Source organism: Cibotium barometz, chromosome 17, assembly GCF_041138505.1.
Source record: "Cibotium barometz isolate CiBa-2024 chromosome 17, ASM4113850v1, whole genome shotgun sequence".
Taxonomy (NCBI): Eukaryota; Viridiplantae; Streptophyta; class Polypodiopsida; order Cyatheales; family Cibotiaceae; genus Cibotium; species Cibotium barometz.
This window is the reverse complement of record NC_141062.1, coordinates 6520779-6592867: the sequence shown is the minus strand read 5'-3', so window position 1 is coordinate 6592867 and position 72089 is coordinate 6520779. Positions and strand designations below refer to the sequence as shown.

At 43.7% G+C, this 72089-nt stretch overlaps 1 protein-coding gene across 1 annotated transcript; it reads right to left on the bottom strand.

Annotated features, from left to right (window-relative positions):
* Nucleotides 1–12465: 12465 nt before the first annotated feature.
* Nucleotides 12466–45782, bottom strand: LOC147629620 (DHBP synthase RibB-like alpha/beta domain-containing protein). The gene is made up of 5 exons (XM_086811116.1): nt 45400–45782; nt 35611–35786; nt 13173–13464; nt 12906–12972; nt 12466–12773 (listed from the first exon to the last, which is right to left on the bottom strand). Exons 1-4 carry the CDS (start codon nt 45702–45704, stop codon nt 12909–12911), a joined length of 837 nt encoding a protein of 278 aa, XP_086667242.1. The 5' UTR covers nt 45705–45782; the 3' UTR covers nt 12466–12773; nt 12906–12908.
* Between the last annotated feature and the right edge of the window lie 26307 nt (nt 45783–72089).

The window sequence follows — 72089 nt, the reverse complement described above, 5'->3', positions numbered from 1 at the left end:
AAGGTAATCTTATGGGTAGAGTTCTCTTTATGATACCTCCTTCGAATGGCATCCCATAATTCTTCTCTGCTCTCATCATCATTATCATCAAATTGACAAGTAAATTGATGTGAGCAACAAATGGTTTAATGTCGAAGATAATGAACACATGTGCCCGAGCATCCTTATCAACAAGTAGAGCATTAATCTCAGCGTGAGAAGAAGTCGCAATTGGCTAGATGTCGGCCTTGGTATCAATACAATACCCCATAGCCAATGATACTTGAGAAGACATTACAGTTGGCTCGGCATCAACCTTGGTAACAATACCTCATAGCTGATGATACCGGAGCAAATTCTTTATCTGCAAAGACCAATCAAGGTAGTTGGTCCCATCTAGGATGGATTCCTTGAGAATTGGGGAATAGATGAAGAGATGATAGTCGGTATAGAAGCCATGGAATCCTCCTCTTGAATCCACAATAGAAAGGCTACAAGTAGGTGCCTGGGGGCTGCCCACTTCTTCCCTAGATGCGAGGTGAGGTGAAGGAAAGATGTAGAACTATACTCCTTCTGAAAATCAATACACATAGGTGAAGATGAAAGCCGACCGATGCGTGATGAAGTAAGGGAGGGAGAGGCTAATGGAGCAAGTGCACAGTGCTACCACTAGTCTCCAGGGTAGCGGCAAACTACAAAACTAGGGAAACCAAAAAAAAAAAACATTTTGCCTCCTCTATAGGGAGGGAGGGCTAGAAAAAAAAATGCTAGCTGATAGTCTTCTTGTAGAGTGCAGAAGCAAGGGCCTAAGATTCGAGACTTTGAGCAAACAACAATGATCCAACACTTGAGCAAAAATGATGAATAAATTAAATGGCAAAAGGCTTGTTCTTATATACAGCACGTCACCCAATAGAAGAAACCCACGACTGGTGAGGAATACCTATGACTGGGGAAAAGTGCCTAAAAATGTGGAAAAAATTTACCCACGATTGAGTTAAAAGCATCACATAAATATGTTGCATAAATGGTGCATTAAATGGGATAAATGTTGGAGATAAACACAAGCCAACAAGCCTTTCTTGTTTTACAGTAACTTTTCTTTTGGAGAGTTAGAATTCTTACCTTTCTTCTTTTTGTTAGTGGAGAAAGCCTATTTGCCACCATTACGACTCTGTATCTGCATCTCGTCATTCAAAAGTAATGAGTTGAACTCCTAAAATATGAGAGAAGTTGGCTCGACACCAATATTCAAAGACGTAACAAAAGTATCATATTTAAGTGGAACTACCCTTAGACACAACACGAGTGAGATTTGGGGAGATCACACTCATGTTGATTGCAGTCATATGGTCATGGAGAACTTTGATTATGGTGAGAATGACCTCTATCATTTCACCTTCATTCAAGTTCTATTATTGAAGTTGATTTTCAAGATTCTAAATGCTTGAGGGATTCGTGGTCTCATACTAACTCTAAAACAAAGTCTATGCTTCTTTAGCAAGTGACCCATGGTCAGCACACTATCTTCCATGCTAGTGCCATTGATGGCATAGAGAGCACATGTATCCCTTCGTCTCAAAGCTTGGACAAGGTCAACATATAGGGTTTCCATCTGCATGCCTTAGCCCTCATTGGTGAGAGGGGTGAATATCAACATCAATGATGATGTCCCAAAGTTCATAGGAGGATAGGATAGCCTAGAGCTTAAACTGAGAGGATAATTTGTGCCCTTAAGCTTTTTATCAATAGCAAAATGGTAGTGGAAAAAAGATGCTATTTCTCCTAAACTACATCAACTAACCAAGAAGATTTGTATTGAGCCAAAGATTTGATACCATGTAAGAGGATACAATAAGTGGTGTACAAGATGTAGTATACAACGTGCATTATCATGCAGCTTTGTATAATATTATGTGATATACAAGAGAACTCTCACAAGAAGTAGAGAATAAAAATTTAAAACTCAAATTTCACAATAAAAACAGACAGAGAAGAATACTTAAGTGATACAATAGATGGCAAAGTTTTACACCTGTGTGCTCTTGTGTGATGAAGGGAGCTTCGATGTGGCTGATCCAAAGTTGTTTAAGACACAGAGGTTATATTCTAGTGGGTGTATGTAGGATAAGGTGGTACACTTTTTGATGTGGCTGATCCAAATTTGATAAGAAAGAGGTTATATTCTAGTGGGTGTATGTAAGAAAAGGTGGTACACTTTTTGGCCTAGTTAGTGGTCTCTTAATAGAGTTATATTAGGAGGCCACTAACTAGCGGGCTACTAACAAATGAGCAGGGTAAACCAAATAGTGACCTGGGTGCACTAGGGATCACAACTAGTGACTGGGGGTCATTACTAGTGACCTGGGTTCACCCTAGTCACTAATAAACTAGTAACTTGGGTGCACCTCAGTTCCCTAACTAGTGGCTAGGGGTCACTAACTAGTGACTTGGGTACCTTAGTCATGAACTAGTGACTTGGGTGCACTAACTAGTGATTAGGGGTCACTAACTAGTGATTGGGGTACACCCAAGACACTGCACTAACTAGTGATTAGGGGTCACTAACTAGTGATTGGGGTACACCCAAGACACTAAGTAGTGATTGGGGTCACTAACTAGTGACTAGGGTGCACCTAAGATACTAACTGGTGAGGGACTAGGGTGCACCCAAGATATTAACTGGTGATTGGGGATCACTAACTAGTGACTTGGGTGCACTCCAGTCACTAACTAGTTGTCTTGGGTACACCCCAGTACATAACCATTGACCTGGGTGCACTAACTAGTGACTTTTGGGCGGGTCACTATAAATGGTGACCTGGTGCACCCAATCACTAGTGACTGGGGGTCACTACCTAGTGATTGGGGGTCACTAACTAGTGACTTGGGTGCACTCCAGTCACTAACTAGTTGTCTTGGGTACACCCCAGTACATAACCATTGACCTGGGTGCACTAACTAGTGACTTTTGGGCGGGTCACTATAAATGGTGACCTGGTGCACCCAATCACTAGTGACTGGGGGTCACTACCTAGTGATTGGGGGTCACTAACTAGTGACTTGGGTGCACTCCAATCACTAACTAGTGTCTTGGGTACACCCCAATACATAACCACTAACCTGGGTGCATTAACTAGTGACTTTGTGCAACCAATCACTAACTAGTAAAATGGGTGCACTTACTAGCTAGGGGTCACTAACTAATAGCCTAAATGCACCAACTAGTGACCTAGGCATATTAACTAGTGGTTGGGGCTCACTAACTAATAACTCGAGTGCACCAACTAGTGACTTGGGTGCACTAACTAGTGACTGGGGGTCGCTTACTAGTGATTGGGGGTCACTAATAAGTGACATATGTGCACTTACTAATTCTAATTAGTGACCTAGGTGGACTACCTAGGGAGTCAATGCACTACTTATTATTAGCGGACTTACCTACACACTGTCTTGCACACATTTCCACTAGATAGTGACTAGTGACAGAGGTGCACTTTCTACTACTAATTAGTGACCAAACCGCAATAGCTAGTGAGCTTCCACATTAACTAGTGACCTAGCTACACTAACTAGTGCACATTTCCACTAGGTGGTGACTTGGGAGCACTAACTAGTGCATATTTTGACTAGGTAGTGACTTGGGACCAGTAACCAGTGAACCTATGCATTATCTGTTGATCTAGGTGCACTAACTATTACACAGATCACTAGTTTGTGGCCCAGTAACTAGGGACCCTAGTCACTAAGTGTTGACCTTGTGCATTAACTAGTAACATTGGCCACTAACTAGTAAAGTGCCACAAGTGAACTAGTGCACTGACTAGTGAGCTGTATATATAGTGAATGTGCACTAATTAGTGCACTTAACGCTAATGACTACATGTTTTTAAGTAACAAAATTATTAAATTTTTAACCAACTTTTTGTGCAAGAGGGAGTCAAAGTGCAAGAATGTCGAATCCATTACATGTTAAGTTGGACTTCCCCATGTCAACTACATTTGAAGGTAACTCAGTAGATACACACCTTTTTTATGCGATCTTGAATTTTTGAATACAAGTTCAGTTTCTTTTGTACTTCTTGTAGATAGTCAATTCTCCTAGGCAAGTTCCTCACAGAAGGAGAATATGGTACAGTTGAGGATGATGAACTTGTGCTACCAAAGGATAACTCTAACAAAGGTATGCACCAATCATAATCTTGGAATTTGTGAAAGCAACCACTATGGAATGCACTAATGAGATTGTAAATTGTGGTGACTAGAGGGGACATGAAAGCCATTGTAAATTGTGGTGACTAGAGGGGACATGAAAGCCATTGAGACATTGCAAGAGGATGTGGCTTTTGAGAAAGAGCCCACCAATGTGGGTGAAGATGTTGTTGTAGACTCTACAGAGCTAGCAGAAGAAGGAAGAGTGGGACATGACATTGGGAAGTCTTTTTGTGAAGAAGGGCCGAAAGAGAAGGCATGGCATATCTCCTGACCAACTCGAGAGTAAGTAGTTTTACTATTATGTATTTTTGTTGTTCTCCTTCCTTGAAAGATTCCTTACTAAAATCATATGTATGCATGACCTGCAGAAGAGCTGAAGATGATGGGTAAGGGTCCTCAAAAACGGTAGAAAAACCTCTACAAGTGAAGCAACTCTAGAAAGGAATCAAAAACCAACCGGACAACTCCCACAATGGTTCTCACTATAAGCCTAGGGCTTGTAAAAAGTTAGAATTTCCCCCTAAATTATGTTAGTGCGCTTGTATCCTATGGTGACTATGCAAGAACTTTTATGCTTCCAAACTTGCCATTGTATGGTTACATTCACTCAAATGTAATGGAATCTTGAGAAAATTATTATCTCTATGTGGCCCATTTTTGCAGTTGTTTACTTACAATGGGAAAATGTCAATTAATTTCACCAGTGGTTGATGTAATGGTGTCTTTAATGGAATCATAGTTGTGCCGCTTGTAATTCCATATCTTTGTTGCGCATGTTATGTAGGTTGTAAAAATAGGAAGCATGGTATCCCTCCCTTACCACCAAAAAGGAAATCTGCTTGTCTTCATCATACATGTGCTGGGGTGGGAAAGCACATATAAAATGTTAAAGAGGAGGAGATTACTACATGTGCTGATCTTCCTAGTGCACCTGATGGGTTGGGAAAGCATGTAGAACATGCTGAAGAGGATGAGTGCAAGTGATGGGGTGGGAAAGCACATAGAACATGTTTAAGAGGAGGAGATTACTATTAAAGAGAAGGACATTTCTTCATATGGGAGATTGTATGATGGAGTTGTTGATGACATGCATGTGAGTGAAGCATTGGAGGATGATGCTATGGGACCTAGCCCTACAGATGTTGGTGCTTTTGTTTACCTTGAACATGAAGTTGTATAGGATGAGCAAAAAGAGGATGATGTACTAATCAAGGAGAAAGAGGAATATGTACCAATCGAGGAGAAAGAGGAGGACTTGACAATAAAGATGTTATGTCACATGCTAAAGAGATAAACGAAAAAGAACAAAAAGAGGACGAAGCAACCATGTCACAGCTAGTAGAGGACAAAGATGTATTGATCGAGGAGATAGAGGAGGACCTGCTAGTGGAGAATAAAGAGGTCATGTCGCATGCTAAAGAGACAGATGAAAAAGCACAAATAGAGGACGAAGCGACCATGTCATAGTAGCCAGTAGAGGACAAAAAAGTGATGAAGGAGCGTGTGGAGCAACAATACAAACCATGGAAGCCCTTGTCAAAATTAACAAGGGCTTTAATACTGGATATCAATGGCTTGCTGCTCAGCTCTGTGGACACAAGGCAAGGGACTGTCCCAATACATTTTATTAAGCTGAGAAGAGTGGAAGTTCCACCTGAGAGGTGGATGGTTGTTGGTGTGCAACGGGATGCAGATGGTTTTTTGGAATGGTGTTTATAGCACTTGATGTATTTATTTGGATGTGTTGTAGGAAGCAGAATGCCATGTCCTTGCTGAGGGGTTGTTTTCCTCATCATATATGGCGTTTTACAAAGGTGTACACACCAGAGGACTGTGTGAAAGAGAAAACTTTTTCAATCCTGCCAACAGAAAAACCAGTCTTCTATAAGACTCTAGCTGTCTTGGAGTCCCAATCAACTCACATATACTTCACTTGGTAAACAATTGTCAAAATAATTGGACTACCATTTTGACTAAAGTTTTATATTGGTCTTGTGTTTACATTCCAGATGGCATGCTATCCATAACACCATTGTGAGCTTATAAGGAAATTTCATATATTTGTGTGTCCTTGTCAATAAGCTGCATATGAATTTTGATGCTTCGCACTAGATGCAAGTACGTCAGGACTTCTGGCTTGTCTTCAAGTAAGAGATAACTATAGTTGCCAATTTTTCCATAGTACAATCCCTTAACCAAATAGGGATTCGCTACAATACTGCCACTCCATCCATCTCGATTTGCCTTAAGGATTTGGCTCTTTACTCTCGTGCATTTTATAACATAGAAGTGAACACCTTCTTTATTTTCTAGCTCTATATTCACACCAAAATTGTCATCAAGGCAAAGAGCGTTGTAGTAGAGTGTTAGAAAAATCTTCATATATAGTAATCTCCTCTTCTTCTTCCTCTTCCTCAATTTCATCTAGAATGGGAATCATTGTATGGCTTGACATGTGATTTGTTGATGCATTTGTCCCACTCACCTTGCATGCAAGCATTACAATAGCAAGCGAGGCTCCTTGTTCTAAGTGCCCTACCATCATCTTCTAAATACCCTTGAACATCGTGCAAGGAGAGCGAGTCTTCTCAATGGGTTTATAGTCCCATTTATTAGATCTATCAACCTCACCTTCCTTCATCTCCCAAAACACTCTTGTTACATCCCCCTCTTTGGATTTATAGCTAGATTTGGCAACATGCAACAACTTAGAAGGCTACAACATTTGCAACACTGTAATTTTTTCCCATCTGTCTTCAGTTTCTTGTGTGTTAAAGTTCTCTTCACACAAGAGAACCTTCCCCATGATACTCACCCTTGCCATGTCTAGAACTAAAGAAATTCTAGGTCATCAACATATTTGTGAGTCCTGCATATCTAGCCATAGAGTAGAATGGCCTTTTAGCCTTAAATTGGGAGGAGTACCATCAGACCAAACCCAATGCTGCATCAATGCGAGTCCTTGCTCCTGTAGCCATGCATATTGTAATATAAAGCAATGTTGAACAAAAAAGGTATCATGGACTCTATTATTTGAAACAAAGAAATGGAAGGTCTTTTGAACATTGCTAAAATGCCAAGTATATGTGATGTGAACAAAAACGGTAACTTGGCTTGAGTGCAAATGCATGGACTGAATCTCATTCTACTCTTTGAATGTTTAGTTCTTTGCAAAGTCCACTATTGATAATACAGTTGTGTCCTTATAGGAAACCATAACACACACTCTTTAAATTGATCAGCCTGCCATTTGTATATAATATTATGCTATATAAATTTTGAAAGATGGGTATTGAATAATTGCAACAATGCACACGCTCCTTCTCTTGGTTGGTCTTCTTTTGGAATTTTCCATTCACCCCTCTTGAATATCTTCAAATACCTTGATGATGAAAACATATTGGCCTATCTCACTAGTTCACATCAGCACCATTACACTCTAGATGGTCCACATTTGTGGCAATGCCCAAAGATGCATATCAAAGAATGGTACGTGGATCCCTGGCGCTTCTTACTACATATAAGATAGCTTCACATAATGATGTAATTGAGTTTTGATTTCTCAAAGGCAAAGTAACTAGATTCTTCAATGTTACTACCACATGTATTGCACCTACAAGAACATGTCTGCCCATGAAACCCAGCATTTGGTTGCCACATTTGGCTAAGAGCTTCCTTCAGATACAACATCTGAATATGATGAATACAACAAAATGAGTATCTATCCTTTAGTTTTCGTATAAAGAAAGGTTTTGAGAGAGAGAGAGAGAGAGAGAGAGAGAGAGAGAGAGAGAGAGCCACTATCCACAGTGTAGACTCGGTCCATAAAGATGTACTAGAAATTGCTACGCATTTTTCATGGCCATCCGAGCTCATCTAGGGCCACTTTCAAGCCTTGTAATGTCAATACAGGGTGTCATAAATATTCATACTCAAATAGAAAAGGTCATGTGCTTATGCTTTTACTAATGTACCTAAGTCTTGCACATTTCCACTAGACAGTGACTAGTGATAGAGGTGCACTTTCTGCTACTAATTAGTGACCAAGCTAGTCTGATATGAGAGTACAAAACTAACTAGCAGTTGTGCAAAACTAACTAGTCTAGAACTAGCTATTACATAGCTAGCTAGTGTGCAACTAGTTCGAGATTAGGTAGTGTAAGACTAACTAGATGTCATGCAACTAACTAGTTCAGGACTAGCTGTACTATTTCAATAATAGTTGGTGCAAATCTAAGTACTTGTTGGATAAATAACTAGTTGTTGCACAACTAAGAGGGTCACCCCATAGGCCCTCAATAGCTGCTGAGGGTTAGTTGCATAGTGTGGAAATGTAGAGGGCGGTTTAACCATCCTTTACACCAGTTTCATGGTGTTTAGCCAGTAAAAACTAACAAAGTGTCAGCTTTCCACTGGCTACAGAGTAGGTTACCCTCGAAATGTGGAGGGTCTATGGGATAACCCTCTAACTAGAGAACTAGTTGTTGCACAACTAACTAGTCCAATATTAGCTACTGGAAACGAATTACTCCGATTAGGTCCTGGTTTTTAGCTATAAGACAAAAGTAGCAATGGTTTTTTTGAAAAGTGCTCACCTGGGGAATATCAAGAAGTTGCACTGGATGAGTAATGTATGACTTTATCCCTATCCGTTTATGGAAAATGTCCTTTTTGTTTAGAGAGACACAAGTTTGCTCAGCCCAAAAGGTAGAAAATATTTCTTTGACTTCTTCTGGAAATTGGACAGTTGCGAGCCTTACAATGGCATGATTTTAAGGGCAAAAAACCATCTTCGTTCGATACCCACCAAGAGCTTTGTTTTGGCGGCGTAGAAATTTCTCCTGTGAATGTTAAGCATCTTAGAGGCTGCAAAAATGTTGAGATTGGAACTCTCACAGTTTGCATTGTTCATTAACATCATGATGCTAGACCTTTTAAGAAATAACTCATCGGAGGACTTAGATTGCTTCACTAAATTGAGATTGCCCCGTACTCAAGCTTCCTTTAGAAAAGCTTCAATCTTTCCCTTCTTATTTTGCAAAGCTATCATGGATGGGTGAAAAAGTAAACAATTGAATATGTCCATTACATTGCCGCAAGTTTCCATACCTGCTGTCTTTAAGCAAAAATACCTTGCCACATCATAACATATTTTTTGACGTTTATGATCTTTAAAATCTTCTTGTAGTACTGATGTCCTTAGTTTGGCTTTGTTACGTTGCTTCCTTTTACTCAAATGCTTGTACTCCTTTATTGTCTTATGTTTTGTCCGTGCACAAGAGTTGTAACTGTGGGGCGAGGCTAAAATCAAACGTCTACATAGATTTTCTTGCATTTCTTCACTCTCTTGAGTGGATCTTTGATCAGAAAAGGCAGCTTTTGGAATGCAAGAATGGTTTCATCTGACTGATTTAATGTTAACATGTCCATGTTTCCACTAAGATGGAAGGTGTAGTAGCTATAACCAAAAGTTCACCTGCTCTGATAGCTATGAGCTAAAGCTCTTTCGGGTGTGTGTGTGTGTGTGTGTGTGTGTGTGTGTGTGTGTGTGTGAGAGAGAGAGAGAGAGAGAGAGAGAGCAAGGTGCAAAAACTAAAACTCTTTGGGGGGGGATGTGTGTGTGCGTGTGTGTGTGTGTGTGTGTGTGTGTGTGTGTGTGAGAGAGAGAGAGAGAGAGAGAGAGAGAGAGTTTTTGAATTTTACAAATAACATATCTACAGCCGAATCTAAAGATTTCAGGAACCCAAATAGTCTTGATAAATGAAATGTTTAACATGCTTATGAAACAAAGTTATTTCCCAACAATTAGTCCAAAAGGGTTTTTCTCGACAGATCGGTGTTTGGTTCTCACTGAGGTGGCTAGCTGAGTGAGCAGATTTGGTAATGACATTATTTAAAAATAACACATCATAGCTTGAGATTAGCCATTCAAGCAAGTCTAAATAGGATCAGACACTAGAAACTACAGATTTTTAAAAAAAACTTTGAATTTTTTTTAAATATTTTTTTGTGGGTTAAGTCACGCTTAGTTGACTCACATCTAACTTGTGAGCTCGCTCAAATTTGGAGCAACTTAGCTTAGGAGAACGGCATAAATTATGATAAGACCTTTGCCTCCACGTCTCGTATGTATTATTGCATTAGCAACACATCATAAATAGAATTTACATCAGTTGGATATCAAGACCACCTTCTTGAATGGTAATTTGCATGAGGAGGTTTATGTATCTCAGCCTCCTAGTTTTGTTCAGAGAGAAGGGACATGAGTCTGAAGTATGTAGGTTTAAAAAATATTTATATGGCCTTAAAAGTAGGCTCCCTGAGCACAGTACAATAATAAGATAAATGCATACTTGGTTGCAAATTATTTTTGAAACTTTACAACTAAGAGTACCCTCTATGTAAAGAGGGGTATCTATGTAAAGAGGAGTAAAAATTGTTTATTGGTCATTATTTTATATGTTGATGACATGTTGCTCACATGCCATAATAAGGAGAAGGTTTCAGCCTTTAAGGCTGAATTGTTTATTGGTCTCGTCATTTTATACCTTGATGACATGTTGCTCACATGTCTTAATGAGGAGAAGCTTTCAACCTTCAAGGTTAAATTACATGTGTCATTTGAGATGAAAAGTTTGTGCTCCTTGCATTATTATTTAGGCATACAATTTATGCAGTGTGCTGATGGTATTGTGATGTTAAGGTCAAAGTACATACAAAGACTGCTTACACAGTTTGGTCTTAAAGAGTGTAAGCATGTTGCTACACCAGTAGAGATAGGTGCTAGGCTTAGTCTCCAGGATACAGGTAAACCATTTGGTGCATCACTTTATCAACAAGATGTTGGGTGCCTCATCTATCTATGCAATACAAGGCCACATACATTTAGTCTAGGATCTCCCATTTGAGTACGTTTATGCACAATCCTGAAAGTAAGCATTGGCGGGCTGCCAAGCAAGTATTTCGATAGGCATTCAATCCCTTGGATGATTCTATGCTAAGGACGGTGATATTCAGTTATATGGTTTTAGTGACTGATTATGTTGTATGATGTTATGACATGCGTCCATCCTACCGTAAGGCATTTTTCCATCTTACCCGCTCGAACAAGCACCTATCTTTTGCCAATTGGCACTTTAGCATATAAAACGGCTTTACTACTAGCTTAATGTCGAATAGGAATAATCTAAGAACTTCATATACATACTTTCTGAAGAGTAGTAATAGTGACTGGACCATTTTTAAGTTTTGACCAACCTAGTAAAAAAACTAGTCATATGTATATAAGTTGATTTTAACAATAAGCATTACACATTCATTCCCTTGCAATAGAATACTTCTGAGCTCTTGTCTTTCCTACTCTTACTTGCTTGTATGCGATTGGATTCTTGCATGCTAGATGGATTGCTGGTATGAATAGGGTTGATCTCTTGCCAAGAAACCAACTTGAGATCATGTAGGTCAAACCACCTAGTGATGCAAGAATACATGTGCTATGCCTCTCTTGTGCAAGCTCTATGGATGACAAGTGTCACCTGCGGGAGTCATTCTCTATCCAAAGTGTATACATGGTACATGCAGGGTGACGGTCTAAAAGAAAGCACGAGGACCAATGGGCCTGCCTTAAACTCAACTAACACAATCTCATGAGACACCGATGGCTTACTCTTGACCATTAGAGAGAGAGAGAGAGAGAGAGAGAGAGAGAGAGCGGTCTTTTAACATCATTGCCAAGCCAACAGAACACATACATGTGATGGTTTCAAGGTGCATGGAATGGGGTATGAACCTGGAATCTCTTGATTAGGAGCTCAATGGGAAGAGAGAGAGAGAGAGAGAGAGAGAGAGAAAAGAAAAGATATACTAACATCTATGAAATGCCAGATTGGCCTGCGAGACAAATCTGTATACAACAAGTCCATGTCCGAGTATCATGGAAAGAAAAACTGAAATGAAAAGCTAATCCTAGTCATATGTAGCTCTCACTATGCAGTCACTGTCTAGCAGTAAAGTACCAGTATACACATGATGCACTGCTCAAAATTTAAATGCAGGCACTAAAGCCTTTCTTTCCAATGTCTAGGCAGGCTTCTACAGCAGCATAGTTTGCAGGGGCTCAATGTAGGTTCACGCTTTGAGAGAATTTATTTATTGCTTCACAAAGCCGGAGGCAACCAAATCAGCGTGTCTTGGTGTTTGCAAAGTTGGGTTCCCTCATGTCAGACCAGACATTTTCTCCTCTAAGAGCTCCATGGATATGCAGAAGTCAACAGTGACACCAAAGCTTTGTGTGATTTTAAAATTAGAGTCACAAACAGAAAATTATGAGAGATCAGGCCAAGGTCTCTGGTAGTGCATAAAGCTAAGACTGCACATACAGTGTTTCAGTTCGCTACCCCTCCTATGAAGCCCCGAACTTGAACAAGAATGATGATTTTTGTCACAATATCAAACCCCAAACAATATAACTGGTGTAGGACACCAGTACTTAAACGAGAGAATCCAGGGAATGTAAGGTATCTCCAAAAGCGATCGAGGTAGGCAAGCTTGCAATACTTCAGGCATGGTCGTGTGAGAGCCTGCCAAAGACAAAAGCCTATGTTATTTACAAAATTTCAGCCTTAAGGCATAGATTTATCTGATTATTGTACACAAACTGTCAATTCATGGTTGCTTATAGAAAGTCAAAAATGTTTGTTCAGGCAGTTTACCCGTCATTCGAGAGTTGCTTCGGTAAGTCCATGTCTCCTGAGAATTGCTAAGGTTGACTCCAAAGCACTTGTTTGCAAACAGATAATTCATAAACCCCAATGATAAGTCACAAAAAAAGTTGCTTTACATCAGAGTATAATGCTCCTACATAATTCTGACTTATTCTTTCACTTTTCCTTTTTCTAACCAATGGTTTATGTTTTATGCTTTACAATACACACTCCAAAACACCCCAAACTTCTGATAACAGAATTTCAAATGTGTACCTGCCTTCCCGTAGAATCTTGAAGATGCCTGGAACCGTGAGATCAACAACGGTAGAGCCTGCTCGTGTAGCAGGAAGTTCACCAGCATCAAAAACAAAAGCACATTGCGCCCACAGAGGTTCAAACTCTTGTATCCGAATGGTACTTGACTGCCCACTGATATTTGCACTAGTAAGAGCAAGAGCCCCTCCAAATGCCTCAGCCACCTTGCGTATGAAATCACTATCTGGGATCCGAATGCCAATACTAGAAAGACCAGGGTTTAAGTGTTCATCTAGCAGGCTATGTTCACCTGCCCATGCAAGAGAACTTTCCCGTCAAAGACCGCACCTGAGATGGTATTCATGCCATCAAATTCAAACATTCTCTATAATATTGTGTTGAGCTTCTTCTCGCACCTCACACTCTTTGGTCTATACATTGACAAGATAAAGGCCTTTGTGGACAGCTTTGAAGCCAGAAGCTCAACAGGCGCTCATGTAGCAGTGCCCATATTACTGTATGCAGATGACATTGTCTTGATCTCAGATTCAGCCGAGGGGTTAGAGAGACATTTGCATGCCTTGGAGAAGGGAGAGAGACCTTACCGTCAACCTCAGTAAGACCAAAGTCTTGGTCTTTAACACATCTATGATGTTGCTTCATGGCTATCCTTCTAGGCTTGCTGTACACGGATGCCACTGTGGAGATTGTCAAGAGGTATATATGCCTCAGAGTGGCCTTTATGGGTCCTCATGAACATGGCCACCACTCGTATCAACTGCCAGAGGCCACAGCTCCTAGCCCGTCTAGAGAGGCAGTGTTTCCAGGCCCAATTCTAGGAGCCTCGCACCAAGTGTTGGCCTTTTGACACTTTGGTATGCCCAGCAGTGCAGCTTTTTGGGGACTAGGGCTAGGGGAGGTGTTATATACCTAGACACTAATCTACAGATTAGGGATCTACTCCAGCGGGGTTAGGGGGCCCAGGGATTAGGGATTAGCAGGTAGATACTTGGCTAGGGTTCTTGGATTGATAAAACAAGCTTAGAGTAAGTTAGCTATTTATGGCGTAGATTTACTGTATAAGTGAGAGCTTGGGTTATTATGAGATAGTTGCGAGGATGCACCACTGAAGGTCTGGCTTGGACTAGGAGAGTAGACATGCTCATGCCATGCACATGTTGAGAACATAGGTTGGCATGTCAAAGGCCTACAGCAGGCTTCGTTGGCATGGGACGCATGAGTTAAACACAGGCCTATGGGATTGTATTGGAAACCCTAGCCTTGGCTCGGGGGGAGATCGGTCGATGCCGGTCGCGGTTGGGAGGTGAGCTAGCATGCTACCTCATGATTTGGTTGAGGACTAACCTTGGTTTTCAGCTGTGTTTAGGGAAGATTTTGGGAAGGACTTCATAGGAGGCTACCTAGAAGAGCACAGAGAGGCCACAGGTTATGATGCTGTCACACATGATCAGAAGTAAGATGTAAGTGCCACATACGGTTATGCTAGAAGAGTTCTAGGTGGCCCCGCTAGCCACATAAGGTTATGGTAGCAAAGTTCGGGGTGGCTCTTCTGGCCATAGATGCCCTCTTTCAAACCAGCATGAATATACTCTTGATAGGGATCGCCTTCCAAGGCTGGCACTAGATGTAGTTACATCCAGAGAGGGAGGGAGAGGGAGCAGGTTAGGTTGGCTGGACTGCCCTCCACCTGGCACCTCATCAGCACCACCACCATCATTATCCTTGCAAGCATGGTACTCAGAGGTAGTGGACTGGTTTGATTACACACGGCCTCTTGATGGACCTTTTCAATATGGTCTAGACCCTCCGTTCTTGGACCTCTCAAAGCAAGAGATCAACCAAGTCATCCAGTTGGATCTAATGCATCTTTACATACATCAGACAAGGGTGTCTCCTTCCTCCGATCTTGGCATGAAAACCCGGCTTTATAGGGACCCATTCTTGAGAGTCTTCGAGGATGGTTTCATTGTGATCCCAAGATACATACAGATCCATATGTCACATGACATGCATATCATAATTGACCAACTCATGGTGTCTTCTCATCGCCTCAGAGTCCAGAGTGACAGACCACCCGATGTGAAAGGACACCATATGGACAACATTTTATTATTACGCCTTGTACTTGTGGTTGTGTACACACAACCCTATCATTCTAATACATTCAGCATTGTGTTGCTCTCTCTCTCTCTCTCTCTCTCTCTCTCTCTCTTCCGAGGATGATGTACCTCATGGATATGATGTAACCTTTTGGTCTCATAGGTCATTTTGGCCTTTTGAAGACGTTAATACAACTTTCTCTCTCTCTCTCTCTCTCTCTCTCTCTCTCTCTACCATCACCAGTTATTTCCGCCCGCAGGAGGAGGACACTCAGACGGATGGCCCTAACCTAGATGTTTATCTGCTGCCTATTAGGATTAGGCATGTCCATTTGCATGCACATGACAGAACTCTTGTATCTAGCTCACATCATCTCTATTGATGGTGTGAAGATTGATCCAGATAAGGTTCCGAAGGTCCTTGAATAGCCAATTCCACCAAGGGATTAGGCAGCTGCAATCATTTCTTAGTTTCATTGGCGTTTTAAGGAATCTCATCAAGGCTTATGTCACGATTGCTGCTCCCCTATCTTGGTTTTTAGAGGGGGTGAGAAGCAAGAAGGGCAAGTTAAGTCCTTCAGTGGTTTGGAGTGACAAGTTGAATCCGTGTTTTAGAGCACTGAAGGAGCTAGTCACCTCAATGCCTATGTTGTAGATTAAGGATCCTAGTGGTTGAAACGGGGATGCCAGTTATTATGCAATAGGTATTGCCCTATTGCAAGATGGGAGACCCATAGCCTTTGAAAGCAAGAAAGAAGATTTCAGAGACACAAATAAGGCATCCTACCCAAGTAAAGGTGCTTTTGGCTGCTATCCATACAATGAAAACCTGAAGAAACTATTTGTATGGGTCTCGATTTGTTATCTGGACAAATCACCACCCGTTGAAGTATATTTGTGATCAACCCGACCTGAAGGGTCGAAAGGCCAAATGGGTTGACCTCATGAAGGAGTTCGACTTTGAGATCCATTAGCCTAAGTGGGCAACCAATCGGATTGCTGATGCCCTTAGTAGGATTGTCATCAATTTGGTCCCCTCATCAATCATGAAAAGTGTTTCACACATTGTCTGGAACCAAGGTGTGAACAGGGATTTTCCACATAATAAAGCTGGAGCATTTACTGCCCGAAAGATGGCTTCTGAGCAGAAGCAACATGGGATCTTTAACATATAAAATGACTTATAACATTTATAAGATGGTGTGTTCACACATCACTAAAGATGGGCTGGGCTTATTATTATTTTGGGCATATAAATATGGACAGAAGGAGGCACCTATAGCAAACTTGGCCAACAAGTTTGGGAAAAGCTTGAAAATAGCTATTTTTAGGACTTATGGCAAAAAGGGAAAAAGCACATCAAAAATAGTGCTAGTGAACTTTATAAAAGTATTTTTGGCCCATCAGCCATTTTTGGCAAAAAGGGGAAAAAGCGCAACTATATTTGGGGCTGGCCGACTCTATGAAAGGGAGGAGTGATGCGCATCACACACACACGAACGGGCACCCTTTTCCTCTCTCTGCCGCAGACCATACAACGGGTTTTTTTCACTCTCTCTCTTCATTGTCCATACAACAGCAGCAGCAGGCTGACCAGAACTTTTTCTTTCTTCTTCTGGGCGACTGGCCATATAGCAGCAGCAGTGTGCTGGCCGTACAACAGCAGTTTTGCCGCCTCCTTCAAGGCGACTAGCCATACAATACAACAGTTTTTCTCTTCTTCCGGAAGTGCTAGTTGTACAGCAAGTTTCTCTCTCTCATATCATTTTCCCCCTGGCCTGCTTTTTGGAGGAATCTGGGATAGATTTGAGAGCTTTTCTCATGTTGTTTCTTGAAGAAATATGGGACAGTTGTGAGAGCTTTTCTCGGACTGTTTGAAGGGGTTAGGGACTGATTTGAGAGCTCCTCTGGGGCTGATTTGAGGCTACGTTCTGGGGGCTGTTTTTGGCACCATACCGGGCTGTTGTACGAGGCAGATTTGCACTGGTTTATGGTGCTGATTGGTGCCTAGTTTCTTGAGCAAGTGTTTGTGGAGCTTTGAGGAAAATCCGGTTCAAGACTGCACCCGCACCTTGGTTTGGTTGTAACCTTTATTCATTGGAATAAAGAAGTTCCTACGGGGAGCCGGCAATTCCGGCTTAGTGCGGTGTTTTTTTGTATTGTATATGGTTTCTTCTGCTGTGTCTTCATGCTCTATGTTTGGTATCTGAAGTGTTGTTCTATCTATTATTGTTCCGGGTTCCCGTCTAGTTTAATTGGTATCAGAGCATAGTTTCTTGCCTATTCTATCTAGGCAGACGATCCTATGGCTATGGACCGGACCCAGAGTTGTGAGGAACATAAGGAGAGGATTAGAACTCTCGAGCACATGGTGGAACAATACATCAAAATCATCAATGCACAGTTTGACCATCATACATGGCAGGTATTTTGCGCTCGTATGGTTGATCAAAGCTATGCATGCAGGGTTGTCCTGGACAACAATGTGCTGGTTGAGCTGCCTTGGCTTTTTGGTGTGAACATGTGCCTATTTTGGCAGTTTTGCAAATAAGGATTTCTCACATAGATCATGCCATGGCACATTCCTTTTGCATGTATGTGGCTAGATCCCTGAAAGGACTCCGGTGTGAGCCCACTGACATTTCAACAGGTGGATGGATCCCCAGGAAGGACTCTGGGGTGAGCCCACTGACATGGCAAGAGAACATGTGTGGCTTCCGAGGCTTGACATGACAGAACATGTGTGGCTTCTGAGGCTTGACATGACAAAACACGTGGCTACTGAGGCTTGACGTGACAGAACATGCGTGGCTTCTAAGGCTTGACATGACAGAACATGTGTGGCTTATGGAGCCTGACATGACAGTACATGTATGGCAAATACAGCCTGACATGGTGTGCTTTTCTTACAGTACATGTATGGCAGATGCAGCCTGCCATGGTGTGATTTTTCTCAAGACTAGCAACCCTGGTGCTCACTTCGTACTTATGTTTTGGGAAGGACTAAACATCCCTGAACGTTCATAAAAGCGGCTTATTTTGGGACATAGTTGGCTCTTGTGCTTGTGTCTGGTTATTATCAGAGTTGTTGACAGTTTCTTAATATGGTTGTCTCTTGTGCCCATATCTGACTTCGGATCGTGGTTGTCTCTTGTGCCCATATCTGACTTCGGATCGTGGATCTGGAATTATAGCTTTAATGTTGGAATTATGTAATACTACTGATGGACAGTGGATCTGCTATACTTGAAGGATATTTCAGTGGTATCAGGATTATACAGTTGCGGACAACAGTCTTACAGACAGAGGGGATGTCACCAATTTGGTCCCCTCATCAATCATGATCAGTGTTTCACACACTGTCTAGAACTAAGGTGTGAACGGGGATTTTCCACATAATAAAGCTGGAGCATTTACTAGCAAAGTTTGGCCCAAAAGATGGCTTCTGAGCAGAAGCAGCATGGGATCTTTAACATATAAAGTGACTTAACATTTATAAGATGGTGTGTTCACACATCACTAAAGATGGGTTGGGCTTATTATTATTTTGGGCATGTAAATATGGACAAAAGGAGGCGCCTATAGCAAACTTGGCCAACAAGTTTGGGAAAAGCTTAAAAATAGCTATTTTTAGGAGAAAGGCCACTTATGGCAAAAAGGGGAAAAAGCACATCAAAAATAGTGCTAGTGAACTTTATAAAAGCATAAAAACTGGTATTTTTGGCCCATCAGCCACTTTTGGCAAAAAGGGGAAAAAGCACAACTATATTTAGGGCTGGCCGACTCTATGAAACGGAGGAGTGATGCGCATCAGACACACACACGAACGGGCACCCTTTTCCTCTCTCTTGCGCAGACCATCCAGTAGGTTTCTCTCTCTCTCTCTCTCTCTCTCTCTCTCTCTCTCTCTCTCCCCCCCCCCCCCCGCTGCCCGCTTCCCGCTTCCCGCTTCGCTGCCTGCACCCCTCCCGCTTCGCTCTTCGCCCACCCCTCCCGCTGCTCCCTTCGCTCTTCGCTCTCCCCTCCCGCCGCCTGCCTACGCCCCCCATCTCTCTCTCTCTCTCTCTCTCTCTCTCTCTCTCTCTCTCTCTCTCTCTCTCTCCATCACACTTGTTCGCCTGCATTCGCCCCCTCTGTGTGTAGCGCGCCCATTCCGCACCCACCCCTCCTGCTGCTCCCTTCGCTCTTCGCTCTCCCCTCCCGCTGCCTGCCTACGCCCCCCATCTCTCTCTCTCTCTCTCTCTCTCTCTCCATCACACCTGTTCGCCTGCATTCGCCCCCTCTGTGTGTAGCGCGCCCATTCTGCACCCACCCTTGCTCAGGCCCCAAAGGCAGCAACATGATGGGGACTTGAATTTCATCCATTTCTTCTCTTTCTCTCCCACATATTTACCTGCTCCTTTCAAACATTCCCTCCCTCTACAATGGGAGGGTCTGTAGATGACAAAATCAGCTAGCTTGATCATATCCTTAGGGATCTTATCAAGGACCAGAGGAAGACATTGGACAGCACCATCACCGCCATCAAGAAGGACTTATTGACGCGCATGGGGAAGCTGGAGGCCGAAGCGGAAATATGGAAGGAAGAGAAGCTTACCATGCAAGAGGAGTGGGAGAAGGAAAAGCTCGCCATGTAGGAGGAAATCAACCTTTTGAAGGGCGAAGTGGCATCCTTACGCGATCGTCCACGGGAGGAAGGAGAGACTCTTGAGGTGGACAAAGAGGCGATCAAAGAAGAGATCACCAAAACCCTCACCCACACAATTGAGGGGAAAATGGAGGCGGCCCGCGAAGGATGGGTAGAAGTGATGAAGAACATCAAAAAGGAGGTGCAAGAAGATGTACAAGTGATGAAGAAGAGCATCAAGAAGGAGGTACAAGAAGATGTACACATGATGCAGTCTACTCTTGATGAAGAGAAGATGCGATGGATCCGGCGCCTCAACATCCGAGTCACAGGGATACCAGAGAGCACTACCTCCACGCCCGAGATTGACGGGCAGAACCTATGTACCAAGCTAGGACTAAAGGGGGATGAGCCGCTCCCATTCACTAGAGTATGGAGGACAACCCCAAAGGACTCCACCAAAGGCAAGGCCTTAGTGCTACAGTTCCCGGACGAGGAGAGTAGGATGAGCTTTATGAGAAGACGGGCTATCTTGAGGAGCTTGCCAGGGGACCCCATCTACTTCGATGATGACCTCACATGGATGCAACTGGAGCACAGAAGATTATGCATGCCGAAGATCAAGGCGGCAGGCAAAGAAGGAAAGAAGGCACATTATAGGGATGGTCACATCTACATTGATGGGAAGAGGGTCGAATAGCGCCATCTGACCTATGAGACACGGAGGAAACAACATGAAGACAAAGAGATACACATAGCAATCTGGAACTGTAATGGAGTCCTATGGACACATCCAGGGAGACTTAAGGAGGTGATGGAGGGTCGGGATATCATCTTGATGACAGAGACACATGAGAGCCCGGAGAGGGGCTTACCACGGGTTGAGGGTTATCAGTGGGAGTCAGCTCACCGATAGGGGATGAGACAGGCCGCCTCCCGAGGTTCAGGAGGTATTGCAATGCTTTTCAGGCATGGGTTACATGAGCATGTTCGAGTCGTAGCACGAGACTCGGAGGCGAGATACATGTGGATTAGCTTACGCCTCTCGGAGACCAGATGGATTTATATCGCCCTTTGCTACTTTCCTCCGAAGGGGTCGCGGTTTGCCACCACCGAGGAGCCGGGTGGAGGAGAGGCTAGTGAGTCTCCATACTCTGTCTTATCTGAGGAGATCTTACACTATTCGACACTGGGAGAAGTCTTCTTGATGGGGGACTTCAATGCACGGACTCAGAGCAGACAGTGCGAGATCTATGACTTTGAGGATCCCTTGAGACTAGAGCCGCTAGCTACAGAGGATATAGGGACCACTCGGATCTCCACTGATGGAGGAGCTGACAGCACTAGATATGGGCAACATTTGCTAGAGCTTGGGGCCCGACACCATCTCGTTATTTATAACGGGATGACTCACTGGCCAGATTCAAGTGGGTTGACTTGCTTTCCAGTGGGAGGCGGCAGTAGTACAGTGGATTATGTGATGGGATCCCGGGAGGCAGCAGATATGGTCTCACTTCACCGTACCACCATGCCCCATTGGGGCGGATCATACATACCTATCCCTCACTTTCAAGAGCTTATTGGAGACCCACCCACCCATCATACAGCCACCATGCACTATTTTTCACTTCACTCAGGACCTAGCCGAGGTGTACGACTATCATGTTCATGATCAGCTATTTGCCTTAGATCCATCGGCACCCATGGCCATGCTCACCTCCCAGCTCTCACATGTACTGCACTCCGCAGCCGCGAGGAGTTTCCCATACCACATACAGACAGGACGGCCACCTACATCTGGGAGCATGCCCCAGAACCAATGGTATGATGATGAGTGCAGAAACCTTTACTGCAGTCTCCGAGTGCAGAGGGCTCGCGGGGAGATCAACCAGAGGCAGGCACGCAGGAGGATGCATACTCTCACCCGCCGTAAGCGGCGAGCTTATGAGGAGGCTCAATACTGGGACACACATCACATGCTCATGAGCAGAGATGTTGCTGCTGCTTGGAGGAGACTCAGAGAGCCCCGTCCTCCCACACCTATTGCCGATCCTCAGACCTGGCAGACATATGCAAAGAGACTTTATGATGTGCCTGCACAGCCCCCTATAGCACAGCCCACAGAGCCATGCTCCACAGTCTCCACCTTCTTCACCCCACCTATGGTTAGGAGGGCCATATGCCGACTCCAACATGGACGGGCGACAGATCATACAGGATTACAGGGAGAGCATCTCATCTATGCTATTGATACATTGGCACCATTTCTTGCTCATCTCTTCAACAGAGCTCTGTCAGAGGGGTTTCCGGCTGAGTGGACGATGCACACTATTGTGCCGATCCATAAAGCGGGAGATGTACTAGACCCCGGGAACTACAGTACCATCATGATTGGCCATATATTGGCCCAACTATACGGGGCAGTTTTGGAGGCAGAGCTGAGCACTCATGCAGAGGTTGGGGGATTGAGAGCAGCAGGCCAGGCAGGCTTCCGTCGAGCCTTCTCGACCATCGACCACATTTTTACATTGAGGTGCCTGATTGATCAGGCCAAGGCACGGAGGCAACGGCTCTATTGTTGCTTTGTGGATTTCCGCAAGGCATTTGATATTGTGCCCAGAGAGCGCCTCTTTCGGCGACTACAAACACTAGGCATACCTTCAGACATGATGTGGGGCATATACAGGCTATATGAGCAAGTCTTTGGGAGAGTCCGATGCCCAGGAGGCTTGTCCGACACAGTTGCTAGCACCATTGGTGTGAAGCAGGGGTGCCCGCTCTCCCCCACGCTCTTTGGACTCTATATTGATGAGGTGGTCGATTACATCACACAGGGAGGAGGCTCTGGGGTTGAGCTATCAGGTATTACTGTCCATGTTATGCTTTATGCTGATGAAATCGTCTTGGTATCCGACACGCAGGTTGGGCTTCGAAGACACCTTGTGGCTCTTGATGACTTCTGCGCACAGCAGGGGCTCACAGTGAACCTTGGGAAAACCAAGGTTATGATCTTCCACACTTCACCCGCAGTCAGGAGCCACACTACTCTCACATTAGCAGGAGGGCGGGTCGAGGTGGTGACCTCTTATGTTTACCTTGGCATCACATTTACTAGCTCAGTTGGACGCTTCTCCATGGCTCAGGTAGTCCGAGACAGAGTGACCCGGGGGTATGCAGCTCTTGCTGGCCTTGAGCGTCAGTGTCATCAGGAACATTTTCAGGAACCCCGCACGAAGGGGTGGCTCTTTGATACATTAGTGACACCAGCCTTGATGTATGCAGCAGCGGTTTGGGCACCAGGGCTTGCAGCCTCCACATGGGTACAGCTGGAGAGACCACAGATCTTGATGCTCTCGAGGATGATACGCAGAAAACCATCTATCCCGCACGACATTGTTCGAGCTGAGTTTGCTACACCACCTATGGCAGTGGAGGCATTGTTCCAGACGATCTCCTTTACATACAGGAGGAGGGAGATGCCCACGGAGAGATTATCCCGCCGAGCTTTTGAGGCATCTAGACAGCTGGCCGAGGCTGGACACACTGGATCTTGGTATGCACAGATGCTACAGTGGTTCTCACATCATGGGATAGACATTGAGCGGTTGCCACCTTTTCAGTATGATCAGTCTCCTCCACGGGGTTACCTCTCTCTCAATGAGAGGAACGGAGTGATGAGACAGGACATATGGCAGCACTACATACAGGAGACATGGACAGCACCAGAGAGCCCACTACCACCGAAGATGCTGTATTAAAGAGACCACTTTATGAGCATCTCAGGGGATGGGTTTATACATCGACCGCGGTACATGGATGTATACATGCCACACAGCTCTCGCGTTGCTATTGGACAGCTACGAGTCTCATCACATCAGCTAGAGATAGAGGCTGGGAGAGCGGCACGGGTTCCCAAAGCTGAGCGGATATGCAGATTGTGCCGCGAGGAGGTGGAGACTGAGGATCACTTTGTATGTAGATGTAGAGCCCACCAGGGGGTCAGAGATAGATATGCACGATTGTTTGAGGAGCACTCTTCACTACATCAATTGATGGAGGCCTCGGACCAGCGACAGCTTGGCAGACTACTACTAGAGCTTCATAGTTCTCGAGAGAGACTCCTCCAGACACCCGCTCCCACTAGGGGTGAGAGATAGTCCCAGCTCACAGATTTCTTCCAGAGAGCTATGCCAGTGCCAGCTGATGTACCACGTGGGGTGACCGCACAGAGAGCAGAGGAATTGAGAGCCAGGAGGAGACCTAGACAGACTGGACATAGAGCACCCCGACTCCGTCACCGAGAGATAGCAGCTATCCGAATGAGACACCAGATGGAGACACAGGAGAGGCTAGCTCGCTTTCATTCAGACTCAGGGTACATGTTCATGCCATTCACAGCCTCAGCAACGGCGATGTATGATATCTTATATCCCTCTTATGGCACTGGATGGAGTTAGACATAGATCTGCATAGCATGCTTGTACTACCCCTTCAGCATATAGAGATGCATCTTGCCTTAGCACTCCATCCACATCCCCACCCCCCCTTATATTGTTTGTATATGGGCTCCACCGATCCATGATGATTCACAGTTGTATCCAGACACATGCACACTTTTTCTTTTGTTTCTTTTCTTCCAATGACCGGAAGAACACAGTTGTATTATTTTTGTCTCATAGGCCGACTTTGGCCTCTCGTAGACGTTAATATATCTTTCTTTCTTTCTTTCTTTCTCTCTCTCTCTCTCCGCTGTCCGTACAACAGCAGCAGCAGGCTGACCGGAACTCTCTCTTTCTTCTTCTGGGCGACTGGCCGTATAGCAGCAGCAATGTGCTGGCCGTACAGCAACAGTTTTGCCTCCTCCTTCTGGGCGACTGGCCGTACAGTACAACAGTTTTTTCTCTTCTTCTGGAAGTGCTGGTTGTACAGTAGGTTTCTCTCTGTCTCTCATCATTTTCCCCCTGGCCGCTATTTCTAGGGCTGCTTTTTGGACAAATCTGCAATATTACGGTAACAAATGAGGAACCCCGAAAGTTTTACAAGATGGTATGTGGGTGTATCTCAAAGTCTCAAAGGACTCTAAGACAATGAGAACTGGCAAGCATTATGAGTTACCTTCTTGATGTTGTGGACCTTACCAGACCACAAAGAGGATTAGTGATGTGGCTTACCAGTTAGCCCCACCTCTTGGAATCAAGATTCACCACATATTTCACATTAGTCATTTGAAAGAACAACTGGGTGAAGGTGATGAGACTGTGCCAATGGAAGAGATTCCTCACCTTGAGGACGGGACTTGATATTCGCTTCCCCAATTCATTGCTCAGGACATCAATGGTCCTTAAGGGGGGAGTATGTTTCGTCCCAAGGCTACCTAGAGTTAAGACTTTTCGGTTAGGTTAACAAACCCCAAGACAATGAGTCTCTTTTGGAGAGCTCTTTTTGACAATATGAGCACTAAGTTGTTTTTCATCAGCTTATCATCCTCAAACAAACGGACAAAGTGAAGCATCAAATTCAACCGTGTTAGATTTGCTTAAATGCTATGTGGACGACCATAAAAGTTCTTGGGACAAGTATTTGCCACTTGTGGAATTTGCATACAACAAAGTACATGCTTCTACAAAAAAGGCCCCATTTGAGAATCGAGATCATGTATGGCAAAGTGGTATTGCCACCCATCCTTTGTACAAAGGATGAGATCTTTGGCCGATGAATTTGTCAGGGACCTTGATATTGCCTTTGCACAAGTGCAAACAAGTTACAACCATTGAGCATTCCCAAGAGAAGCATAGAAAGGCTGCAAATAAGCAGAGAAGGCAATTAGACATCAAAGAAAATGATTGGGTATTTTTTAAGTTCGAGAAAGCCATACTTCAAGAGAGTCCTGGAAAAGAGGGGATGTGTTCTTAGCTCTCTACCAAGTACATTCAAAGTCATTAAGCATATCAATGAAGTGGCTTTTCGATTGGCTTTGCCGAATCATTTGAGGATACAAAATGCATTTCATGTAAGCCTCTTGCGCAAATATGTGGGACTGGAGCCTAAAGAGCCAGTTACGGAAGATCCACTTGAAAGTGGATGAGCAGGAAAAGGTGTTACAGCTCGAGAAGATAGTGTTTCACAATGAGCATAAGCTTGCGGGTGGCAAACTTTAAAGCTGCTACCTTGTGAAGTTCAAGAATTATTCACCATGGATGCTAAATGGATGGATGAAATATACTTCTAGGAGTATCCGCGACTCCTAGAAGCATACTTGGAAACTTTTTAGTTGCAGTCAACTGTTTAGAAGCCCGGGGAGGGGGAGGGGGAGGGAGGTGGGGGATGTCACTAGTTGGGCATTCTCTACACTTCCGGACCTATGGATGGGATCCATAGCGTGGGCATGACACCTGATGGCAGGGGACTTACGCCTATGCTATGCGTCATGTGGACTAGCACCACATGGTAGGAGACTAAAGTCTACACCAAGGGCCAATAGGCCAGATATGAGAGGCAAGGGATTTTGATCCACGCCCATATCTAGATTACGGTATTCCACATGGCCATGGGACATAATGTGTCACCAATTGGCCGACCATTTGGTCCATCTCCAGTTTTTGCGTCTCGTTCACTTGAGGCCAGGCCGGTGTCTCATGTGAAGAGGCCAGTATTTTGCTGACATGGACGGGAGCCAGACTGGTGCCACCCGTGTGTTAGCAGGATGGTGTCGTATGGACGGGAGCCAGACTAGTGCCACCCGTGTATGACCTGGACTGTGTTCGACCCATGGGATTGTCACGCCATGGAAGAGCCAGTATTCGTGCCGTGTTTTGCCTATGGGACTGTCACACCATAAGGAAATAAGGAAACTCGTGCCTGGAACTGTGTCTTACCTATGGGACTGTCACTCCATAGGAAGACCAGGTTTTTATGTTTTTATGTCGTGCCAGTTTTGTGCCGACAGATATTTTGTACTTGTTCCATGAACGGGAGATATGTCCATGTTACTATTTGCACATGCACACATGATTTGCATGTTTGAAACTGTTTTCGCATGACTTGTATTTTTGTGTTTGCCTGCTTGACGTGTTACTTACTGAGCGGGGACGCCTGCCAGTGAGTCGTGGAGTCTGCTCTGTATTCTGACGAGTTTTGGTGCATGTGAACAGGTGGTAAGTATGTCGCACATGTTGTTTTAATGTTTCATATTCTAACCTTTTATTTTATAAGGTTTAATGTTCACACACACTTAAAAGTGGGCACCCCCTTTGGGCACCCACTTAGGGGCCAAGGTGGGGAGCCCCACTTTAAGTGAGTGTGGGGGTGGGCATGGTCACCTACCCACACCCCTCACCCACATGCAAGCGTAGAGAAAACTCCACTTTAATTTTATAAAAGAAAACGTTCCCTTTCAAGCGTGGGCATGATTCGCTTCCTCCCTTTTACGTAAGATCACCCGGCGACCATCCTCCTTGTGCCTGTTTTTCCCAGGCGGCTGGCTGCAACTGCACTACAGGCTGCGCCTACACCATCTACCCTCCTACAGGTGGGCTGCGTCTGTGTACAGCAGCCAGGCATCCTTTCTCACAGGCGGCTGTGTGCACCTCAGCCCCTTCACTAGGCGGCTGTCACCTCCAAGGGCTACACTGCTGCGCTGCCTCCTCTCCTGCAGGCGGCTGCTTCACCTCCCATACAGGCGACTACACCTTCACTGCTGGCGGCTGCTTCTCCTCCCCCAGCCAGGCGCCTATCACATCCTCTCTCCTACAGGTGGGTTGCGCAGGTTGCAGCCAGGCATAACTGAACTGCACAGGCTGCCCTCTCTGCGTCAGTTACCCCAGGCGCTTGTCTTCCAACAGGACGGCTTACCATCTACTGAAGGCTGCACGTTCAGATTAGCCGGCTCCTCCACACAGCAGCCAGGTATCTTCTCCTTGCAAGTGGGTACTCCTCCTTTCACAGCAGGCGGCTGTGGGCTCTTGCAGTGGTACTTGACTTGGTGGTTCACCACGAGGTGACTATTTCTTCAACAAGGTGTCTTTTTCCTACTTTGAAAGAGGTTGCTCATCTTCTCCACCGGCAACTACAAGAAGACTACACATCCCCTGGGTGGCTTCATCTTCTACACAAACACCACGAGTATTGGTTTTCTATCAGCCATCCACAAGTAAGTGAATTTCATATTTAAGTAAAGTATTTTGTGTTTAAATCTGATAAGGGATTCCCGACTCCCTCTACGGCCACACCCGTTCGGTGCCGGGTTGTCCAAGCTCTATTGGAGAACCTCGGTCCAAAGGTGCTGAGATCGGGAGAGCCAGGCGTTAGTACGAGAGCGCCTGTTTGTGCGTGGTCTCGGAACACCAGTGAGGCGCTCTCCGCGGAGTCCAGTGAAAGCACAGGACCGTAGAGATTGGACCACACTAGTGGTCGTTCTGTTTCGAGCATCTACTTCAAAATTCGACTTCGAGTCTATTTGTTTGGTACTGTTTTCATATGTACATGGACATTATCTGGTTCTTGGAACCCATGGAGCATTGTATTCATTAAATACTCCCAATAAATATATCATATATTGAGGGGGGGGTCGGCCCGTTCCGGCCCCAGTGCTGGTGTCCATCTTTCCATTTCATTTCATTTCAATTTCAAGTTGTATTAAGTTGTCCATTTCAAATTTGTGGTTTTAAAGTTGTGCTATTCAGCGTGTGGGTGTCCAACGGAGTCTTTCCCACTTGACGGGAACGGTTTCATTGGTATCAGAGCATGGTTGTTTCCCTCTTCCTAGTGGGGAAACGAACCTGTGTACTGGACATCCCGCTTTTAGTAAACTTAAAACACAATGGACAGCCAAGGCAACCCTTTGGAAGTGCCTAATTCGAGGGGTCCATCTAGTGCCTCTCGTGGGTCTGATGCCCTGCGAGGTAGACACAAGCCCCTTGAAAGGGTTATTGATAGTGAATCAAAGGGTCAACTGTCTCCAGGAAAGACAGTTATGCTTGAACAAGAGCCTGATGCTATGAGGGCTGAAATGGAACATATGAGAAAACTTTTGCAGGCTCAAGAGCAAGAGTTAAAGTTTTTGCATGAAGATCCCCATCTGCAAAGTGCTATTGAAGCCAGGAAGGCTGATGCAATGGTAGATGTAACTTTTGAATCAATGGCTCGTGAAGTGGGCAAGAAACCAAGGGAGCTGGCACTTGCCTATCTCCTCCGCAAAGGTGATATCAAAGAGGGAGATGACGGAGAGCTGAAATTCAGAAATCCACCTCGTTTGAAGCATGGAGATCCCGCATCCCAAAGGCTGAAATCTTTTATGCAAAAGGAAGAGGTGACAGTCACCTCTCGACATGCATCCTCTCCACAAGGCACAAAGCCTGACAGATATATGTATGCCAGTGCTCATGCAGGGCATGAAAGTCACATGTATGCAAGACATGTATCTCATGGTGACAGGATTGCTTCTAGAAAAATTTTGCCTTCTGAGTTGTCTCATGGAGAGGCATTGCCATATGCAGGTAAGTCACATGCATCTGAATTTCGAGTTCGTGGAGCACATGCCACCGTGCTCCATGAAACTTCTATGACGGCCCATGGAGCCCATGCAGATAGGGCTACCCCGTTGGATAAGGGGAAAAGAAAAAGAGAAGACCATGAGCCTCATGCCAGAAAGCTCAAGGAATTCAAAGCAGGTGACAAATCTGTTAAATTTGATGTCTTTCATGGTGAACATGATGCCTCTAAGGTGTTAGCATTTGTGGCACAGTTCGACATTGCTTTTAGCGATGAGGATTTCACAGAAAAGTCAAAGGTGTGCCATGCTAGCATGTTTTTGAAAGGGACTACTGCTCATTGGTGGATCACTGAAAAGATCACCAAGGATCCCATCTCCACTTGGAAGGAATTTAAAGACAGATTCTATGCTCAGTTCTTGCCACCAAATGCAGAGCAAACTCTCACTCAAAAGTGGGACAGGCTGGAGCAAAAGAGATAATGAAAGCGTGCAACAATATGTTAACAAATTCTGGAAAGTGTTGCTGGAAGTGACTCCCTTTATGCAAATCACTGAGGATGAAAGAAAGAGGAAGTTCCGTTTTGGACTGCAACCAGCATTTCGTTCGGGCATTGAATTGCACCCGAAACATACGTTGCAACAGCTCACAACTTCTGCTCTCAGTGGCCTCTCATGGAGACTTATCTGCTATGAGAGATTTGTATCATTTGGATGCTGATTTTTGCCATATATGGACTGATTTGATGGCTGGTCATTCACATGCCTCTTATGTTATCAACGAGGGTTATCTCATGAAGGATAATTGCCTATGTGTGGTAAAGGATTTGCGTCCAAAGGTTATGGACGAATGTCACGCTCCACCTTATGCTGGTCATAGAGGTATTATGCCTACTACACGCATGATTCAGAGGCATTTCTTTTGGCCGAGCATGCGTAAAGACATTGAGGCTTATGTGCGTGCATGTATTACTTGCCAAAAGGTGAAATTTGACAGGCAAAAGCCTCCAGGTTTGCTTCAGCCATTGCCTATTCCCTCACAACCTTGGGAAAGTATCACGATGGATTTTATTATGGATTTGCCTAGATCCCAGCATGGAAATGATGCTATTTGGACTATTGTGGACAGGTTTAGCAAGCAAGCTCATTTCTTGCCCGTCAAGAAAACCATTAAAGCTGATCATATGGTAAAGCTTTTTCTTGCTAATATTTTCAAGCATCATGGTATGCCTAAATCCATTGTTGGGGATAGAGATCCCAGGACTACAAGCCTATTTTGGAGGGCTTTGTTTGATAATATGGGTACTAAACTTGAGTTTTCATCAGCTTATCATCCCCAAACGGATGGCCAAAGTGAAGCTGCAAATTCAGCCGTGTTGGATTTATTGAAATGTTATGTGGCAGATCATGGGAAAAGTTATCTTCCACTTGTTGAGTTTGCTTACAACAATACGATCCATGCTTCCACGGGCAAGGCTCCGTTTGAGATTATTTATGGCAGAGTGGTCTTGCCACCCATCCTTCGTACAAAGGATGAGATTTTTGCAGCTGATGAATATGTTCGTGACTTGGATATTGCCTTTGGTCAAGTGCGGACAGCCATTGCAAGATCTCAAGATAAGCATAAAATGGCTGCTGACAAGCATAGAAGGGACATGGAAGTCAAAGAAGGTGATTGGGTATTGCTGAAATTTGAGAAGGCCAGGCTTCGGAAGAAGCCAGGACGAGAAGGATCATATCCTAAGCTTTCTCCTCGCTATTATGGACCCTTCAAAGTGATTCACAAGATCAATGAAGTGTCCTACAGGCTTGCTTTACCTAGTCATTGGAAGATTCACAATGCTTTTCATGTGAGTCTATTTCGGAAATATGTGGGGCCAGATCCTGATGAGCCTGTCACAGAAGATCCGCCAGAGATTGAAGAGCTTGAGGAGATCCTCCAGCCAGAACAGATTGTTTTTCACAAGGAGAGCAAGCTACCTGCAGGAAAGCTTTCCAGGAGATACCTTGTGAAGTGTAAGGATTATTTGCCTATTGATGCCAAATGGGTAAATGAGGATTATTTTGCAGATTATCCGCAATTGTTGCAGGCATATCTTGAGGCTTTTCAGTTGAGGTCAACTCTTTAGAAGCCCGGGGGGATGTCACCAATTAGCCGACCATTTGGTCCATCTCCAGTTTTTGCGTCTCGTTCACTTGAGGCCAGGCCGGTGTCTCATGTGAAGAGGCCAGTATTTTGCTGACATGGACGGGAGCCAGACTGGTGCCACCCGTGTGTTAGCAGGATGGTGTCGTATGGACGGGAGCCAGACTAGTGCCACCCGTGTATGACCTGGACTGTGTTCGACCCATGGGATTGTCACGCCATGGAAGAGCCAGTATTCGTGCCGTGTTTTGCCTATGGGACTGTCACACCATAAGGAAATAAGGAAACTCGTGCCTGGAACTGTGTCTTACCTATGGGACTGTCACTCCATAGGAAGACCAGGTTTTTATGTTTTTATGTCGTGCCAGTTTTGTGCCGACAGATATTTTGTACTTGTTCCATGAACGGGAGATATGTCCATGTTACTATTTGCACATGCACACATGATTTGCATGTTTGAAACTGTTTTCGCATGACTTGTATTTTTGTGTTTGCCTGCTTGACGTGTTACTTACTGAGCGGGGACGCCTGCCAGTGAGTCGTGAAGTCTGCTCTGTATTCTGACGAGTTTTGGTGCATGTGAACAGGTGGTAAGTATGTCACACATGTTGTTTTAATGTTTCATATTCTGACCTTTTATTTTATAAGGTTTAATGTTCACACACACTTAAAAGTGGGCACCCCCTTTGGGCACCCACTTAGGGGCCAAGGTGGGGAGCCCCACTTTTAAGTGTGTGGGGGTGGGCATGGTCACCTACCCACACTCCTCACCCACATGCAAGCGTAGAAAAAACTCCACTTTAATTTTATAAAAGAAAACGTTCCCTTTCAAGCGTGGGCATGATTTGCTTCCTCCCTTTTACGTAAGATCACCCGACAACCATCCTCCTTGCGCCTGTTTTTCCCAGGCGGCTGGCTGCAACTGCACTACAGGCTGCGCCTACACCATCTACCCTCCTACAGGTGGGCTGCGTCTGTGTACAGCAGCCAGGCATCCTTTCTCACAGGCGGCTGTGTGCACCTCAGCCCCTTCACTAGGCGGCTGTCACCTCCAAGGGCTACACTGCTGCGCTGCCTCCTCTCCTGCAAGCGGCTGCTTCACCTCCCATACAGGCGACTACACCTTCATTGCTGGCGGCTGCTTCTCCTCCCCCAGCCAGGCACCTATCACATCCTCTCTCCTGCAGGTGGGTTGCGCAGGTTGCAGCCAGGCATAACTGAACTGCACAGGCTGCCCTCTCTGCGTCAGTTACCCCAGGCGCTTGTCTTCCAACAGGACGGCTTACCATCTACTGAAGGCTGCATGTTCAGATTCCTCCACACAGCAGCCAGGTATCTTCTCCTTGCAAGTGGGTACTCCTCCTTTCACAGCAGGCGGCTGTGGTCTCTTGCGGTGGTCCTTGTCTTGGTGGTTCACCACGAGGTGACTATTTCTTCAACAAGGTGTCTTTTTCCTACTTTGAAAGAGGTTGCTCATCTTCTCCACCGGCGACTACAAGAAGACTTCACATCCCCTGGGTGGCTTCATCTTCTACACAAACACCACGAGTATTGGTTTTCTATCAGCCATCCGCAAGTGAATTTCATATTTAAGTAAAGTATTTTGTGTTTAAATCTGATAAGGGATTCCCGACTCCCTCTACGGCCACACTCGTTCGGTGCCGGGTTGTCCAAGCTCTATTGGAGAACCTCAGTCCAAAGGTGCTGAGATCGGGAGAGCCAGGCGTTAGTACGAGAGCGCCTGTTTGTGCGTGGTCTCGGAACACCAGTGAGGCGCTCTCCGCGGAGTCCAGTGAAAGCACAGCACCTTAGAGATTGGACCGCACTAGTGGTCGTTCTGTTTCGAGCATCTACTTCAAAATTCGACTTCGAGTCTATTTGTTTGGTACTGTTTTCATATGTACATGGACATTATCTGGTTCTTGGAACCCATGGAGCATTGTATTCATTAAATACTCCCAATAAATATATCATATATTGAGGGGGGGGTCGGCCCGTTCCGGCCCCAGTGCTGGTGTCCATCTTTCCATTTCATTTCATTTCAATTTCAAGTTGTATTAAGTTGTCCATTTCAAATTTGTGGTTTTAAAGTTGTGCTATTAAGCGTGTGGGTGTCCAACGGAGTCTTTCCCACTTGACGGGATCGGTTTTATAATGTCTATGCCCAGAATGACCACCTACTTTCTTTTTCCGGGAAAAAGATCCTTCTATAAAAAACCAACCACGAAGGGCTAAATACAACCATGAAGGGCTAGATACAAACTCGCCTCATGTACACGGCGGGGATCAAGTAATCAAAAGAGGGGCCTCTTTCTAGAGGCAATGTGGCTATAGGTACTCCAAAGTTGCTCCAAGCAAGAGGAACTGACGGCCTGGCTAAGCATGCGGATGGCAAGCTTCCAGGCACATTTCCAGGAGCCCAGGACGAAGGGTTGGCTTTTTGACACCCTCATCACACCAGCCCTGATGTATGGAGCTGCTTTCTAGGGGCCACATTTATCCAATGAGGATTGGCAGCGAGTTGAGAGGCCCCAGGTCATGATGTTCTCCCGTATGATCCGCAGCAAACCATCAGTCCCACACCAGATTATCCAGGAAGAGTTTGCTGCAGCCCCAACGGTAGTGGAGGCACTCTTCCAGACAATCACATACCTCCATCGCATCAGTCACATGGATCTCCACAAGTACCCGAGGCTTGCCCTGGGGTCCTCCAGACAGCTAGCACTTGAGGGGCACTCTGGAGTATGGTATGCACTGGTTCTCAGTATATGGGCTCTGCATGGACCGCCTACCCCCCCTTCAGTACAGTTTGGACTCCCCTTTTCTCCGGCTGTCTCACGAGGATACCAACCGGGTTATCCAGTCAGATCTTCTTAGCCTCTACACACACTACACATGGATCACACCCCTGGAGCTCCCCACGAAGATGCACTTTTACAAAGACCACTTCCTCACACTCATTGAGGATGGATTCATCCAGCAGCCGGGCTACTTGAGTGTTCACATTTCCCATGCCATGCGGATTGCGATTGGCCAGATACGAGTTTCTTCCCACCGCCTCAGAGTGGAGACAAGTAGAGCTGAGCGCATCTTCAGAGCCGGGAAGCTCATACGGACACCCAGAGAGGAGAGGATCTGCCGACTATGCCACACAGAGGTTGAGACGGAGGAGCATTACATATGCCGCTGCCCAATATACTATGAGATCCGCGGGAGGTTTTACTGTCTATTTTGCTGCCCAGTATACTATGAGATCCGCGGGATTCGGTCCACTCTCCAGGATCATTGACTTCCAGGACTAGCGTTGCCCAGGCCTCTTCCTGCTTGAGCTCCACAGACACAGGGACGCCTTCTTGAGACACACGCCCCAACCACCCTCCACCTCCCTCGGCAGCCAACCATCACTAGTTTCTTCCGGACCCAGGAGGTGGAGGACACCGACATAGTGGATCTTGTGGACCCTCCACGAGCTACTCTGGACCTACCTCGCCCGAGAAGAGTTACCTCGGACCGAGCCTCTGCACTCTAGCGTTCGACCCCCCCGCCAGCCACGATCACCTCATCAGCTCCAGATCCAGGACATGCTCCACCGCCATCGAGCTACCTTTCCACGTGACATAACTGAGGGAGACCTCTTGGCCATACTCATCAGCCCCATGCTTGACATTTTGGAGAGTGGTATACCGTCTACTTGGAGCTGATGTTGCTCCCATGTTTTTATGTTCTTAGTATTCCATGCTGAGTTTCCATGGACAGTTTTGTATCACCCTAGTGAGATAGCTATATTTATGGTTTCATTCTGTTTTATTTTCCATTCCATGATGAGATATGCCATGGACATTATTGTATGACTTCGGTCTCATAGGCCCATTGGGTCTTTGGTAGACGCTTAATATATCTTTCTTTCTTTCTTTCTCTCTCTCTCTCTCTCTCTCTCTCTCTCTCTCTCTCTCTCTCTCTCGCACAGACACACACACACACACACACAAACAAACAAATGACAGCAGATAACAAAGGTCAACCTATTTCCCAAAGTCACGTTCCTGCACACTGACAAGAATATAAACCACACTAACCACGCTGCAGGACTGCAGTTACAGGTCCTGGAAACAGCTCTTGTAGCAGACCTTCCGGTAGATACGAAGTGACACTGTACATTTTGAACTCATCTGAATGTGCAAGACAAACTGCTAAAGGATTCATGCTGCTTCTGCCCTTGATGGCATAAATCTTCTGTACTGCTTGTTCAGAACTGGAAAAAAAACAATAAATTGAACATTAAAGACTTTGCAATGCCTGATTGAAGCATGATGTCATAAAACTGATTTTTCTTTAATTAGATCACCTAAAACACCAGTAACAATAGCATGTGCTTTTATTTTTTACTTTAGCCTGATGAAGAAGGGGAGATTCTGCAGAAAAACACAGCCCAAACACCACCAGCCGCTGCGAAAACGCAGCCCACCAAGGTTGCACCGTGACACCTTGCAGATGATGCAGGGGCAGGAGCACCGCAAGATGAAAACGCTGACAAGAAGAGGGTGCAGGAGAAGAAAATGCAGCCACTGATGACAAAGCGCAGCAGCACTTCTTGCCCCAAGAAAACGCAGATGAGGAAGGCAAGGGGTCACCTAGAGGTGGAGAGCCAGGACCTAGACGTCTGATACCATGTGAAAGTATGCACAGGTGGAAGCAATCACAAGAGACAAAAGTAGAGAGAGGGAGAGATAGGGAGAGAGTAGGCAATGATCAAGTTCTATTATCATAGCATGAGATTACAAGGGGTAGTACAGCAGACAGCAGATGGGCTTCAAAACATATGCGCTAGGATTGGGTTGGATACAACAAGTGGGAAAGAGGCCCTTTATATAAGAGGAGGGCAATGAAGCTGGACAACAGCCATTATGAAGCTGGCCGACTATCCACAACCACAATAAATCAGCCACGATTGGTTCCCACACTAGTGATGCACAAAAAATTCTAACAAAATGGAGCATGACCACACATAAGATTCCTCAACCCTTCTAGACTATCTCCCTGACTCAAAACAAGGTTAACGAGGATATATCCGAACATGAATCGGTTCCGGCTGGTCCAAATTGTCCACAGAGCCCAGAAACGCACCCAAGAGAAGAACGCAGCATAAGGCCACAGCACAACTATCAGCACTCCAAATATCCAGAACTATTTTTCAAAAATCTAATGCGCAAGAAAGCTGAAACCTGTCCAGGAGCAGTCTGGAATGTAGACAAGACCAAAGAAGGTGCAACACCGTCTCAGTGTGTGCACCAAAGCGGCGGGATGACGAGACACAGATACGCCGTGAGTGCACAAACACACCCACTGGGAGAACTCCAAGCATGCATCTCCAAAGCAACAGGCGTTCTTTCAATGGCAAACAGCTCCTCCAGATCCCTCTTAAACATTTCCTCCACCATAGTAATGGTTTTTGTAAGTGCCACAGATCATTACATACATGCGTAATCCATGGCGGTAGGGCTGCAGCCTCATAAATAAATTCTTAGCCGATATAATATCCAAAGGCACCCCCAAAACTTTCTAGTCAACCAGGCGGTCATGCATACAAAGTGGTGGTATTGGTGCAAAGGGGACAGCAGCTCATATATCTCACACCACAAAGATCTATAATGCATACCCAATTGTCACATGCACTCTGCCCTGTAGTGCATGGTGACAAGATGGCTCATCATCATCAGTGCAACATTGTACAGTGTTAGCACCCTTTAGGATGATATTTGTCATACGCCGTGATCCCATTGTAATCCTTAGTCTGGATAAGTCAAGCACGAGCTACATAGGTCATTCCTTGTAACACACGGAAGCTCTGGGCAGTCTTCTTTCAGCCCTAAACACTCTTGGAAACCATCTGATGCAAAACGCAGATATAGAGAGAGAGTAGAGAGAGAGAGAAGTGCTGGAAATTCAGTATATTCATATGGTACAAAAAGGTACTTGTCTGCAGCCCTAGGCTGCCTTCCTGAAAAGGTGGAATACACCAAAAACAGTCCCCAATGGGACCCCTAATGACTCAAACCCCTAGAGGGAGTGAATGATTAAAACAAGGAGCACTTGGGCCTATTTATACGGGCCTTGGACATATTTTATGCTGGCCAACTGCTGGTCGGCTAGTTCCACGACCATACAAGCTTTTCAATGCTGCCCGACTGCTGTAAACGCTGCCCGACTGGACTCCTGTTTACACACCATGAAGCGCCTGCAGCTGACTCACTTCTGGCACTGCTAACGTCAGCCCGACAGTCCTTTTCTGGCAGCCGACAGCTTCTTCCATACCTTGCTCCAAGTCCTGCTCCAGTTTTACACTGCCAACAGTGCTCTGTGCTCTATCATCCTGGTTCTACTCTTTATCTGGCTGCTTCTTCTAGATGTAGCCCTGGAAATGTCCATGGCATCTATGATGCACATGACATCCCCCTCTCCTAAACTTGATGACGGGAATCCAACCTGCTCTTGGATGGCTGTCATCATCCCCATCCTGTCCCGAAGTCCCTCTGTCATCATCCACTCCTGGCAACCTTTTTTTTCTCTGAAAACCCGGCCTGTTCTCCAAACCACTCTGTCTCTGACGTAGATCTATGCATCTCTTTTCCTCTAGTCCACAATCCATTCCTACCCCGACTCTGAACACTGTCTTGGTCTTCATTCTTGAGAAATGAGTCTGGCACTCTCACATCACCCTTGGAGGGTCAACCTCCCTTGGGACCATCGCCCGGGAACCTATCTGGCTCACAAGATTGCCATCCCCTCTGGCACTGTGGAACACCTCCTGGGAGCTCTTCCCGATTCTGTCTCCCTTGCCTTGGGCTTCGTACCTGTGTACTTTCCTGTACCTTGGACCTGTACACCATCATATGGGACTGAATCAGTGTTTAGCTTTGCGGAGCCCGATGCTCTGATACCAATGGAACACGCGGAAGCTCTGGGTAGTCTTCTTTCAGCCCTAACCACTCTTGGAAACCATCTGATGCAAAACGCAGATATAGAGAGAGAGAGAGAGAGAAGTGCTGGAAATTCAGTATATTCATATGGTACAAAAAGGTACTTGTCTACAGCCCTAGGCTGCCTTCCTGAAAAAGGTGGAATACACCAAAAACAGTCCCCAATGGACCCCTAATGACTCAAACCCCTAGAGGGAGTGAATGATTAAAACAAGGAGCACTTGGGCCTATTTATATGGGCCTTGGACATATTTTATGTTGGCCGACTGCTGGTCGGCCAGTTCCACGACCATACAAGCTTTTCAGTGCTGCCCGACTGCTGCAAACGCTGCCCGACTGGACTCCTGTTTACACACCATGAAGCGCCTGCAGTAGTTGACTCACTTCTGGCACTGCTGACGTCAGCCGACAGTCCTTTTCTGGCAGCCGACAGCTTCTTCCATACCTTGCTCCAAGTCCTGCTCCAGTTTACACTGCCAACAATGCTCTGTGCTCTATCATCCTGGTTCTACTCTTTATCTGGCTGCTTCTTCTGGATGTAGCCCTGGAAATGTCCATGGCATCTATGATGCACATGACATTCCTCAGCCATAGTGAGTCAGTCAGTCAATCAAGTCATGACTAGAATCGAGTTTGAGTCAATCAACTCATGACTAGACTCAAACTTGCGAGAGATGCACATCGTCTAAGTCGAAATCATCATAATCTAGAAAGTCATTGGAACCGCTATCCCCTGCTTCGCCCAAAGTATCTATCGGCGTGTAGGCGGTAAACAGGCATGCTCCTCTGCCTCTGAACCCTTCTCATTCTCCTCTGACCAATGCTTCCAGGTTCTCATTTCGCTCAAGAAGACGCAAATTGGCACTCACAAAAATTAGATCATTGGTCTTTTGAGTGCCAAGCCGGTTTCGCTTCTTTGAAGCGATATGGCTATATGAGCTCCATAGTTGAGCTCCAAACAAGACGAACTGACCGCCTGGCTCAGAATCTTGATGGCCAATTGTTGCAACTCTCGAGTGTCTGCCCAATAGTCCTCCCACCAAACACATGGATTAGTGGTGAAGCGATCTGCCAAAGCATTGGCTCTTCCAAACCTCCTCTTGCAAGCCCTGTAACCTGCCAGTTGATCCTTGATAGTTCTCTGGGAGCTTCGTTTGAGTAAGGAAGAATCGAAGAGTCTGATGATCACTCTGAAAAATTAAAGGGAAAAGAAGAAGAAGAATCAGGGTATGGCTGAAAATTAGGGTAGATGGGAGCCGAATGTAGAGGCTTGGCTTTCTTCTCAGACCCTTACTTCCGTGCTTTAGAATCAGCTTTGAAGTTTTGTGGAAAACGTGAGTCCTTCGCTGTAACACGCGGAAGCTCTGGGAGTCTTCTTTCAGCCCTAAACACTCTTGGAAAACATCCGATGCAAAACTTTTGCTTCTATTTTGAGTCCTGTTACCTGGATCACGCTTTTCACTTCTACCTCTTGCATTGTAGGCAAAACTGCCTGTAACATGCGGAAGCTCTGGGAGTCTTCTTTCAGCCCTAAACACTCTTGGAAAACATCTGATGCAAAACGCAGATATAGAGAGAGAGTAGAGAGAGAGAGATGTGCTGGAAATTCAGTATAATGCTATAGTACAAAAAGCCCTAGGCTGCCTTCTTGAAAAGGTGGAAGACACCAAAACAGTCCCCTATGGGACCCCTCATGACTCAAACCCCTAAAGAGAGTGAATGATTACAACAAGGAGCACTTGGGCCTATTTATAGGTCCCTTGGATACTTGGTAGACTGGCCGACTGCTGGTCGGCCAGTCATAAATTCATTAATGCCCTTTAACACAGCCCCGACTGCATATACTCCTTGATCATGATGCGCCTGTTTGCTGCCCTTGTCTCCAGCCGACCTATTCTGTGAGCAGCCGACAGCATCCTCTTCATGTTTTCCATGCCTTGCTCCAACCTACACTGCTAAAAGTGCTCTATGCTCCATCATCCTGACTCTACCTGGTTCATACTCTTTATCTGGCTGCCTTTTCTGGATTTAGCCCTGAAAATGTCCATGGCATCTATGATGCACATGACATCCCCCTCTGCTAAACTTGATGACGGGATTCCAACCTGCTCTTGGATGACTATCATCATCCCCATCCTGTTCCGAAGTCCCTCTGTCATCATCCATCCCTGGCAACCCTTTTTCTCTGAACATCCGGCCTGTTCTCCAAACCACTCTGTCTCTGACGTAGATCTATGCATCAGTTTTCCTCGAGTCCACAATCCATTCTTGCCCTGACTCTGAACACCGTCTTGGTCTTCATTTCTGAGAAATGAGTCTGGCACTCTCACATCATGGAGGATAAACCTCCCTTGGGACCGTTGCCCGAGAACCTATCTGGCTCACAGGACTATCATCCCCTCTGGCACTGTGGAACACCACCAACAAACCTCCTGGGAGTTCTTCCCGCTTCTGTGTTCCTTGCCTTGGGCTTCGTATCCGTGTACTTTCATGTACCTTGGACCTGTACACCATCATCTGGCACTGAATCAGTGTTTAGCTTTGCTAAGCCTGATGCTCTGATACCAATGTAACACGCGGAAGCTCTGGGAGTCTTCTTTCAGCCCTAAACACTCTTGGAAAACATCTGATGCAAAACTTTTGCTTCTATTTTGAGTCCTGTTACCTGCATCACGCTTTTCACTTCTACCTCTTGCATTGTAGGCAGAACTGCCTGTAACACGCGGAAGCTCTAGGAGTCTTCTTTCAGCCCTAAACACTCTTGGAAAACATCTGATGCAAAACGCAGATATAGAGAGAGAGTAGAGAGAGAGAGATGTGCTAGAAATTCAGTATATTGCTATAGTACAAAAAGGGTACTTGTCTGCAGCCCTAGGCTGCCTTCTTGAAAAGGCGGAATACACCAAAACAGTCCCCTATGGGACCCCTAATGACTCAAACCCCTAGAGGGAGTGAATGATTACAACAAGGAGCACTTGGGCCTATTTATAGGTCCCTTGGACACTTGGTAGACTGGCCGACTGCTGGTCGGCCAGTCATAAATTCATTAATGCCCTTTAACGCAGCCCCGACTGGATATACTCCTTGATCATGATGCGCCTGCTGCCCTTGTCCTCTGGTTCAGCCGACCTGTTCTGTGTGCAGCCGACAGCATCCTCTTCATGTTTTCCATGCCTTGCTCCAACCTACACTGCTAAAAGTGCTCTGTGCTCCATCATCCTGACTCTACCTGGTTCATACTCTTTATCTGGCTGCCTTTTCTGGATTTAGCCCTGAAAATGTCCATGGCATCTATGATGCACATGACATTCGCGAGTTCCATTAATCCCTCCATCAAACTTTGCATCTTTGCTTCATAGGTGGCATCATCATCTTCAAATTCTGGCACGTCGGAAGGTATTTCTTGCTCGCTTTCCTCATCTTCATAGAAGTAGTCGTCCTCTTCCGAAGATAAATCCTTCATCTCCGCACTAGTTCCAGCCATAGAATTAAATGTGTCGACCACAGGCTCGCCCCTTGAAAAAGTTGACGATGGATCCCAGCAATGGAACCTTGAAACCGGCCTTCAGAAACTTGACGCGAGCGGTGAGCACACATAATCACACTTAAATCTCTTTACGAACTAGAATAATAAACTTGGAAGAAGAAGAAAAAGAAATAAGTGGTGCTAGAGTGCTCCTACACAAAAGACCAATTGGCCCCAAAGCTTGGCACCCCCGCAGGTATTTATTTATCACTCGAGGTCGGCGTAGCCCTTCTACAATTCCCGAGAAGAAATCCCCTTGCTCCACGTAGAGGAGATCTCCTTGATGCTTTCACCCAATTTGTGTTGTGGTATACAAGAGCCTTGGCCCCCTTTTTATACAAGTTTGGGAGAGAAAAGCATAGCCTTTTCCTCTTTTTTTAAAAAAACTATTACAAGTGCTTTTCCCAAAAGACTATCAAATAGCTTTTTTTTCTCTCTTTTTTTTATAAAAAAAATTTACATGTGGCGCTTTAGTGTTTTCGAAAACCCACGCAGCTACCCAGCGCTTTTTCTCCATCGCTTTTTTTTCTTTTGCGCGTTTTTCCTTACTACCCGGTGCCTTCGCGTCTAGCTGCCCGTCGCCTCTCTGTTGCGCTCAGTGCGCAAGCCAGCCGCCTTCGCCTCTCTCTCTCGTGTGTGCGCTTGTGCCTGTCACGTAGGCAACGCCTGTAGCTAGTCGCCTATACAGTCAGCCTCCGCCTAAGACACACGCCTGCCAGTCAGCCATACGTGATGTGCCTACGCTTTCCTGCAGCCCTGCCACCTGTGCTACAGTGTGCCACGTGGCCAGCCACACGTCAGCTACAGCCCACTTGTGAAGCCACTCCTATCAGCTGCCACGTCACCTATGCCACGTGTCAAATGCCTGTACTTGTTGCACTTGCACAGCTGACCCACAAGTAGCCTTGAGAGAGAGAATGCTACACCTACAGCAAAGTAAGAGAAAAACACATGCACATGAACATGCATACACATGTACACACACAGACACCAAACATGTATTTGCATCCACACACGTGTACAAACTTACACATGCATATATAGGATTAACATGATCAGTGAATGCTAAACATGATTAAACATAATCACAATGCTTAAGAAAAAGAGATAAAATACTCCGTCCTATAACATTTGCACTATTTTCTTGTACAACAAGTTACGAGTTTGGACTTTTTCCAATATAAAAGGAGCCTAGTGGCTATTGAACCTCTTGATGGCAATATTCTTTGGTATGGCTGTGGTTGGATGCTACAGATTGGCAGCAGATCTGCTAGACATGAAGAGCAGCGCTCTTATGAGTGTGCTTGTGTGACTACAGACCATGATTACTCCCTGGCTTCATGATCGAGCAACACAGAGCTAAAGCTTCAATATGTAATTAGACTTGGAGTGGATTCAGAGACCTAAGGCAAGGTTTTCCAGTGAAAAGGTTGCAAGGAAGGGAAGGATGACAGGTATGGGAGACCATATGTGGAGATAGGGGATGATGACAGTCATCCAGGGTCAGAAGTTGGAATCCCGTCATCAAGTTTAGCAGGAGGGGATGTCATGCGCACACATGTACATGGCTCATCAACCAAGGATAATCGTGATAGGCAGTACGTAAACAGCTAGATTAGGGCTCATGCCAAGGCCAATCAAGGTACAAAAGATAGTTCAGAGGACAAGGGCCCTGTCGGCCAGTTTTGGAGTACTTTTGGAGCAAGTCAACAGCTTATAGGATTTTTTTGGGATTTTCTGCTCGCTGACCAGCAGTCGGCCAGCTTGATGGGCATGTTTGGGACTATAAAAGGCATCTCCTTGTTCATTGTTTGGCATCTCACTCTTTGATGGAGTAGTCCCTAGAGTAGGGTTTCTTTACCCCTTTTGGGAAGGCCAAAGGCGAAAGATATTGTAACCTTTTTTGTACTCTATGAATATACTGAAAATATAGCCATTTCTCTCTCTCTCTCTCTCTCTCTCTCTCTCTCTCTCTCTCTCTCTATATATATATATATATATATATATATATAGAGAGAGAGAGAGAGAGAGAGATGAAATGAAATGAAATGTTATATATATATATATATATATATATATATATATATATATATATACACTAAGTCCTCTAAGAATCTAGAAATCACTCACCACATGGTAACAACTAATTTAAAACTTAAACCAGCCAATTGTGTGTGAACATGCAAACAATATATGCAAAAGTGAAAAGCACGTAAAGAACAAAAGATTATGATTTGAATACACCTGTTGTAGTGCTCGTTGATGTTGTGTGTTTGCATATATATATATATATATATATAACATTTCATTTCATTTCATCTCTCTCTCTCTCTCTCTCTCTCTATATATATATATATATATATATAGAGAGAGAGAGAGATGAAATGAAATGAAATGTTATATATATATATATATATATATATAGAGAGAGAGAGAGAGAGAGATGAAATGAAATGAAATGTTATATATATATATATATATATATATATATATATATATATATATATATATATATATATATAACATTTCATTTCATTTCATCTCTCTCTCTCTCTCTCTCTCTCTCTCTCTCTCTCTCTCTCTCTATATATATATATATATATATATATATATATATATAACATTTCATTTCATTTCATCTCTCTCTCTCTCTCTCTCTCTCTCTCTCTCTCTCTCTCTCTATGCTGATTGTTCTTGCATCTAGTGCTCCTATGCAGTGCTTACGACTAAAAGAAGACTCCCAGAGCTTCCGCATGTGATGTAGTGGGGCTTAAATGTGAAATGAGCTTGGATGTAGAGCTCCCTTCTTGTGGCTTTGCAAGGGGTTATGTGGATTCACCAGGGATAAAGTAGGGTGATAGTGCTGGGCATGCACAAGAGATGGGAGCTTATGCATTTAAATGGATGTATGATAATATGATTGGGGCTACAGAGTTGTCACAGCACCTGAAGTATGAAATGGGCAGAGTGCCTGGAAGGCATGGGTGAGCCATTGTGAGGAGACTGCTCTTGATTCTCACTGAAGGTGGTGGCTGGTTTGAAAGTCGAAAGTCGAAAGAGAGGGCAAGCGAGGAACAACAAAAGAGTCAGCTTGAGGAGTGCACATAAATGCCCACTCCTCAAGCTGAGGAGCTAAAGATATGTTACAATTATATTTTTTTAGATTTTGGTCTCTAAGTCCCAGGTTATAAAGAAGTGGTGCGCAAGATGTCCATATGCATGCTGCTGACCCATGAGCAAGATGTGGGATATCATTTACATGCTACCAGTGTATGCCAAAAAGTCCTCTCTCTCTCTTTTTTAGTGACTCTAACTGAATTATGGGAAGGAAAGTGGCCGAAGGAGAGAGGAAAAAAACTTACCAAGCGTCCGCTGCTAGGCCGTAGAGGGTATCAGTAGGTACAGCGATGACGCGGTTCTCCTTAAGGGCAGCCACTGCATGGTGGACATGGTCATGGGAAGCCGGCAAAACCACTCCCTCCATGCTTTTGCTGCTGCTGCTGCTTCTGGTAAGAGCAGAAGGGAAGAGCTCAGAGTCAACTTCTTCCCTCATGGATGCTGTGCCCATCTTCTTCACTGTGCTTGAATTGGCAATGGCAACGGAAATCCCAGGCCTTTGCCAGAGGTTGAATAGCGTTCTACAATCCCCGCACAAAGGCCTCAGCATCGCTTTCCTTCAGAGTTCACCATAAGCCTGAAAGGAAGAAATTTTATTTTATAAGTTTTAACGATTTGAAATCATTTGAGTGAACTTTGCGAGATACCTGAAAAGTCTTGAGCCTTTCGCAGGGGTTGGTTTTGATTGGAGATTTATTTTACTTTTAATTTTGAAGATTTTTGGATTTGTTGATCAGCATTTATTGATTGTGTAAGTATAGTTATTGTTTACACAAGTGATTCAAGGGTGGAGATTTGTTCTTGTAATTTTAGTTTTTAACATGTTGGATTTGTTTATGTAGCTGTAGTTATTGTTTATAATATAAGAATACTACATAATATAGTGGGAACAAAGTGGCAAGACACCCTTTTGTACAAGGACATTTGTAATTTGTTTTATCAAATTTCCTTAAACTTTTTACCGACCTTTGATGGACTGTAACAATGGTGAGCCGCAGGAATAAGAAGAGTACATATTAGCTTATATGTTTGTATAAGCTCGGGCATGGGCATAGTTTAATATGTATGAAAGGAGGGCCAAGTATATAAGACAATTATTGGGTCTAATCTTTAACTAATTAATGTATAAGTTTGGGTATGCACATAGTTCAATAAGTATGAAAGGAGGGTTAAGTATAGAAGAAAATTATTGGGTCTAATCTTTAACTATTTAATGTACGTCAATACATTTTTTGGGCAAGCTTCTCTGGAACCTTGACACAGAATTTCTTCTATCTTATGCCAATGGGATCCCCTCTCTTGCATTGGCATTAGATTCTTTGATCCTTCCCTTGCTTTAAAAAATCTCAAAAAAGAAATTTTTTTTGAATATTACCTATTTTCTAAAATTTTCTTGATGTTTTTTCTCCCCTCCAAACGCTAGGGCTTTCAAGCATGTCTTGAGTTTTGTGAGTGTTGTGAGCCTTGGTTAGGATTACATTGGGCATGATATCACCATCTACAACAAGTAATGAAGGGGTAGCAAAATGTAGCAAACAGCAATAAAATTCGTATAGCAACTGCTTATGAATCTGCACCAACAACCCATGGGCATGAAAGGAAGCTAAAATTGTGCTTAAGTCTGAGTTGTTGAAGGTATTTTAGGGTTTTTGATCCAATCTTGAAGGTTTTTCTCATGTTCTTTGCCATGGGGAAGAATAGGATATGTTGCCATGAGATCTTGCACATAATTCCCTCTTTCTTGCTTGTTCTCAAAACTCCTTGCATATAAAGCATATATATGGAGCTTGAATGCAAGCATTAGGAAGGGGCTTTCGCAAAAATCATCAAAGAATCAAGTATTGGCATGGGGCTTCATGTTTCTACCACAAACGGGAACTTCTACTTGAATACGAGGCTTTCTTGAAGCCATTCTGGAACAATTTATCTCTTTCTTTAAGCATTTGTGAGGGTTTCATTTCTTGTAAGAATACATGGCTATGGTGTATACAAGGGCAAACCCTAACTCTAGGGTTACATAAGCAAAGGGATTTTGTAATTAGTGGTTACTACATGCATGGTATGTTATCTAATTGCAATACTCTCGCAAAGCATGATGTCAATGGTATTATGGCCAAATTCATGGCATATTTCTTGCAAACATTGGATGAAGATTCATATGACTTTGGTGCATTTGGAGATATCTTTGTTGTTTTGTAAGCCTTGGTTGGATGAAGATTCATATGATTTTGGTGCATGTGGAGATATCTTTGTTGTTTTGTAAGAGACACATGAGATGTTTTGGTAAAGAGGCAAAGATTAAAGCTCATCACTATTGCATGGTGATTGGAATGTTGTAACATGAGTCCATGCTAAGTGGAATATATAAAAAACTTATAAGTGGCCTCAATCTCACTATTGAAAGTCTCTATCAATTTCATTTCAAATTCTTAGAATCTAGCTTGTTGTAAAATGTTGGGGACAAGGGAGAGAGTTTTCATGAATTTCGCTATCTCAGGGCTATTAGTCACCAAGGAGTAGGAGGATTAAGTACCGCAACAGTGTGGATTGGAGAAGGATTGATTTACATTGAGCAAATACATGGCAATGGAATCAAAGGATCACATGTATGGCTAATGGTTTTGCCAATGGATTGATTTACGGGGCTAACGGTTGCTAATGGATTGATATATGGCTAATGGTTGTTGATGGAATGATGTACATGAGGCTATGCTTATGATATGTATGTGTGGACGAAGGGATCATATGGAATGTATTCAAAGCTGCTTTTGGCAAGTGCTTTTGTTGTTCTATGGTGTTAAAAACACATGCATTTAAACAATTGGCAACAAGAGTGGGTTATGGAACACTTTGGGGATAGCTTGGGCCAAATCTAAGAAGTAGATTCACTCATAAATTCTCCATATTAAACTTAATTTGATCATATATTTGGAAAGGTGATGTTGAAAGCTTTCTAACAAGGTGTTAACCACCTGATTTTGATATCTTTGTCGTAGACAAATTGCCAAAATTCTATCGTGTAGGGGTACCGAACAGAGAGCAAAAGGGATGGACTCAACCTAAATTAATTATACCATTGTGTTCCCCATTCCATTACCTCTAAAACAAGCTAAAGACATATCAAATCGGAGTTCTGGTAAGGAGATACGATCAATTTTGTGACACGGGTACAAAAAAGAGAGAGCAAACGAGGCTTCTTTTGTTGATGATCTTTGTGAAGCTTATCTTAAGGGCTTCACGAGCACTACAATCGAAGGTCATTTGCTTGTATTTCCCATGCCAAAGGATACAAGAAAGACCCCTCTTTTGCCATCACTTGGAAGAAGATAAGCATGCAAATGATGCATGTTTATTGCTACACTATAATTGGAAGGTTATGCACACACATGGGCGGCATGTACAAGAAGATAGCTATGTTATCACCACTTGGTTGGAAATGGAAATCAAGAATAAAATGAGAGGTGCTTTTGTTTCCAAATTGCATGGTGCTCACAAGATTAGTGAGTGGGATGGCTTAACACAAAACGGGAAGTGTGAGAGATTACAATTACAAATTCCTCAAGCTCATGTTCTATGTCAAAGGGCTTAGTGTGATTTCAAGGAGATCAAGTACATTAAAGTCCTTGTGAAGGACATAAGGGCTGATGTTAATGCTCAAAGACCAACCACTCTTGAAGAAGCTATGACGTTGATGAAGAAAAAATGCCTTGAAGGGTGGTTTACAAGAGCTTAAAGCGGATTGAAGTTGCCCCATATTCTAATGTGAGACCAAACAAGCGATGCTCCTTCAAATATAACCATCTAATAACATAAATTTAAGATTTGGTAGTGGTGCTTCAAAGGCTTCAAGCAGGTATGGAAAGATCTCTAATAGAAGCAAGAGAAATTATGTCAAAAAGGACCGGCTTAATGAGCTTAGGAGCAAAGGGTTGTCTTTCAAATACGGTGAGAAGTGCCATAAAGACCATGCAAAGGCATACAAGGCTAGAAATGCTACTCGCAAAATGTCATACTCATGGAGATGGATGGGGAAGAGCATGGAAAAGAAATGGATGAGTTTGTGGAATACAATGAATCAATGGGAGTCAATGGGAGAGGAGGAAGATCATAAACTTGATGGGGAATTTCCTTTGGATCCTAGTGGTTCTTATGGTAAATATTTGGAGAATTATGACAGCGATTCTCAACTATGTGTACTTTGGATTATTGATGCAAGGATGCTACTTTGTGTACATTGTCACACATGATGCCTACATGGGGTGCAAACATGCTCAAACTTCAAGACTTAAAGCCTATAGCAACAAGGGTAGAGTAGCACATCTCCTTGTGGATAACTAGAGTATGCATAGTTTTTTCAATAATAAGTCCTTGCGAAACCTGAAATTACATTCCACATCTTGGACTCTTTATATATGGTGCAAGTGGCAGATGGGTCAAAGATGCAATGTACAATGTCATGTCAAAATGTGGGGCTAATGGTTTATAAAATTATGCATGCAAAACATGGATATGGGTCTGATTAACATTACCTTGGGTTGCGATTACTGAAGGTTCACTGACCATGAATATGGTTTATGTCATTTATACATGGTGAACAGCTAGTCACCTTAAGGGGTTCATGTGGATCAAAGATGGTCGATAAATGTCATGCAACTCAAGAGGGAGATGAGAAAAATGGGCCAAATATTTGTGTTATAGCTTTGCAATAATGAAGGCAATGAGGAAGATAAGAAGATTTTACATAAGAATATGGAAAAAATTTACAAAGATATATTCAATATGCCAAGTGCCTACCACCAAAGAGGAAAGTAGATCATGCAACTTAGCTGAATGCGAAGGTTGTCCTCCATATAAGCTTTCTAAGGTGAGGAAATACCGACATGGGTCGGTCCAACCCAAGCCACTCTCCATTTGCTTCACACATTCTACTTGTGAAGAAGAAGGATGGCACTTTTTGCATGTGTGTGGATTTTAGGGATGTGAACAAGATTATGGTTAAAAACCATTACCCTATTCCAAGGATAGATGATCTCCATGATGAACTCAAAGGTGCATATTTCTTTTCAAATATTAATTTGAGTTTGGGCTACCATCAAATTAGAATGAAGGAATGGGATATCAAAATGGCATTTAGGACTGAGAGAGGTCTATTTCACTATATGGTGATTTCAATGCTTCCACTACCTTCCAAGCATTCTGAGATGAATGATATCCTTCAGCCCTATCTATTCAAATCGGTGTTGGTCTTCTTCGATGACATATTGATATATAGCAAGAGTGAAGAAGAGCATGTGTAAGGAAGTTTTGGAGGCTTTGAGGGCCAATGCCAAAGAGAGAAAATGCACATTTATGTCACAAGAGGTGGACTACCTCGGTTATATTGTTGGCAAGGATGGTATTAGAGTGGATCCTAAGAAAGTGGACTGTGTCAAGAATTGGCCAATACCATCCATCTAATATCACACAATTGAGAGGTTTCTTGGGTGTCTCATCTTTGTATCAGAGATTTATTAAGAAATATGCATAAATTGCAGCCCTAGTCATGGATAAGTTAAAGAGGGAATTATTCTTTGTGGATGCAATGGCAAACAAGAGTTCTAAAGAGCTTAAAATAATGCTTACTTTAGTCCCTATTCTTGTATGCCTGGATTTTTCCAATCCTTTTACCATAAGGGCTAATGCACGTGGAAGAGGGATTGGGAATGTTTTCTTTCAAGATCATGCAGTAATTTCTTTTGAGAGCTGAAAGCTAAGTAAATTCTATGTTCGAAGTGATCATCGAGTGCTCAAATATTTATTGTCACAATCTATGCTCTCACCCAAGCAAATGAGATGGTTGGCTACTCTCCAAAACTACAACGTTGAGATCACATATACAAAGGGGAAAGATTGATGACTCATTATCAAGAATGTGGGCATTCTCATTGGTGGCCATATCAAAAGTGCACACAAAGATTGGATTAGGACCATACAAGAAGAGTATTTATTGGATGAGGAATTGGCTCTTATGATTCAAAAATTATAGCATGGTACATGCGAAGAGTTACCTCATATTTGTATGAAAAATGGTCTTATATACTTCAAAGATAAATTATGTCTTGTTTCTACCTCGACATTCAACTGTTCGGACCATAAGTGTGCAACATGGAAACCTCACGCCACTCAATGTCCTGACACATGAGCCCAAGACCAATTAGGGGACAAAGGGAGGAAACCAGCAAATGCAACCACTTCTAGAACTCGCAAGAGAAGGAGGGTGAAAAAAGTGGGTAAGAGTGACACCAGAGTCACAATTTAAGATGGATCTGAAGAAGATACGATCAAAACCGGATCCACTCAATCAAGAGAAGAGCAGGATCAAGTGCTTAAACCAAATGAGCTTGACCGAGAAATGCAAGGGGAAAGACCATCAAGTCCTAAAGGAGTCAGTGAATACCCAAATGTTGAAGAGGAGATAAGGAAGCTTGAAGAAGCCAGGGCCCTAGTAGAAGAGTGTCAACAACTTCACGAAGCCAAGTTACGGGTTAACCAGGTCAGGGATATAATGTATCCAAGAAACGAACCAACAAGGGAAAGGGAATTGGACGTACGTACTCCAATTCCAGAAGAGTCGGAAGAGGGATCTCAAGGAAACATGATGTCAAGAATGTTTGAGGAGGTTACGGAGGATGAGTCCATCCATTCATTCCCTATGGATGGATATGAGACGCACACATGGAAGGAACTCTCAATTGCCAGAGAACCCAGAGACATAGGCAGTGTCGCGGCTGTGTTGTCCACTTCTGTGCAAATGCCATTGGGGTAACTGCTATGCAGTTCACCAACATTGTGGGCAGACATAAAAGAATGGGTAGAGGGCGGACTAAGGCAAACCAGCACTATAGAGGAAGTTTAGTCACCTCTAACAGAAAGAACCTTAAAACACACAAGGGAAAGAACAACTAGAGTCGTCAAAATACTGGTTCATCAATTGGGGCATTATTACGAAAGTGATGAAACTAATGCTACAATCCCAATTCATCATAACGGATACCATGCACTGGCTATCTTGGGGGGATGGTGGGGTGGGGGTTAGCATCATCACAAAATGATCTTGGGAAAATCTAGGAAAGCCCAATGAAAAGAGCAGATCTTATCATTAAAATGGTAGATGAAACATCTTCAAGGCCCATTGGGCTTTTAGAGAATGTACAACGACTCAAACTCTTTACGTTTCACCACCATCATACATTTATAGTAATGATCTTTCTGCGCCAACCAGACTCATATGACATAATATTTGGGAGACCCTTCATGAGGGAATCCAAATTGTGCACGATTGGGCATTAGACCATGTGTATGTTCATAGGGATTCGCAAATTCTAAAGATAGATATGAGAAAATGGAAAGCACACCCCATGGAAGGGCAACTGTTTGGTAATGATTTGATCATAACCGAGCAAACACATCCGTACAAATATGCCAGCCCATGGTGGAAATTTCCAAAGAGGAAGAGGAAACAGAAATATATGCATCACTTTCTCCTCCGGATTTTAGTGAAAACTGGATGTATGTGCTAGCCACCATAGATGTGATGCAACCCTGAGGAACCCAATGTGTGTAATCTGGGACTATTCCCACTACCTCTGTCTTCTGTATGGTTAACTGGCAAACCATTGATGGATTAATCGAAGGAGGAAGTTTCTAGCATAGCAAGGACTAGATCAGAAGGTCATACCAGCGCCGCCCACCAACGCCTTCAAAAATGACAAAAGCAGAAACAATATATCACTTGACGAAATACCCTACTACGAAGAAAACCCACGGATGCCCAGTGGTTGAGATACCTCAAAGCTACTAAGATACACGACGAGTTTTCTAAGGATTGGGGTGGGGAATCAAGATATCCCTTGAAGGGAAACATAGGGAGAAAGTCATCCTCTTCGAGAATCGGAAACACCTAAGCTTACGAAAGTTGGGTGCCGAAAACAAAACAAGCTTTGGCAGAAGCTAAGCGAGAGGCTAGGAAAGTTATGGCTAAAACAAAAAGTGAGAATAAGGATAAACCAGACCTACTTTCAGTACCAGACCATTTCAAAACATACACAATTGACGAACAAAAGGTGGTCCGATTGATGCGGCAAAAAGAGTTAAGGAAGATGGGTTGTCCACATCGTACGATAGCCCATCACGTACGGTTCTTTGAGAAGGGTGTGGATACACCTATCGGGCTAAGGGCCACAGAGCCGCGCCCTCACTCTCCTAGTCTATACGAGCTGAAGTCAAGGAAATTGATATTGCAGAACTAGGGGAGGAAACCAAACCTATTTATATCGTTTCTATAAGGACTTGACTCTGGCTGAAGAAAATAAGCTTGTTGGTCTTCTTAAAGAGTTTAAGGATTGTTTCTCCTGCAACTATAAAGAGATGAAAACCACCTAAAAGTGGTGCAACATACGATCCCAATCATGGACGGATCAAGACCAACGAGGAAAAAACCATACCAGAGAAGAATCCTAAATATGCGACAATTGTAAAGGAGGAAATTGATAAACTCATTTTGCTGCTGCGGATTTCATCTACAAGACAAAAGTATAAAATACTATTTAATATGTACAAAGATATTAGGCCTTAGCCTTAAAAAAATATTGATGCCAAAATATTAAACCATAAAAGGTATTCACATGTCTTCCAAAATATATCATAGTGGTCCAACACATGTTATATCATAGTGGTCCAACACATGTTACACCACGATTAACACATAATCCACATTGTCTACATGCAAAATAATATTAGTCAGTGCACAAAACTGATTAAACACATTAATCCTGACCATATTATACCAACATGCATACAACTGATTAAACACATTAATCCTGACCATATTATACCAACATGCATACAACTGATTAAACACATTAATACTGGTAAACGATATAAATAAATGGTGCATCCAAATAAAATATCCTGAAATAAAATAATGGGTGTCATCCCCATAAAGGTTATGATTAGCATTCTCTCTTGCTTGGGTTGTAATTGACCTCAATTGCATGGATGGTAAGAGTGGTTGAGATTTTGGTAAGAACAAAAAATCTTTTCTGGCATCCATTTGGCATCTTCAATAGGATGGTTCTTGAAAGTGACAAGATACTTAACATAATTGTTACATGTGCGTGTATTGGTGGTCTCATCTACATAAATGGTGATGATCACAATATCCATATCACTCTTGTGCACATACAAAGAGTGATCTGCATCTGCCATATAAAAACCAATAGTGATAAGATACTCATCAATCTTGTCATGCCATGCTCGTGGAGCTTGCTTCAACCCATACAAGGCCTTACGAAGCTTACACACATACTCTGGGTGACTTGTATCCTCAAAACTTGATGGCTGATCCATATACTGCTCTTCTTCCAAGTCACCATGCAAGAACACATTTTTTACATTCATTTGATATAAAAACTAGCCTTTAGCTGTGCAGCCATCACAATCACAACTCTCACAGTTGCCATCTTTGCAACTAAGACAAATATCTCCTCATAATCAATCCCATGTGTTTGCGCATATCCTTTGGCCACTAATCTAGCTTTGTACCTACTTATGCTACCATCACTCTGTTATGTTTCACCATATACACCCCCTTACAACCAATAGCTTTCTTGCCTTCAGGCAATGGCACCAAATCCCAAGTCTCGTTTCCATACAATGCATCCATCTCCTCATCCATAGCTTTCTCCCAACACACATTTCCAATAGCCTCATCAAAACATGTGGGTTCTACAACCTGCGCAACTTTTTCCATATAAGCATAGTGATGTGCCACATAACCATCATAAGTCAACCTCTACACCACAGGGTTTTTAACTCTTCCAGATCTTCGTAACTTTGCATTCATGGCTTCCATAGCATTCTTCACACCAGTTGTCCTCATTGTTGCTGGAATCCCAAGCTCCTCATCAAGGCTCATCTCCGAGAGCCACTAGAATCTCCATCAACAAGAGAATACCCTGCAGAAATATTAGGCATACCAAGGGGCTCAACCACTTTCTCTTTGCCTTTATGTGATGTACCAACTACATTTCTAGGACTGGTATTATGACACAGCCTGCCACTCCATGGTCTATCACATCAGAACCACTGGATGAGGACTCTCTTGGTTTACTCAATGACTGTGATTGTTGACTTGCATTATGTGCAACCATGTTTCCACTTACATCAATCCCAACAGCATCTTTTTCAGTAGCATACCAGCTACTCATCTCATCAAATACAACATCCCTACTTACCCTCAATTCACGTGTAGTAGGATTATAGCATCTATATCCCTTTTGCTCAAGGGAATACCCAATAACATACATTTTTCTGCCTTTGGATCCATCTTGGTATGCAACTCATCTAGCACATGCACATATGCAATACATCCAAAAACTTTCAAGTGAGACAAATCAGGTTTCTTGCCAGTAAACTTCTCCTCTGGCGTTACATCATGTATAGCTACAGTAGGAGTCTTATTAATGATATAAAGTGCTGTAGACATAGCCTCAACCCAATAGGTATGTGGCATATTCTTCTCTGCCATCAATGCTCGTGCTATCTCTGCAATGTGCCTATTTTTCGCTCAGCAACTCCATTTTGCTATGGAGTGTATCTACATTCTTTTGCAAGAATTCGGAGAACTCATTGGAGAAGTATTGTCTCTGAATGCCATTCTTTCGCAAGAATTTGGAGAACTCATTGGAGAAGTATTGTCTCTGAACGCCATTCTTTTGCAAGAATTCGGAGAACTCGTTGGAGAAGTATTCGGAGAACTCATTGGAGAAGTATTCTCCCCCTCCATCTGACCTTGGGCACTTCACATGCTTTCATGTATGTTTTTCAGCCATCACTCTAAAATTCTGAAAATGAGTGAATACTTCACTCTTCTCCTTCATGAAGTAAACCCACACTTTCCTCGTATAGTGATTAATGAATGTTACATAGTACCTGCGGCCACCCATAAACATAGTCTTCACAAGACCCCATAAACATCTGAATGCACAACATCTAATACATTCCTGCTCACATTTCTATCATGTGGAAATACATGTTTTGTTTGCTTTCCAAATTGACATGCTTCACAAACTTTCTGCATACCTTCAACTTAAAACTTAGGCAGTCCTGTTGTCACAATTTCTTTAGTCTACATAGACTTCATTCTTTGCACATTTACATGCCCAATTCTCTTATACCAAATGTCTGTATCTGCAACAACTCTTGAACCATTTGCAAACATTGTAGCACTCACTTCAGGCATATTTACATTCAATGTACATTATGCCCACTTTGTTGCCTTTTGCAACCAACCTGCACTTATCTCTAAAGTCTTCTACATAACAGCCATCAGGGTTAAAACAGACCTGCAAACCCTGCTCAATCATCTAGCCAATAGAAACCAGATTCTTTATAATGTTCGGAACATGAAGTAGATCTGCAAGGTACTTCATCTTACCATCCTGCATGGACAATGGCACATCCCAAACATGGGCAATCGGATAAGCAATGTCATCCCCTGTTTCAAAACAAAACCTGGTTTTTCAAAACCTGGTTTTTCAAGACTTCATTTCCTTGAACCACTTACCATGACTTGTCATATGGTTCGAAGCACCTAAATCAATATACCATACATCATCTTTACATGTTGCTACATCATTTCCAGACATAGCATTAACCACATGTTGCATAACAAACAACCTCTGATTATCCTCATTATTTATGCTAGAGGATGCATAGTTGTTTTGCTGCACTTATCCATTTCGTATGTCACTCTGCTTCTTATAGCAATCTGCTTGCACATGTCCAGGCTTACCACAGTAAAAACACCCTCGTGTATCATTATGCTGCCTTTGCCAATTACCGTGGCCTCTTTGAGTCCCCATGCCTCTAAGCTGGCCTCTTCCACCTGCGTGTTGTTGTTGTTGTGAATCTTGAGACTGTTGGGCTGCTACTAACCATAATTATGATTATCTATTTGGCCACCACCTTGGCCACGTCCATGGCCTCTACCTTGTCCTCTACCTGCACTTGTGTAGAAGGCCTGGTGATCTGAACTATTTTTTGTTTTGTGAAGATTGTTGATCTTCACTCAAGTTCTTCTCTTCAATAATCAGCATTGACACCAAATCTGTGAATTACGAATATTCTCGCGAGTCTGAATAGACGTCTTGAACACCTTGTATTGTGGCCCAAGACCAAGTAGACACACTTCCACCTTATCATCATCATCAAACCGAAACAACAATTGATGCAAGAGATTCCACAATACCCTTGATGCAAGAGATTCCACAATACCCTTGATCTTCAAGGCATAATCATTCACAGACATATTCTTCTTCTCCATAGTATGAAGCTCATTCTTCAAATGAATCTTTTGTGCCTTGGTGTTAGTTTACAGCTTCACCAAGGTGTCCCATGCCTCCTTAGGTGACTTGGCATCCTATATATGCCTAATCATGGTATCCTGTATACTAATAGAAATCCAATACAACTTTCCTTGCTCCTTGATTCCAATCCTTGAACTCTTTTACATCTATAGCAGTTGGATTAATCTTCGATATCTCTAGTGTCTCCTTATGTTCACCTTCAATGTAGTCCTAGTAACCTTTTCCCATCATGAAATTTGTCAATCTAAACCTCTAAGCATGGAAGTTGTTCTTCTCAATCTTCTTTGCAACAATTTGGTTTATTCCATCATTCGATATCTTTTCTACAATACAAATTTACCAACAATAGCACTCTTGCTTGACGTGCACAAACTGTTGTATTCTTTGCAGTGGTACTATACTACACCTAAACTGTCACAACTAGTGACCTCAATTTTCATACATACACCCAATCGCAACTTTGAGACCTCTTTGCAGTAGTGTCTGCACCACTAATCGCCCTTCCTGCAGTTCCAAAAATAAAGTTCTATAGAGAATCGAAACTTACCCGCGCAGTGCTCGTGAAAGCTTGCGAATTGAAAAACAGAGGTCCAGACGTGTTCGAAACGTATTTTCGGCCCGAAAATTGTTACCCTACAGACCCTAAAGTTTCCCTGTACCTCTCCTCCCATGAAGAAAGCTTCTCAATTAGAGTTTGTTTGCCGATGCCTCCCGAAGAGCTCCCGACAAGGGTGTAGTAGCCAACACAAAGGGAAAAGAGTAGATGAAGCTCTTACCCTTGTACTGCTTCATGTTCTTCTCTTGCTTGCCGCTCAGCCCTTAGCATGAACCAGGCTCTGATACCATGAAAAGATGAAGGGGAGAAGAGAGCTTGAGCTCTTGCAAGCACACACACAAACCATAGAAGAGAACACATAAGGTGAGAGGCTGAAAATTCTTCTTCTTCTTCACACAACAAAAGAGGTCTACAAAGAAGATAAAGTGACTAACACACATAATAGAGTATACACAAGTGGTCCATAATGTGAACACGCTAAGAGGAGTGGGTAGGTGTGAACTAGTCGGTGTAGTCCAGCTATAGAATCTTTGGTGAAGATATGTTGGTGCCAGCTACCAAATCTGCTAGTGATGTAAATGCCAAATGATCATGCATGTGCCTTGTGAGTGTCAGTTCATGTTGAGCTTGACATCTCAACAATTCGATGATGATCAAACTTTACAAGTGTGTGGTGCAAGGTACCCCACACACACTTATAAAGTTTGGCCACCACTGGCCACCACCAAGTGTGTGATGTAAATGCCAAATGATCATGCATGTGCCTTGTGAGTGTCAGTTCATGTTGAGCTTGACATCTCAACAATTCGATGATGATCAAACTTTACAAGTGTGTGGTGCAAGGTACCCCACACACACTTATAAAGTTTGGCCACCACCACCAAATGTCGTTCATGGCATGACAGGATTAAGAAAACCTAGATTCTTTGCATTTGGGCCCTCTTGGAGAAATCTGCATAAAGTTAGACGGAGCACCATATCTCGCCCGAACGTCATCCGATGGTGACTAAACTTTTCAAGTTAGTGGAGGGGAGGTGCCCCACCCATAGTTGCAAAGTTCAACCACCATCTGACAACGTTCAGGCAAGATGGGACTAAAAACTCATGAATATCAATTGAGATGAATGCAACAATGCTTGATAAAGACATATCTCAAAAAACATAATCCCCAAGTACATAATAATGTGAGCTAATCCTACTTGTATGTGTTTTGCCACTGTGAATAGAATTATCTAAGTGCAAATCATATCTCATAAAACATAAGCATCAACCAACTACATCATGACACCTGAGCTAGCCTAGCTGTGGTATGAGTTTAGTCACTCCCAATATAAGATCTCTCTAATAAGTGATAAACGAGCTCCAAAGAACCTAGCCATCACCACCCTCTCATGCTCTCAAAGTATCTAATATATGTGCTTATGATTGACTATTTTAAGACGCTAATGTGGCTAAGATCCACGTTTAGTGTTGTATACTTGGTCAAGGTTAAGCTTGACCACAACTACTAATAAATGGGAAAACTAAAAGGCCTCTAAATCCCACTTCCACTATTGGAAGTGAATGCATCTCCCTGCTTCACTGACGTGCTTGTAACACCCTACCACAATCATGTTGTGGCCCCATCAAAGTGAAACTCGTGCTCATCCACTATGTCATGGTTGAGGATGCACTTTGACCTAGTGCATCTCATGAGATAATAATCGACCCCCTCCTCTATCCTCATTAGCAATGACTACAAAAACATCACACTCCTATACGAAATTTGTTAACTTATTATATTCTGAATGAAGTGGGCCTATAAGTACTAGGGTATAGGATGTGGAAGGCGCATGGGAGTCCACACCTGCTCAAACCAATGATTAGCCCATGTTGACATAGTACAGTCTGTGTAGTCACCATCCATACATGACCCAGAAAAGCTTACAAAATGTTGAGTGAAGATCCTAGGGTGATCTATTTTCCATTGTAGTCCTAATGGAATGGAGTCCAAGAGTGCCTATAACTATCTCACAATCATGCACTCTAAGATTAATCATGCTACCATCCACACCAAAAATGCCTCCTCACAACCGTGGCCTCATAGTAGGGATATGAAGATCTTGCACTCCTTTCCAAATATTGACCACACCAATCCACCCCCTGGGCTATCTGTCTACATCATGTCAAAGCTAGTAACAACAAAGAGAATGTTTAACACATACTCCTAGTCCATCATGCTGCCCCTTCCCATGCCTAGTCTTGAAGATGCTCCAAAGGATCTCAATACCTGTCTAATAGTGCCACCTATAAAGCTAATGGAATTATCGTGTGAATGTCATGTGCCCTTAAGCTGTGCACCACATCCATTTGACCATACCCATCATTGTCACCACGCTCTCTCAAGAAAGAATCATGGAGAGAGAAGTAACGATGCTGCACAAAGCGTGCATCATGCAAGCGATAATTCAATGATGTAGAAGTGGTACTCCCTAATGATAACATGCAAATTTGGGGTACTTGCCACTCCATCTACATCAACTCTACATGGCAGTTACTAATGTGCACCATGATTGTAATTTGATAGGGGGCAAGTAGAGGAGAGGGTTATAAATTAATCAATACTTACATAGAGGATGACATTAATTTTATAATTAATAAGTCTTAAAATTTGAAAAAAAAAATGTTACCTGCTTAGAGAAGTAGTACTCTAACTGAATCTTGGTATGGTGCAAATGTGTAGTTCTCTACAAAATCTACTAAAGAGATAACTACACCTAGAGGAAACTCTACCAGACATGCTCATAACTATTAGTCCTGGCACTTCACCGTGCAATATGTATGGATACACCTGCTCCCTAAAAGTGCATGTGAATAATGCAAACGTGGTGTACGATGCTCCACAAGTGTAGTCTCCTAGATTGCCCACCACTGATGCATAACATACTCCTAGATTGCCATCGGACCAACTCCACCTTACTAGCATCTTGGTCCACCATGTCTAGCCTCACAAGAGATCCACATATGGTGTAAGTACCCCCCACACACACACAAACGAGCTGATGACAAAGGACATCCATTTCTCGAGCACACAACACGGAGTGGATGAAATCTTGAGGGCTATAAGGAAGTTGGGTATTCCCACTAAGAGAATGGAGAACATCATAAAAGAGCTAAAACTCCATGTGGTAGTAGCGACAACAACATGTCCTGCTGACATGAATATCTCAACAACGTGTCCTGTTGACATGAGTATCTCACGAGCCACGACGTACATGCCTCAAATGATCTTGCCGCCTAATCCTAACATGGGCGAATGTAGATAGGAAAAGAGTATACAACTCTGACTACGCCATTTCTAGAAAGCAAGTGCTATGTTCAATGTACTGCTTTCTAGAAACTCTCTTGTGCAAAGCTTTCTTGAAAACTGGTCAGGAACAAGAATTTTCCTCCCAAAAGTTTTATATCAAGTCTCTAAGGAATTCGTCTAGCCTATGAGCACATCTAGGTGCTCAACCACTACTTGCCCATATACTTTTTTTCTACTAAACTCAACTCTAAGTGTGTGTGGAGCTATGGAAAGGATATGAAATGTGACACTTAACTTACCTACCATTTACGAGCTAGTTATGGCTGCTAAAATGGCCCGTGGAATTGGCAATGCATCCGTAGTATTCCTTCTCTTGATTGACACATAGAAACTATGCACGCTACTCAAGACCACCATGCTAGATCTCCTCTCTCTTCGACCTCCAATAAGGGAATGTGCCCTACACTCCACCATGCCAGGATGCTCGGTTAGTGAGTAAGCACAACCATCTATGATGAGGTTGTGAGATCCTTGAAATAGGATTTGAAGATTGCTTTGGCATGAAAATGTACCCCACCCTTGGATAGTTCTCTATGGGCACATAGAGGAGGAGGGATGGGCTCTTGTGGAGAAGGAGGGGGCAGAGAAGGAGGTGGAAGATGGGTGAGTTCTTGTGGAGGAGGAGGAGGAGGAGGATGGGACGGGGGGATGAGAAGGGGGCTCTTATGGAGGAGGAGAGGACGGGGGATGAGAAGGGGGCGAAGTGTGCTAAATATTCTGAGGGAAGGGAAGAGAAGGAAGAGGGTTTGTTGGCTCACTTACATAGTTGTTTTTGCTACTTGTTGGCATAATCTCCACTCTCTCTTTCACTTAGGAGCTATCCTTTCCTTCTCATGAAGGAGCTATCCTTTTCCTTTCCTTCTCATGAAGGAGATGGGCACAGTAGTTTTTAAACCTATCACCATTTTAGCTTTGACGGCTTTGGGAACCCATTCTAAGACCTAAGAAGATGATTAGAAGAGCTAAGAAAATTAGAATACCTAAGACAAAAATGTGCGCTTTTACCGCACAGGTCGTAGCTGGGGACTTGCCGAACACCGTATGCGAGCCACGAATGGCTGCAAGCATACAACCAGGAAAGCAAGCTCAAATAGAATGCAAGGGTGTGTCACTCACCGCTCTAACTGCCACCGTGAAGGATTCCCGCGTCGCAGTAGTGGAGGAGCCGCCGTCGCCGCTCTACCGCCTCGCCGCCGCCGTGCCGCTACACAGTGCTCGATCGCTCTCTCACTCTCTCTCTCTCACACGCAGGAGAAGGAAACCAAGGAGATAAGGCAAGAGCACTCTTGTATTCAACACATGAGAATGAGGGTTTTAGGGTTACATTTGACTCTTATAGGTGACTTGGCCGTTCACACATGGGCGCCCATACATGGCCGACCGATCCTAACCCTTATCCTATTGATATTCAAGGTGCGCCTCTCATCGGCGATCACGCAATCCCTTTATCCTTTTAACATGCCCCCCTTCTTGATGTAGATTCCGTCCTCGGAAGCTATGGTATGGTAAGCTCGATAGGGTTGTTGTAGTAGACCGTCTGCAAAACAGGGAACCTAGTGAAAGTATGCTGGAATTCAAAAGATATAAAGTGTATAAATTCAAGCATGTTAGACCACAATGGATGTTGCTATGAGACTTAGTTTAAGGGGTCACATGAATGAGCTAGGGTAGCAAATTAACAGGAGTTTAATAATTATTGAAAGTAAATCAAGAGTTAGCAAGGTGTCAAAGGTTAATCAAGGTTTATAACTGGCCTAAGTCAAGGAAAATAACCAAGCTTAATAAATAAACAGATGACCACACTGTGTCTTCTCTAAGAACATGTTAATACCACGAGTCTAGGGACACAAGAAACATTAGAGTTACAGGAGCCTTTTGCCTTTTTTTTTAATGCACGTGACAATTTTTACACACAATGGCGACCTTCCTAAGGCAAAACTAACATCGATCCTGGTACCATGTTTAACACAAGGCATTATCCAGGAATCTATTAGTTCACCTTAGGCAAGGCTACCCCCTACCAACCAAGGCATCAGTCTGGAGTAGAATACTCCTCGCCTACCAAGTATCAATAAGGCGATAGGCCAACATTAAAGCACATCATAGACTTGTATTGCCATTTATTGTAGGCTTTTTTTAAAAAAAAATTATTTCTTTTGATCTTCGCTCCTGAACTATAATTTGTCTTGCATCCTTTGGACAAAGGGGTAAAAGCTATGTCCTAGAGGTCAACACACACATGGCCAAGTGTCAAACATTAAGATGGTTTGACCCTAGACCTAAGACAATCGTATTCCAAGGTTAACTAAAGACTGCATGCATTCTCAAGAATATATCCAATAAGGTTAAACTCATTAATGATTCACACTAGCACGTCAGGCAACTTCAAAAACTAAGTAGTACATTGACAATTTCCATGTGGTCATGCATTATAGTTCATGCAATTAATTGAACAGTAAAAACGAAAGAGAGTGGGTATGGAAGAATTACACCTGTATTTTGGAGATCTCCTTGATTTGATGAGAAAAATGCCTGCAATTTGATGAGATATTTATGTATGAGCGTTGCGGCTATCTCAGGACTTGAAAGCGAACCCACCTCAAACTTTTCCACCTGTACAACCAACTAACAAGCACTATACCTCGAGAGGCACATCAATGTGAAAAATTAAAGACTCGTTTAAGGAATCCAAACTAGAAAAAACTTGAAAACACTAACCTACCTACCAGTCACCACACTACTACTGAGGATACGGTAAGAGGATGTTGTAGAGTCGTGGCTCTAGCCCTAAAGCTAAGCCTCTATCCGCATCATCCAAATAAATAAAGTCAACCTCAGTAGTGCCATGAGTTTCATCCGTCCATTCATCATTGTTAGATATTTCCTTTTCATTTTTCCATCCACATAAACTCATCAAGAATGTAACCATGCGAGGATAGTCATCTTGTGGAAAAGGAAAGCATTGGGCTATCGGGGATATGTCCTCTACGAAGTAGGGGTCAGTCATGGTCAATAGGCGAATTAGCCATTCTAATTCCTCAACATTTTCCTCTCTGGCTAGTACATCTATATGATCCCATTCAGTTTCAATTACAGGATAGCACATGTGAAATATCTGAGAAAGGTACAGATGATACCTCTCACCAAAGGTAGGAGTGGATGAAGTGTATGATGATCGTGCATCTGCCATATCTGCAAACACAGATATAGCATCAGTAGGTTTATGACAGGTCAATCTAGTTCTTGATTGTATATACGGATATTTCTATTCTTAACGTGCTCTTGCTCTTTTTACTATTTTTTGCTTTTCTTTTCTTTTCTCTTCTGTGTATGAAGCTATATATATACATCCCCTTGAATTTGGCAATTACATGGTCAGGGGAGAAGGTTAGGGAGGAAGCAATAGAATGTCAAGCGTGAGTACATGCTCCCCCTTTCCTTGGGTAGATCATATTTTCTGCAATGATGTTGCAGCCTCTTGGAACCAATTTGTCCAGCGGCGGCGGGTCATAGGTTGTGATGTGGGCAGATAGCTTTTTATGACCCTTGTGGCTACATCCAATTGCAGAGATGTTAGTGTACGCTCCCATTGACGAATGGAGGAAATGGTTTCCGACGATACTATTACAAGGGGAGACGTAGACTCATCGGTCTTTTGTTGGGTGTTGACAAGAGTAGGTGTAGAGCATGTAGAAACTTCTATATCAGCGTGTGCTTGGCATGAGGAGCTAGAAGCTTCATGTGGCTCCCCCTTCCTGAGCTAGGTGGTAATGATCGATATCGTTTGGGAATCCAAACTAACTCTAGAAGAAGTGGTGCGGAGCACTCTGTTACCTTTCCCTTACCACGGTCTTGAATTGTCGTTGGGGTGGCAACATTTGGTTTGCAAGGTTTTACAGGTGATGTAGAGGGATTCAGCTTATGTTTAGGGACCCAAATCTGGTCATTCCCCTTGTAGTACCCTTGGGCTACTAATAATTTTTTAGGGATCCATCGTGATGTTACATTGCCCTTTCTCGGGTGGGCAGCTGTTTTCTTCCTACGAGGCTTCTTGTCTAAACGAGATTGAGCAGGGGAAGTAGCTATTAACGAAGCTTGTGGAACCCATTTGTATGTACTCTTTGGCATAGTAAGCGGGGCTTTAGAGACCACCCTGCATGTTTCCACTCTTGGCGTTGAAGCGTTAGAGGGGTGGCAAACAATCAAAGATGGTTTTGCCACTGGACTTTGTGATTTTTCGTTATCCAGCATTTTGTCCAGAGTCGATGGCTTAGGAGCGGGATTTTGAGCGGTCATACTGAGTGTTGGTTCTTGCGTTATGACTCGTCTGGTTGCCCAATTGATATTGCACTTGGTGGCCAACATCCATTTGTGCCCTAAGATTACAGTGCCTCCCATGGTACCAGCAGGCATAACCAAAAAGCTTTGAATTACGGTCCCCTTGTCATAGGCAACCGGAGTGTGCAGAATTCCTAAGACAGGGGTTTTCTTCTTGTTGATACCTTGAACTTGGATAGCACTCTTGGATAAAGGTGGTTTTCCAAGTTGACACCACACGCCATATGATAGCAAATTGTGTTGAGCTCTTGTATCCAATAATGCATTATACAGCACCTCCCCGTAAGGACTCTGTAACTCAATTGGGTATCTTAGAGGTGGGTCAGATTCCAGTGAATCCTCCTCTGCCTCCTCGAAAAATACTTGCGTAATTCCCAAGTTGGCTTCTCATTGGCGCCTAGCATGCTGTTGACGTTCTTTGGCTTCAACTCTCGCTTGTATTTTCTTAAGCTCAGCTTGTTCTTTAGCTGCCTTCTTTTGATGGATTGCATATAACTCCTCTTGGCATAGGGGGTCATAGTATCTTTTGAATTTACTCCCATTAAGGAATCCAATGGTTTCAACTCCGTCGAGAGTCTCCACTCTGATGGTACCTTGCGGGGTAATTTCACATACTCTATACGGCCCCTTACCATCATATTTGAGCTTCTTCTTTTCGTTTCGCACTCCATACATCAGGACCTTATCCCCAACCTTGATGTCCTTGTCCTTTAGGTGGCGATCAAACCATTTTTTCCTTCTATCCTTCTCCACAAGGGCATTGTACACAGCCAATTGTCTTTCTTCGTTTAGCCGCTCAAGGATATATAGATGCTCTACTAATGGATTACCATCCCAACCCTCTTGAGTAGCAACACGAAGACTAGGAATGACAAATTCCCACGGCATGACCGCTTCTTGGCCATATACCATTTTGAATGGTGTGCAATTAATAGCCACTTTGTACGCAGGACGATAGGCCCATAAAGCTGTTGTAAGCTTTAGATCCCAATCTGTGCGATAAGCTTCAACTATCTTTGTCAAAACAGAGATTAAGGTCTTGTTGGTACTCTCGGCTTGGCCATTCGCTTGCGGATAGTAAGGAGTAGATTTATGATGGGATATCATGAAATTTGTTGTGAGCTCCTTAATCACTTCATTTATAAAATGCGTACCATTGTTGCTCACAAGTTCAAAAGGACAACCGAAGCGTGTGATTATATTTTCAAAGAGGAACTTGGCTGTTGTCCTTGCATATGCCTTACGTGTCGCTTTCGCTTCAGCCCATTTGGTCATATAGTCAGTGGTGGCCACAATAATATAGCGAGATTCTGTGTTGCGGGCCGCTGGGCTAATTGGACCTACAAAGTCTAAACCCCACTTTTCAAATGGTTGGTTTACTTTGATCGGATGTAGGGGCATTTGATCTTTTCGTTGGGGTTTCTTGTATCTTTGGCATTCATCGCAACCCTTCACAAAGAGTGATGCATCTTGGAACATAGTGGGCCACCAATACCCTGATTGTAAGATCTTTCACGCAGTTAAGTCTCCTGAGAAGTGACCACCGGCTACGTCCATATGTGCCTCTTGCAAAATGTATAGATACTCATTCTCTCAGGCACAACGCCTAAGAACGTCATCCTTTCCTCTTTTATAAAGAGTCCCGGCTATCAGGCAATAGGGTTCGCATTCTTTGATCAGCTTTCGAGCTAGATCTTTACGAAGCTCCTTGGGTAGAAAGCCATTAACCAAAAAGTTAACAATCTTCTCACTCCATTCAGGCATTGTCTCCACCATGAACAGGGAAGTGTCAGGTAAGTCATCATCAACCCCTGTAGGAGCCTCACCATTAGGTATGCGAGACAAATGATAAGCCATAACATGTTTTTTGCCAGGTCTCACAACAACAATGAAATCAAACTCAAGAAGAATCAATAGCCATCGTGTGATTCTTCTTGTGGAGCATGGTTTGTTTACCAGATACAACAATGCTTGATGATCCACATAGAAAACAAACTTGGTGGCAAGGAGGTAATAACGAAATTTCCTTACTACATATATCATTGCCAACCCTTCTCGCTCCCAGTTAGGCATCAATATGCACATGGAAGATTAAATCCCAGTTAGGCATTCGCAAGATTGGAGCACTCGCTAAGGCCTTCTTTAATAGCTCATAGGCACGGTCACATTCTTCGGTCCAAATAAACTCGATGAGAAGCTTATACAATGGTCGAGCTATCTCGGCGAATAATAGAATAAACCTTCGATAATAACCAACGTGGCCCATAAAGCGTTGGACTCCCTTATAGTTGGTGGGTGGGGGCAATTCCAGAATGACCTTGATTTTACTCTCGTCAGTGAAAATCCCATTTTTGGACACTATATGCCCTAAGATAACTCCATGTTTAACCCAGAATTGGCATTTGAAAGGATTCAATGAGATGCGATATAATCTACACCTTTCAAATATTTTTCGTAAACATATCAGGTGCTCGTCCCAAGAGGAATGAACACAAAGATCATCTAAGAAAGCTTCACAGAAGTCCCTTAGATATTCCTTAAAGGTCGTGTTTATCAATCGTTGGAATGTTGCAGGTGCATTGGTCAAGCCAAAAGCCATGACGCGAAAGGCAAACACTCCAAACTCCGTGATAAATGCTGTTTTAGCTTGGTCCTCGACTGCAATTGTGATCTGATTGTAACCCGAGTACCCATCTAAAAGGCTATATGCCTCCTTGCCTGCCACTCTTTCAAGCACATGTTCAGAATATGGCAAGGGGTAATGATCCCTTCTGGTGGCTGCATTAACCTTTTTGAGATTAACGCACACTCTGAGTTTCCCATTCTTCTTTGGTACGATGACTATCGGAGAAACCCATTGTGAGTGCTCATTAGGGTATATAAATCCACATTTTACAAGCTTTTCAATTTCCTCTTGTACAATCTTTGCGTACTTAGGATTCATTGGGTAGGGACGTTGCTGGACTGGTTTAGCAGTGCTAATCATTGGAATCATGTGTTGCACCATCGAGGGTGGAACACCCTTCATATCATGATATGTCCAAGCAAATATGTCCTTGATTTCTTTAAGAAGCTTCTTAAGTGCAGCTTCCTCTGACTGGGTGAGGTCTTGAGCAATAAAAACTGGTTTAGACTCCTCACCCAGATCTGCTAAGTCTATCTCCTTAACTACCGCAGGGCCATCGTAGACACCGCTACTCCCATTGGTAGGCGTTCGTTGGGCTTTTGTGTAGACCACTTTACGTTCCCCTGTGGTGAATGATTTGAAATGCTCGGGTGCGGGGTGTAAGTCTACTGGTTCTTGTTGTGCCAGGCTTTTTTCTTTCAATTTCGCCTCCTTTTGTTGCTGAGCTAACTCTTGGTTTTGCCGCCTTCTTGCAGTATAACTTAGTTTTGGCTTCTCTTCGATTTCTAATTGGGCGACGTCATGAGGTTGCGGAATACACCACATGACACTTTGGAGGTATTGTCCCCAATTATTTGCTAACTTCCGATGAGCGTCAATAGCTCCTACATAACTAAGCCATTCTGCGGTGGATCTCTCCTTGTTTATTGCAGTGCGTACATTAGCTCGATAGCGTTGGCGCTTATGTCTCGTTTTCTTCTTACCAAGTTTTTGATTTTTGTTTCTGTCAGATTTGAACTCACTTGGTCGATTTTCACTTGTGTCCCCCTCACTTTCGGATGAACTGCAGGAGGTCACCGTCCTAGGCCTTGAGCACATTGCTTCCACATTTGGGTGAATATTTGGGTGAATATTTGATTCCTAGGGTCAGTTTCTTCTTGAAATTCATACTCAGAGTTGCATTGGTCAGAGTCTTCGCTGCTTTCAGTGTCAGTGGAGTTTGCCACTTTCTTGCCATCAGGAGTCAAGTGCATAACACCTATCATGTTTATTGGCACTAACAGTGGCATATCTTGCCCCTCAGGTGTTACCCAACTTGTGCCTCTATTTTCCCATGTGTCTATGGTTGCCGCTAGGTGTACCCAATCCACGTTATCCGACTCAGTCATACCCGGTAGGACATCCATATAAGGAGAATCTTTCCCATCATCAGTCTCTTTTTTGCATGTATAGCAATACCTTAATGGGGCGGAGTGAATAGTGGTATCCGATCGATTATCAATGATAACCTTGCTTCCTAAAGGATGTGCACGACCATTCTCAAGATCAACTCGAATGACAGAGTCCTAGAATTATAGGTAGACATGGTTTTTCGACCAATCATGCACCATTTGTGCTTCCCTCATGAAAGGACGTCCTAAGATTATTTGATAAGACATAGGATGCTTGGAGAAATCCATTACAATGAAGGTATGTTTTACCTTGTATCCCAGGACCTTGATCTTAAGGTCCCTTAACATTCCAATAGATTTAGCTATGGTTTCATTTGCCATCTTAACCACTATGTTTGTGACTTCGAGGTGAGGTCTCCCCATAGATTCCCAACAGTTTTTAGTCACAATGCTCACTCAAGCACCACCATCAAGGATTCCCTTTAGAGTTAATCCCTTGGTAGTAATGGGGAGGGTGGCATTAGATTTGTCACCTTCAAAGTACTGTCCCAACTTGTTCACAGGTATTTCAACGACCGAGTCTTCATCTAGGTTGGGTTGTAGATCCCAATGTTCCCCTTCATCTTGAAGCGTGTCAGGTCTATCCATATTTGCAAATTGTGGTAGCCCTGCCTTTAGTTCTCCATTGAGAAATGCCCGAAGAGCTAAGAATAGCTCAGGATCTCCGTATAACTTGGAGATGATCGTGGTTCTGATTTCTGAGGACATGAAATCCATTAACTTGGTCACATTCAACGATACTTTTCGAGATATCACCCCTTGACTAGGGACTGGTGAAGATGGAATCACTTCCTCTTCGATGGGGTCAGTGTTAAGATTCTAGAAATGGGATTGGTCATGGTGAAGGAGATAGATTAAGCATAAGAATTAAGGTGGATTAAACCACACTAAGAACTCCATAACTAGAGAGAGAGAGATTGCACACTCAACACTATTCCCTTGTATTCACATATCACAATGAACCATACAATGATATAGGCTCTCAAGCCTTATCCCACTTTACACATCATCATCCATGTGGCACTCCCTTTTCCACTCTTTTGGTCAACACTCACACACCATACAATATTACATGTGGCATTCCATCTCACCACAATATCTTGCACTTCTAGAGTGCTTTCCCACATACACACAACACCACGATTACATCTCTCAACACCCCCTCTTAATCGAGGTGTTCCACAACTCACCCATCATCCATCATCCATACAATGTAGCATTGCACAAACGCAATTGCTATCTCTCAACACTCCCCCTCAATGATACATTGGAGTGTCCATTAACCAAACATGTGTGCCCGTGTCTACTATCTTAGACACCTAGTCCATTTTGAGTCGACTCATCGCTCACAGCGGAACCACTGAGTCCGATTTGAACATGGAAGTTCGGGAGGGATCCAACCCATGCGCATGCACCTCACATGTGCATCGCTCATGCACACATCACAACAACTACCATTTCGAGCTTCTAGGTGAGCTCGGGCAGGGCGACCCTCATACCATGGATGATTTACAAAATTTTATTGTTTTTGAGCACGCATGCTCGTGGATGAATTGTCCATCATCATGTTTGGGTGAAAAATACAAAATTACAAAGCCTTTTTGGCCAAAGCCGGGCAGCGGACCCTTATGCGGATGAGTGATCTCTATAAAATTCATTTTTAGAACCATGTTAACACCACCTAGTGGGAACCATTAAGGTGTGTGTGAATCCATCTTTATGTGGCATTGTGACCTTAGCTCCATTAATGTTTTTTTTTAATAAAAAAATCATCCACTCGGCATTTATACTATGAAAAAAAACGATATCTCATCCACCCACGCGGCATCCTGCAGCTTTACTCAGCCCCCCGCCTGCGTGAACGCCGACGACCCTGACACACACAGGGTCGTTTTCTTCTCCTTCCTCGACCTGTTCTTCTGTTTCGAGTCTTTGCTGCTGCAGCTATTCGCCATAGCCACAGCTTGGAAGCCTTTCTCTGCCTGCATCGCCTGGCTTCTAATACTGCGTCGCCTTCTTCTTTACTGGCTATACGATGCCTCTACTTGTGTTGTATCTCCTGCTTTGCGTCCAATTGCATTATCCAGTGCCAAGCCGTCTTTGGGCTTCTGCTCTGCAGCTTCCACCGTCCTCATCACTCTTCAACAGCCGTTTCTTTTAATCTGAGCTCGCCATGCGTACTTTGATCAGCTCCTCTAGCTTGTTCTT

What these genes read in the sequence shown, in the direction of transcription:
- LOC147629620 (XM_086811116.1), bottom strand. Translation starts at nt 45,704, where the DNA reads ATGCTGAGGCCTTTGTGCGGGGATTGTAGAACGCTATTCAACCTCTGG. An exon ending in AACTGCAGTCCTGCAGCGTG is followed by an intron (nt 13,465 to 35,610) that starts GTTAGTGTGGTT and finishes TTGCATGGGCAG; the next exon opens with GTGAACATAGCCTGCTAGAT. An exon ending in AAGATTCTACGGGAAGGCAG is followed by an intron (nt 12,973 to 13,172) that starts GTACACATTTGA and finishes TTTGCAAACAAG; the next exon opens with TGCTTTGGAGTCAACCTTAG.